Here is a 53,194-nt window from a genome sequence, read left to right on the forward strand (position 1 = left end):
TTCCTCCTTCTACCTTCTACCTGACTCTTTCTACTGGACTGTCCTACAAAGAGATGACAGGTCCCCATTTCTATGATTAGTCAGCCAAGACAGAAGGAATCTCAGATAAAATCTGGATCCTGCTAAAGCAAGATAACTTGCTTTGAGTCAGTTTGACTTGTGGTGCTGAAGCTTCTCCTCCTGAAAGGTTTTCACTTTCCTTAAGAGACAGGTAATTTTAGAAACCTTTTACCCTGAGAATAATGTTAAGAGCACTGTATGGAGTTCTTAAAAGTGAGGATGTGCCAGCTATCATGTGACGGGACCTGAAAGTTGAAGCCTGGACTTTTCCATATGCTGCATGGAAGCCAACAGCATTAGGAGACTTGGGAGAAGGATACTCTATATTTGTCTCAGACCTAAGTCACACTGCAGTGCAGATACTCTAGTCAGCAGCTATCAAAATCCATATCAACACAGACTATTAGATCAAAAGGTTTAGATTTATTATTATTATTGTTGTTGTTGTTGTTATGATTATTACTGTTGTTATTTAGTAATGCAGACATGCTGTGTTTTGCTGACAAGTCTTTCGATCTCTGGGGAGAGCTGAGGTATACCAACTGACACCAAGTACTGCGATGCTATCTCAGAGCTGTTTTCTTCATTGCCAGCCACCAGCCAGCCTTGGGTACTTGTGAGTGGGATATGCATGCATCTCCAGAGCAGCATGTGGAGGGCTTCACCAGCATTCAGATGCTACTTGTGCTCAAGAAGGTAAGCTTCTACACAGGCATAGGGACAAACAGACAGGTTTGTGTGCCTAAGAACAGGAAGACCAGGATCCAGGTGTCAGGTGGGAATGTGGAAACAAATGTGGCCAACATTTTGAATTTCCATTATGGAAATGGTAATACTTTAAAAAAAAAAAAAAAAAAAAAAAAAAAAAAAAAGTATTAATAATTTCATCAGAAAAGAAATCCTAAAGTAAACTGTATCAACAAAAACAAATCTTAGAAGTGAGGCCATTGTGTGTTTACCCCCATGCTGCACACACAACAATCGTATAATGGTTTGAGTTGCAATGGACCTTTAAAGACTATCTAGTCCAACACCCCTTCCATCACTAGATCAGGTTGCCCAATGCCCTGTCCAGCCTGACTTTTGAACACTTGAGAGGTACCTCTAATATTGCCTTCAGCTTTGCTGAGTATGGGACTCTCAGAGAGGGCATTTTTGGTGAGCTGGCTGCATGTTGTCATCAGTAGTCAGACAGCATGGAGTATCACAGCAGAGTGCAGTGCCCTCTGTGATGGCAAAGTCACCAGCCTAGGACTCTTCCACCATATCCAGACCCATGAAAACAGAAACTAGTGTTTGCCCAGCCAGATGGATCTCATACAGCTCCTGCCAAGGGTGGGCAGGATACAGACAGGCTGCATGCACCTGCATGGCCCGGGGCAGCCTACCATGGGCTCCTGGGCTGTGGCACATGCTCTGCATGTTCTCAAGCATCAAGCACCAACCCATTTCCTTCCCATCTCCCGGACGTCACTTGGGTAATCACCATTTCCCTCCATGTCTCCTCACCAAGTACATAATTTCATAATTTAAGAAATTCCCAAATCCTACACCCCCAAAGTATAATTATGTTAAGATCCTGGGTATGACTGGCATTTCTGCAGCAGAGAGGTGTTTTAGGCAGGAACACATTGCTCATGTGTACAAAAAATGTGTAAGGTTTGCCTTTCAGCTACATGTACTAAGATGTAACAATCAAAAACTGGCTCAGGAAATACGAATCAGACTGATGAATTATAATGCCAGTAATATTAATAATATTGATCAGAAATGCCTACTGAAGCCAGTGACTTCTCATTGGCTTCAAAATTCCTCTCCCAGTGGGGGGCTGGCAGCAGTCCTGCCTGCACAGATATCATCTTGACCTGCAGCGAAGTAGCAACAGATATTTCTCAATCCCATTTTACTGCTGCTCAAGCATGGTTGCAAATGTGGTATCTTCAAGACGGAACAGGACTGCCAGGCAACAAGCATTAGGGAAGAAAGTGCTACAAGAAAAAAAAAAAAAAAAAAAAAAAAAAAGAAAGAAACACAACAACAACAACAACTCTTTTATTATTTCTCTTAATGGAAGCCGCTTGCAAATCCCTCAGATTTGGCCAACTGCCCAGGTCAAAAGCTGTCGTCAGAAGTGAGACCTCAGAATTATTATGTCTGGAGCAAGTAAAAGTTAAAAGTTTTGGAGTGCTTGAGTTATAAATATGCACAGATTGTTGTGACTTTTTTTCCCCGGCTTTTCTGACACTTATCACAGTATCTCAATGCAGACCTCTTCAGAAATTAATATGATAATAATAAAAAATATATATATCATTCGCTACTTCTCCTCCCATCTGCCTGATCCAAGACCTGGGCAGGGAGGCAGAAGCTGGCTGGGCTGCAGGGTGAGGAGATGAAGAAAAAGAGAGGGAGGTCACTCAAGATGATTGCTGAGTGGAAACTAGAGGCCAGATGAATTGCTGACATGCTATTTACTTGCAGAACTTTTCAAATACAAAAAGAAATGATTAAAGAAAAATAAGTGGATTCCGTGTTTCTTAATAGTCTTTCATTTGAACTTACTTAGAAGCATGTTTTCAATGCCAAACACTCTTTTACAGGCATATCCATTTCTGGTTCCTTTAAAAAATACATTTCTCATTTGCTGATCTGATTATGTTGCCAGAGGCTGCTGCAGCTTTGCTCTGCTCTTAACTGCAGAGACACACATGCCGGAGATAAAACCATGTGCATATTAGTAGTGATGGAAGACAATTTGAGCCCAGTATTGCTTGTATTAAAACCGAAACAAGCTGTAAGCTTGAACTATTCCCAAGACTACTGCACCATGTTTAGAAAGGGCAAATAAGCACCTTTATTTATTAACAGGTTTATTGTGTTTATCTGATTATAAAAGAGAAATAAACAGTGGAAAGTAACAAATACGATTTTCTTGGTCCTGAATTGCATCCTTAGATGAGCATTACACTGACTTCATGGCAGGAGCAGGCTCTTTGTCAGTTACGCTGCTGGCTTTCATGAGTATTACAGAAAAAGTATGCCTAAAAGTGAATTCCTTTACGTTAGGTTGCACATTCATTTGTGATGCTGTAAAATGAGAAATACAAAGCTATTTAGAGAAATTGAATGTTATCAGTTTATTAACTGATAACTTATTAAAGTTTATTAAAGCTGATTAACAGAGTCAGACAAGAAGTCCTAGAGCAAGGTGAAGGCACACGAGTTTGCAAGTTAATAAAAAGCCCAATAGCTTCTGGAATAGGTGAACAAGACATCCTTTAGGGAAATGGGGTCGTGTTGGTTTGCTTGGCAGCTCTGGGAGAGCGTGAAACACAGGTATCCCAACAGATGTGCACAGTGCCAGCTGGCGAAAGACTAGGCACGGCTGGTTTCATGAAAAGGCAAAACTCTTGGTGTGTGCTGCCTGCATTTGGGTCTCGGCAGCACGGTTCCCAAATGGTGGCCCCTCTCTCAGGTGCCCCCTGAGCGCTGCCGAGCCTCAGCGCACCTGCTTTGCACCCCGGTGCGCACAACAGATTTTAGGATGGCGACTTGCAGACGTGGACTTTCACGGGGATTAGGTTTATCCCCGCACCTCTACGAGCGGTGGCACACAGCCACGCTTTGATCCGGCCATCTCGGGTCCCCCACGGCCAGGCCAGAGCCCTGCACCCCCTGCCCGCTCCCAGACTGGGCAGGGAGGGAGGCAGCAGCCGTCGGGGCTGCGGGGAGAGGGGCGGGAAGAAGACGAGAGGGAGGGCACTCCAGCGTGCAGGCACGACACGGGGATTAGTTGTTTTTGGCCCATCCCCGGCTCCGAGGGCCAAAAAAAATGCCCTCCCTCCCACGGCGGTGGCAGTCCTCTTGGGTTTCCCTGATGAGTCACTCCGGAGAGGCATTCCCCGAGAAAAAAAAAAAAAAAAAAAAAAAAAAAAAGGCTTTACCCGAAACTGAGATAATGCTGCCTCTAAACCCTCCGCCGCGGTGCCCTCGGCTGGCACCGCTCCCGCCGCGGTGCTGCCGGTGGGCATCCCGGGGCACTTTCCCTGACGGAAAGGATGACCAGGAGCAATCCCACCCCCCAAAAGCAGAAAACACCTGCACGGGCTGCCCGCCCCTCTCCCCGACCGGGGTCCCGAGCCCGCCGGGTGCCCCCGGGGGCGCGCATCCCGCAGCGTGCGAGGGAGAAAGGTCTCCCCGGGGGAGGCGGCTGGGAAGGGAGAAAGGGGGAAAAGGGCTAGGACAGAGGAGGAACAGGGCCAGGCAAGACGGGAAAAAGCTCTAGGCGAGACGGGGAAACGAGCGCTCGCCAGCATCGCGAAGCGATGCGCTGAAACGTGCCGCCGGGAGCACATCGCGGCGGGCGTGAGCGCCTGCCCCGGGCGGTCCCCCCGCGTCGTGTGTCGCTTGAGCGACAATATCGCGACAGCCAGCCCTGGAGGTGGGCTCCTCGCTGCTGCTGGCGGCGTTGTCCCCACTCGTTTCGGGCGGGACCGGCTGCTGTGGAGTGTTTTTTTGTTTTGTTTTGTTTTGTGTTTTTTTTTTTTTTTTTTCCGCTTTTGTTTGTTTGGGTTAGGATTTAGATGCTGCGGTCGGTTGTTATTTATTATCCCGTGTTTCTTTTCGGATCGGTGACACAGCTTCGAGTCTGAATATTTATTATTTAGGGTTCTGGAAAGAGGTGCATGAGACGTCCCAATGAGCCCCGGTTATGGAATTGGAAACCATCATTTCCGTAGGCGTACAGGTACATATATGAAGCCAGCAACGATCTGAAGCCCAGCAGGAGAAAAACAACGTGTAAAGACACCATGGATAATCACAAGGGTAACCAACCAGTTTTTCTAGTGCTCCCGAGGCACCGGCATCCCTCTCTTCAGATCTGTCCTCCGTGCCCTGTCGGGTCACGTAGCGGTGCAGGAGAATTAACCTCTGGCTTTTTCTTACGCAGTCTTTTGTGGCTTCATCATCTTTCTTCAGATCGCCGACTTATCGTGGGAGTCCGCCTACAATTTCAGCCTCTGTAACCACGACGAGATACGAGAGGATCTCCTAAACGTTTTGGATGTGTACATGACCTTAAACGAGGTTGGTGGTTTCTCTGGTGGCATCGGAGGGAAACTCGGGACGGCACTGCCTCCACGATTTTATCCTTGACCGCCGGCAGCTACTTTCTGAAAATCTCGATTAGCAAGCCGGGAGTTGGCTAGTTTAGTAAGCCGGTGCATGTGAACAGGACGGGGAAATTATCTCCTACTCTCCTCCTCCTCCGGCGACCTCCCTAAAAGTGTGCGCTGAAGCTGGGACTGGCAGGGACGGAGAGCAGGAGCCCGGGCGGCTGCTGCCAAAGCGCTACCTGACCCTTCCCGGCGCCTTGCAGACCCCTAGGACTGAAAAGCCGCTTGTGCATTGCCGCGCCGACGGCGAAGACGGTTTCACGGTCGCAAAGGTGATCAGCGGTTTAGAAAAGCCTCGCGGATGGTTTGCGCGCACAGACAGCGCTTAGCAAGGAGACCAGGCTGCGGCTCTGAGGGAGGAGAGCGGGATCCCGGCACCGAGCCCGGCGGCACCGCCTGCCCCCACCGCCCCGCTCCGCTCCCACGGCGGCCCCGGGGTGCGAGCTCCCGCCGTCGAGGGGCGGCGGTGTTAAGGGGCACCCCCCGTTTTGTTGTCTCCCTCCAGGGGCTACAGCTCGATTTTCACACCTGCGAGGACGCGCCCGAGAGGCCGGAGCAGTCCGAGGTTCGCCAGGGTGAACGCAGCCCCCCCGACGGCTAGGTGGCATTCCCTTTCCGTGAAAAAAAAAAAAAAAAAAAAAAAAAAAAAAGGCGAAAGCACACCAAAAAAAAGGGGGGGGGGAAGGGGGGGGGGAGAGGGAATGGGGGAGAGAGAGGATGGGGGAAAGAGCATGAAGGGGGGTGAGAAAGGGAGGGAAAGAAAGGGAAGGGAAAAAAGGGAAGGGAAGAATGGGAAGGGATGAAAAGGAAGGTGAGAAAGGGATGGCAAAATGGGGAAGGGGAAAGAGGGGGAGGAAAAAGGGAGAAGGAAGGGGGGAGAAGAAAGGAGGGAGAATGAAGGGGGGAAGAAAAGGGTGGGAGGGAAAGAGGAGGAAGGAAAGGGGAGGGAGAAAATGGGGGTGAAGAAAGCGAGGGGAAGAAAGAGGGGAGAACGAAGAGGGGAGAAGGAATGGGGGAGAAGGAAGGGGAGAGAATAAGAGGGCGAGAAAAGGGGAAGAAGCAAGGGCGGAGAAGGGGAAAACGGGGGGCCGAAAGAGGGAGGAGAGGGCGGGGACGGGGAGCAGGGGGGGGACACGAGTGCGCTGGGGGCCGGGGCTGCGCAGGGAGGCGCCGGCGGGGCAGGGCGAGCGGCTGGACGGCTCGACGGCTGCTCGCTGCCGCCCCGCCGGGGCTCGGTGCCCGGTGCCCGGTGCCTGGTGCCCGGTGCGGGGTGCCCGGTGCGGGGTGCGGCCGCTGAGCGCCCTGTGCCCGCAGGAGCGGCTCCGAGCGCAGCGGGAGGGCCGCCTGCTGCAGTGCGTCCTCGACGGGGCGCGGGGCTGCGGCGGCCGGGGGCTGTGGCCCAGCACGCTGCGGGTGGTGCAGCGCAACTGCCGCGGGTACCGCCCGCCTCAGGTGGGTGCTGGGGGCCCGGGATGGGCTGAGCCGAGCCGGGCTGAGCCGAGCCGGGCTGTGCTGAGCCGAGCCGGGCTGTGCTGTGCTGTGCTGTGCTGCAGGGGTGGCGGCGAGGAACGGCGGCGCCCCGCGAGGCCGTGGCCGGAGGAGGGCTGTGCGACGAGGGCAAGGTGCGGGAGCTGCTGGCCGTGTGGAGGAGCTACATGAACCTGGAGTAGGCAGCGCCGGCTTAAAAAAAAAAAAAAAAAAAAAAAAAAAAGTTTATTTTTTTTTAACTTTTTTTTTTTTTTTCCAAAGTATGTGTATTTTTATTTTTATTTTAATGTACATGTGTCCTTTGTACGTTTTCTTATTTTAATTTTTTCGTTTTCCTCCCCCTCCCGACCTACTATTTATTGCTATGCACCCCCCTCCCCTCCCCTCCCCTCCCCTCCCCTCCCCTCCCCTCCCCTCCCCTCCCCTCCCTTCCCCTCTTTCGTCTTTTTTAATTTATTAACGGAAGACACACGCACACACACACAGACGCACACCGCCCCGCCCTCCTCACGACGCCTTTCTTTTTTGTTTTATCAGAATTAAACGCCTTTTTTCCCACCACCCGCCCCGCGGCCCCGGTCTGTGTCTCTGAGCCGGGAGGGGGGAGAAGCTGGGGGGGGGGGGGGGGGAGAGGGGGTGGGCTTAGGGGCGGAACTCATCTCCCGCAGCCGCGGTGTGCCGGGGAGCGCTTTGCGCGTGGCACGGCCCGGCGCCCCGCGTGCCCGGCCGGAAGCCTGGGGACGCTTCCTGGCGGCCAGCGGCGGGCGCGTGCGGCAGATGGCGGCGGGCGGCGGGGGCGGCGGGGGCGGCGGCGGGGGGCTCTTCGCCGGGTTCCGCGCCCTCGGCCGCTACTCGGGCCACGTCCCGCACGTCCTGCGCTACCACGGCCGGCACCGCGAGTTCTACGTGGCCACGGCCGTGGGGCGCAGCGTGCACACCTACAACGTGAGTGCGGCGCCGGGGGGGGCGGCGGCGGGACCGGGGGGGAGACCGGGCCGGGCAGGGCCGGGCCGCCCGCTGAGGCGTCGCCCCGCCGGGCTCCGCACCTGCAGGAGCCTTCCCGTGGCCCTGCTGCCCCCCTCTGCCCTCTGTGTCCCTATAAAACCTGTTTTTTTGTCACTATAAAGCCTTTTCTTGCCACTTTAAAAGCATTTTCATTATATCGGGGCTATAACAAAACTGGATCATGAGTTTACGTTGATCAGCAGGTCACAGACTGCATGCAGCGGGTGGATTGGCTTATTGCTGGCTTCTTAGTGGTAGCTTTTGTCCGTCATGAACTGAGGCAAATTAATAACATCAGGTGCTTGTGGTGGAAATGATGTAAAACCAGAGGTGAGGTGAACACAAGCCTCCCCAGGCCTTGCAGGTTATCTAAACATGTGCTTAGCTTCACGTGCATTAAGGTAAAAGCTTCCCGGCGTGGTGTCTCTCAGCATGTATTGTCCCCTCCCTTCTGATCTGCTGCCTGTGGGTCCCCGTGTAGATGCTGTTTTAAGATAAAGTAAATATGGTTTTCTTTCATGTAAGACGTGCAAATTCCTAGTTGCAGCTAGGCTGGCTCCTTGACTGTTGAATTTCTGTTTACTGCAGATTCAGTTTGACATCGCTAAAAATGCCATTTTAATGTCCTTTTTTGCAGGTGAAGAAGCTCGGGATCGTTGCTGTCAGTAAGTATGCATGGATCGTTCATTCTTCTTTCCTGAACTGTAGCTGCGCCCGGGTCTCAGATCAAAAGGGGAAACTGGGTGCTGAAGGTGTCCCTGGAAGAGTGGATCTCAATTTAGAAACAGGGTTGCTGTTACGACTGTGATTTAGTTCTCTAACCTGGTGAGCCTCCTGTTTTTGTCACCGTGTTCATCCAGAAGCAGCCATAGGCATTAAAGGAACAAGCAGGGGTCAAAGTTCACTTTTTGATCACTTTTTGTTGTCTTTATGGCTACTAGAAGGTAGCCATAAAGGCTAGCTAAAGGCCTTGGCCACCATAAAGGAGGTAGCCAAGTCCTTCCTTACAGAAGATAGATGTATAATTGCAGGATCAGAGCTGCTGTAGATGATACTAAAAGTCCCCATGGCATTAAAAGATTGTCTGGACTGCTGGGGACAAAAGGTGTTAATCAATGGCTTGACATCCAGTTTGGTGCTAGTAATGTGACAAAGCACCCGCGGTGTCAGTGGCATGTCCCCATGTTGTTCAGTGCCTTCATCAGCATCCTGAGGTTCAGTCCGTGGAGCTGTTGCAAAATACCTGGACTGGGCCCACAGAAACCCTGCAGTGTTCATGAAGGGCAAGCAGAGGATTCTGCACCTGGGACAGCACAACAAGCTGGGAACTGACTGCCTGCATGGCACCCTGCTGGAAAGTAGCTCAGGTGGTGCTGCTGCCAGGCTGAACGTGGGCCAGCGATGGAGTCACCATGAGTAAAAACAAGCCCTGTTCTGAGCTATGCTAGGAAGACAGCCAGCAGCACAGGGAAGGCTGCTCTTGCCCTGTACTTCGCTCTGGTGAGACCACACCTGGACTACAACACCCAGCTTGTGTGTTTTCGTCCTACAGCTCTCCCTTTTCCTTCAGGAGGGATGCTGAGGAACATGACCCAAGAAGGGGCATTGAAGTAAATAAATCTGCTCTGTCTGGTGAGGGATAAAATACAAGGTGACCAAGAACTACCCTATTACCTGAAAGGTAGTTACAAAAGCATCAGTTGGATTTGTGGTGGGTAGTAGTAGATGGCATAACAAGGGGCAATAGGCACAGATTGCTTCAAAAGGTCAGACTGGAGGTTGGGAAAGATGTCTGTGACTAAAAGAAAACTGTGGTACAGCATCAATATCGAGAGATTCCCCTCCACAGAAGTTCTCAACACTCAGCTGGTCGTAGTTGCAGTTAACCTGAGTGGTGATAGTCCAGCTTTGGGAAGAGCTGAGCAGGAGGGTGAACTAGATGACTTCCAAAGATCCCATCCAGCCAACAGTTAGATGATTCAGTGACTCAAATGCTGTAGACCACAAAGTTCTCACACAGATTTCATAAAACCAAATATTTTTCAGTAATAGTTGACGCCATAATTTGGAGAACCGCCCATCACAAAGCTGTGACTAGATTTAGAAGCAGTGAACACTTGCAGCTATAAGCAAATAAGTGTAACTTCTGTTTTTCAATTGCATAGCCTGTGAAATCTTTTTCGGTGGGCTGTGCCTTCTAATAGACATAGTCATTTAAGCTTTTCCTGAGACTGTGATATTAAAATACAAATCCAGATATATTAAAATGCAGAATCGTGATTGAGAAAATAAATGATGTGCATCTCTGTGTGCTGGTGTTGGCCTATTGACGTTTTGTGGTTGGTGCTCTGAACTTTTTCAAGAGGGTTTGTCTAAAACAGTCTTGGTCTAAGCAGCCTGGCTCACAGCCTACGTGGAGTACCAGATTTCTGTAACCCGATGACGTGCCTAAGTCACTTCGCAGGTATTGTGGGAAGTTGTCTAGTGTTCAAACAAATGAAACCTCTTATAGAATGCAACCTTGTTTATTTTCTTAATACTTCCAGTTAAAGTTCCATAGCAGTGCAGCTAAGTTCAAGATTCTTTGTCTGATAATAATTCAAAGTACAAAGCAACATTGGCAGAAGGGATGCTACATGATCACATAATTCACCTGCATCACAGGCAAACTCCTCTGGTGACTGATTTTTCATCTGGAGTTTCTCTTTAGATTTGGGAAGTGCTGCAATTTGTGATCCGTGTTTCTCTGTTCAACAAACTTAAGAATATTTTTCTGTAGAGTATTTTTTTCAGGTTTCTAGCAAGTAGAACCACAACAGCTTCCTCTCAGAAGCCTTTGGAGCTTAAGCTTTTTTTTTTTCATTTGAGTTTGTAAAGTAGTTGATCACAATCCTCAATACTCTTTCAGAACCAGTCAGTAGGTGGGAAGTGAGATACGTTCTTAAAGCAGTAAATTGTCTGTCTCTTCAACTGTGATTAGAATAACCAGATGCAGGAGTGGGTCACTGGCTTCTGTAAACCAGCAAGTTTGCAGAAGACTTAAACTAACAGGCATTGCTATCTCTGAGCTTTTGGTTTATTATCTGTTTACAGTCCAGTAGGCTGTGGGCTCTGACAATCTGTAGAAGTGTTATTTTGTAAACTTTGAAGAAGCTAACATGTGCCTTTACTTGCAGTGATAATTCAGTAATTAATGAATTGCTGTCTTTTCAAAGAACCACGTTGTGATTTATCAATGTAGCACTTATCTTGTTACCAACCGTGATATGCACCGTGGTACTTGCATTCATCTGAAATTATTGTGTTCTTACAGAAATGCATACAAGAGAACGGTTTTATTGGTATGTCACCATGCTAAACAGACATGTTGTCAGACTTTATCTTTTGTTATGGCTATGAAACCTGTTTAACTTTTCTGTTTGATTAACAGGCAATGCTTTGCTTCAAGACATCACTTGTTTGGCAGCGGACCGAATGTTGATATTTGCTTCATACGGTGACGTTTTCCATGCTGTTGCCAGGAACAAAGAGGTTTTTATCAGTTTACTTATTAATTAGTACTACAAAACAGTTGTGTAGCGTTTGTCTTCTAGATAGTTGGTTCTCTACAGACTTGTACTTCCGTAACTGTTAATTACCTTCAATTCTAGAAACGCTGTTTTACTATAGAAGGGGGAGCATAAAACAGGAGGGTATAAGAACAGCTTTGGTGATGTCTGACTCATTTTTTATGCATTAATTGTAATAGTTAAATAAGTACTTAAAAATCAATTTGTTGTTAATTCGTGTATAGACGATTAAACTAAATACTTTAAAGTATTACGTTAACGTGCTATGCTACCCAAACGGTTTGTATTGAAAACTTTTCTACTTTGAAATTACAGGTAGTTCATACCTATAAAGGTCACAAGGCAAGAATACACCTTCTGCAGCCTTTTGGTGATCATGTCATCTCTGTGGATGTTGCTAATGTTCTTATTGTTTGGGACATACAGTCAGAAGGTGAGAGACAGTTTTTGTTATTGCTACTGTTCTGTGGAATAGGACTGTTAAACACTCAGTCATTTGTAAGAAGTATTTTAAGCACATGTTAGGAAGTTTTTTATTCTTTGAAAAAAAAAAAAAATCCTTATATAATGGTTTTACCGAAACAGTAACTTGAGGTCATCGTCTAGCAATAATTTGTCATGAACTGATTCTGCACCACGTGTAGATACTCTGTAATGTTTTGTGTAGGTGTAAAGAAATCTTGCAGATAAATCACATATTAATGTTCCATTCTTTGGGGTAAAGACTGTGATACAGCAGCTCTGTCAGCATCTCCTAAATCCTATAAGTCCTTGATGTTTATCAGTCTGTGTAAGAGTAAGTTTTAATTAATAATCTTGTGATTGTGTCAGCAGCATCTTGTGCCAGTGAACAGTGCCTTATGGAATCCTGTTTCAGTGGCCTTGGGTGTTTTTTTTTTCTTTAGAAAGTATTCTCAGACTGATGTTGGCCAATGTCATTCCCTGCTTACTAGCTCTCCAAGTGTCTGTAGACAGGCTTTAGCGATTTGAAGTTGCTATAACAAACTAAAGGTATGCTAATCAAATGAGGTGTTTTGCTCAGGCAGGAGCCTGAGTCCTTCAGAAAGATACAAATCACTACAGCTCTGCCAGCATTGTTGTGCTAGGTAGGTTCATAGGGGAGAAAAAACATACCTTCAAGCAAACAGATGTTATAAAATAAACAAGGTTAGCCTGTCCTGTTACAGATTAGCTAATCCTTTAATGGAAGAAACACCAATTGTAGGATTAGTGCAGAATAAATGTTCTTGTGCCTTTTACATTTGCCAAAGGATAACAAGCCTGCCAATTTTCAGGGGTAGCCATGCTAACATTGTTTTTTTGTTTTGTTTTGTTTTGTTTTTTTCTGCAGAGGAGTATCTTCAAGTGGTTTTTGATAAAGCTACTTTTGCGGTTTCTGCAATTTTGCATCCCAGCACCTATTTGAATAAAATTCTCCTTGGGAGTGAGCAAGGGGGCTTGCAGCTGTGGAATATAAGATCCAAGTAAGATTCTTATTATCTTAGGTATACTTCATGCTCCAAGTAGTTTCGTATACGTCAACTAATATTTTTAACTATGGCAGCATTTGAACATGGAATATTTTACTGAGTACTTTGGCATAAGTTATTGCTTGGTCTGCCTCCAGCAATAAAGAATGTTGCTGTTCCCTGCATGCTGATGTTGTTCAAATTACATGTTGTTTACTGTCTCTGCAGAATGTCAGGGATTGTTCGAGAATTCTTTTTATCAAGTTACTTTTTTTTAGTTTCTTGGAATCACATAGCTTTCCCATGAAAATAATTAAAATGATAGTAAAAGCATGTTCAGGCCTCCTGCATCAGCTCTTCCAAGTGTAATTTTTCTGGTTGGTGCTGGTCCAAGGAACTGCTGGCAGGTGGTGTGGAGGTAATTAGTGTTTGATACTTAGACTTAAGAAAGAGGTGTGTAGACATGTAGTTGTCTCTGAGTGTATCCCAGTAGAGCACTGTCCATAATGACAGTATTTCATGCTTACCATGATTAACTGCTTTCTAACTCATTAAAGGTAGAGGGAGGTTCACTGTTGCCATGTATTAATGTGCATACTGCAAATAAGTGTTAGGTTGCATAGTTCAGTGTTTTATTCTCGTAAGTACCATATACTTACAGTGAAAGTACAGCTAACTTTTTGCTTCACGTTCAAATGTTTTGGAAACGCAGTATATGCTATATAAATCAGGAAGTAGAAATAACCTAAAAAATACAGAAAAGCAAATGTCTGCACTCATACTACTTTTGCGTCTTTAATGCACATCACAGCTTCTAGGATGCAATATATCCTAGATGTTAAACCTCTTTTAGATCTCTTAGTTTCTTCCTTAACTGTATGAGAATTTATAGACATGTTACTGCTCTTTTGACAACATGGCTAAGATAAGTAATTTCTATTTTCTGTTGTTTGTTCCCTAAAACAAAAAAAAATATTTTGTGGATAGGCGTTGGCACGATTAGATAAAAACTAAATTGTTGAACTGAGGAGGAATACTGATAATCTCTGTCAAGAGAAGAAAGTTAGGGATGGAAGTAGAAGGCTGCTAGCCATCTTTTAAGAATGATAATCATTATCTGTGGTGATAGAATAATTTTTCAATTATGTGTTTATAATTTCACCCTTATTAAGCATGACTAATTTGGCTTGATGTTTTGGCCGTTTATGTTCTTGAAAGAAACAAGATGTGTGTACTTGTAGTACGAGGAAGTGCCTTCATGTAAGGGAGTTACTCTGGAGGAAGACTGGCTTCCTATGTTGATCTTATGAAGAGGCGTATTTAAAGCAGAAACACATGCAACTGACATGGAATAGGTTGTATTCTCTATTGCATTATGTGATTGTGTCACCTTTGAAGTATTAAAGTGTGACGCTAACTTTTTCAAATGAAAATGTACTGTAAGTTTTATTCTGAACCTTATTTATCAGTATTTTTTTTCCTCTTAAAAGGTGTGTAAGGACATTTTTTTTGTTGTTGTTGTTGTTTTGTTTTTTTTGTTTGTTTTTTTGTGTAAATGCATGTAAAACACACATTTTGATGTGGAAAATCCTGAAAAGTTATAATTGATTTATCTTTTGTTTTCCAGCAAACTCTTGTATTCATTTCCAGGATGGGGCTTAGGGGTCACAACTCTTGAACAAGTTAGTATGTTTTTTTTAATCTTATTTTCTTATACAACTGGTGAAGTATAGCAAACAAAACACTGTCATTTAAAATTGCAGCAATAAAAATGACTTGTCTTCGCTCAAGTCAAACTAAAAATCCTCTTGAACATACTAGATGAAGAGACGTAGACTTGAAGGCTAATTACATAGCCTTCCTCTAGTCCCAGTTCTTCCATGTTTAGCATCTTAGCCATTTTGTGCTCATTATTCTGTAGTCTGTATTCAATTAATTACATAACTAATTAATAGAAAGTAATTGTTTGCAAATTGTAGGTATATCGTGCGACTTTTGTGATGCTGGCAGTTTCTTGCTGTTTATTTTTATTTTTATTTTTTTTTACTTCAGAGGTTAATAAAATGTGGGTTTTGCTGAGTCAACAGAAGATTTTTGTTTGTTTGTTTGTTTTGTTTTTTGTTTTCTAGATATAAAAAATAATTAAAACTTGGTGGTAGTGGTTAAAGTATTGGTAACAGCTTTGAAAATGATCTTTAGTCATCTGGGTAAAACTTTTAAATACATGCATGTGACAGGGTGCATAATGGTCTACCAGAAATGTTTTTCCAAGGAGTTCTAACTAATGGAAATTGAATTGTTGTGTTCTGTGAAGAGGAGGTGCAAAATCTTGCAGCTCTTTTTTATTGGTTTAGATTTACCATATGTTCAATTTCAGTTATGGAAGTGTAGATAGAGGATATCATGAGATACCTTTGTTTCTACACTATTTGTTCTTAGATGCAGTGTTTTGTATGTACTGCTATTAATAGGGTAGTGGCCAGCTTTTTTCACTTCCAGTTGTCTTTCAATATTTCCTGCAGGCCCCAGCTGTGGATGTCGTTGCAGTTGGTCTTGTATCTGGTCATATCATTGTACATAATATTAAGTTTGATGAAACTCTTATGAAATTTCAACAAGACTGGGGCCCCATCACAGCAATATCTTTTCGTACAGGTACGTCTTTTGAAAATACATATAAAATAACTAAAACTAAATGGAAGTTGGGAAAATGTTTTAAAAAAGCATTTGTGAACCGAAGTTTGGGATGAGAATTTCAGTTTTCAAAGGCTGTGGGTAATCTAGAAAAACTATCAAAGAGTAAGGGAGATTAGGCTTATTTCATAGCACTTTCCCATGTACGAACTCAGTGCACAGGAGATATGCGCAGGCATACAATACTTTTCTTTAAAGAAAAATAAGCCTGTTATTTATGTGCCAAGAGCTAATGCCTCTCATAATTATTATTATTTTTAATTATTTTAATTATTATTAATTATTTTCATAATTATCGGAGTTACTGCAGAGTAATCAGTACCCTAAGTTCGTATCCAAATGTATTGTCAAATTTGTTGTCTAGTGTCCTCCCAAGGAAGACAAGTTAGAATGTTAATACTTGGGCCACAACTGAATGGCTCTTTCAGAGGAACACTATATTAACTTTTTGTGTGTGTGTGTCCAGTGAACACATACTAAATACTCAAGCTAGTTACTGTAGCACTGATCTTGCCTACAGGCTGTGATGCTGAATCTAGTCAGTCATATCAATAGAGAAGCATGCAAACCTTAACAGCATGTGCATTGATGCAAAGCCTGCTGATGAGAGATGCTCCTGGAGAGACTTGATTGAAGTGCAGAGAGCGTTTTTGTTTCAGCCATTTAACTCAAAATATTAGTAGAGTTAAGTAACTTAACTTGCCTGCTTGAACATGCAGCTTCACACTCTCTCCAATCTCTCTCTAATCTGTCTCTCTCCTGTCTTTATGGTTAGGAAATGTAAATGTAACCTGGTTCTTATGAATTCATATACTTATTGCAGTCTTTGCGTTCTTCATTTAAATGAAATGTTCTTCATTTAAATGAGAATGAACTTGGCAAATTTCCATACTGGTGAAGAAATTCCCATACCACAGAAGAAAACTCTAGTCCTGTTTTGGATGTCCTTGAAGTGTGCAGTTGTCATTTGAAGCTGTGCTTTTATTTTATTAGGCCTGAAAGATTAGTTTCCAGTTATGCAGGAAACAGCAGAGTTTTATCTTGACACGATGAGAGTTAAACATACTTACTAGAGTATTTGTCGTATGTTTTTAGAAGTTAGTGTGACGTGTTTGTTTCCTTAATAATAGACAGGACACAAGAAGTAGAACAAAAACTAGAAATCCCTTGAAATTAGAATTTTAATTATTACTTAGAGTGATTGAATAAAGATGTCATCAACTTTCATGTGCTGAAGTGTGAAGGCTTACAAGTTTGGGGAGGAACCTGAGATAGAAAGTAATGTCTTAAAAAATGTTGCAGGTCAAGGTCTTGTGGGCTTTCCAGCCTTGGTTGCTGAACTTAGATATATTTGGTTGTGTAATCATCAATTTATAAGTCACCTTTGTGTAGCTTCAAGTTTGAAATATTAGGATATTTCAGATAGAACACCATATCTTGATAATGTTTTTTTCTCCTTTGGTTTTGATCTTTTTTTTTTTTTTTTTTTTTTGGCATCAGTTTTAAGATGTACAAAGTTTGTAAGGAACTGATGAACTGAAAGTCAAGACGCAAATCTCTTAAATTTTGTTTGAGCAGATGGACACCCAGTAATGGCAGCTGGTAGCCCTGTTGGACACATTGCTTTGTGGGATTTAGAAGAGAAAAAACTTATTAGTCAAATGCGAAATGCCCATTCCACAGCGATAGCTGGTATGTCGTTTGTCCCTGGAGAGCCACTTCTTATTACTAATGGTGCTGATAATGCTATAAGGGTAAGTTATAATAGCTGCTGCTCTTTGCTGTAGTGTTTTTGTTTTTTTCTCCTACAATCCTTTGAAGTGTAAATGTGTACTCTAATTTAAAGTAGCAGTTTACAAATGAAACAAATACAATGAAACTAAAATTACTGAAATTGCTGGCTCTCAGCCAATTTGTTAGTGGAGAAACTTATGGTTTTGCTGCCATGATGTAGTTTCCATTATTGCTTCATGGTAACCTTGAGGAGTAAAGCTTTGGATCCATGCATCCCAAACCAGTTACTAACTTAAGTCATGATCTATTTCAGTTTTTGTGTAATATTCTGTGTTGTGAACTGTTGCAGTTGATAAATGTCCCTGGTGTTTTGCATTCTTTGATCTGGTGGAGGGGCATAATGAACAGTGGAGAGCAATTTGCTGCTGCATTGTAAACCTCCAGAGTTTTAGTGTCAAATGTGAAAGCCATTATGTGAGGTTTGCTCTACCAGTTTCCACTTTACCCTGTTCCCCTGCCAAGAATTTTAGTTGTTGGCACAGCAATGTTCAACACCTTCATTTTTCTGCTTTTCTTGGGGAGGCAGGTATGGATTTTTGATGGACCTGGTGGCACAGGTCGTGTGTTGAGAAGTCGAATGGGACATAGTGCACCACCAACAAAAATCAGATACCATGGACAAAATGGAGAGCAAATTCTCAGTGCAGGTATGAATTCTCATTTTTATTCTCCAGTATGACTTCCTGTTGTTATAAAGAAAACATCCCAAGCTTACATCAGTAAAACAAAAAACTGTAACAGATACTATGGATAAAAACATAGTTATGAAACATGAAACTATAACAGAGGACAAAAATAGGAAACAATGCATTTTGTAACTTAGAGGAGCCAATCCACTTCTCTCAAGTTTGAGCAAGCACTGTGGATTATGACTTCTTTGTAATTTGTTACAGTTTAGTTGTATCTAGATTATATCTTCCCAAGGTCACTTGGTACCAAGATACTAATGTAAAAAGTTTGTGACTACCCTTCCTTAGAAACTAACATATTTAGAATCAATTAATAGTCCTTAATTTCCTTAATGGCCTAGTTCAGAATGTTTTGTGGCCCAGAGCACTTCAAAAATGGAATAAGAGACACATCAGTTAATCTTTAATCACTCTGAAATAATTAAATTGTCTACATGAGCAACACTTGAAAACATTACGTTTTGATGAATGTTACGTTAATATGGCCCAGCAATACACTGGTATACCAGCTTTGGCCCCCGCTGTATACATGACATTAACATCCTGGAAAAATCCAACATAGAGCCACGAAGATGATTCAGGGACAGGAGCACCTCTTCTGTGAGGAGAGGCTGGCACAACTGCGACTGTTTAGCCAAGAAAGGAGAAGGGGGCTCAAACTGGAGCACAGGAGCTTCTATCCAGACATGAGGAAGCACTTCTTTACTGTATGAGCACTGGAGCAGGTTGCCCAGAAATGCTGTGGGTTCTCCCTTGGAGATCTTTAAAAGACATCTGTATGTGGTCTTAGGCAGCCTGCTCTAGGTGGCCCTGCTTGAGCAGGGTGGGTGGACAAGGTGGCTTCTGGAGGTTCCTTCCAACCTCAACCATTCTGTGCTAAAATTTGTTGCTGATTGTCCAACTACGTAACTTGTACTTGAGTAGCTAGTTACCTGACTGTAGCTCAGCTCAGTCTGGATTAGCCACTGTAACAATTGCGTTGCTTAACAAATCCTCATGTTTGTTATTTTATTTCACTGTTTTGTTAACTATACTGAAAAATATGGAATGAACACAGCGGCAAGGTCTGAGGTCTCAAGCTTTGAGATCTGATTTTTCTGCAGTGTAAAGGGACTGACTCTCTTCATTCCTTTCTGAAACAGTGCTAAAACTTCATGCAACAAAAATGAGATTGCAGTGCCTTTCAAGTGCTACTGTTTTCTCTAGACAGGCTTCCCTACAAATACACAATAAAAATTCACTAACGTCCATGGCTTCATCCTGCTTGATGTTCCCAGTTCACAGTACATTTGTCCTGGCTCCCATGCAAAAGAATCTTTTTTTCTTTGCAGTGTATTGCTTCTGAATTTTTCTGCCTTGTAGAGGCTTTTTGTTACTCCTTCTACAATACACAAGTCAAGGTGCTTGAGTTTTGTGTTCAGTGTCTTTCAGATTGTTTAAGTTCACTTTGAATAATTTTCTGTTTCCATACTTGTTTTCCTAATAACCATGTTCTGTGATTCTTCTGACCTTTAAATATAGTGCCTTTGATTTTATGTGTGTTGTACAGTTATGTTTTCTGTTAATTCTTAATTCTGCCTTGTCCGTGTCATCCCCACAAAGTTTTTGGATCTGAATGTTTCAAAATTGAGTCTTCCGTCCCTCTTCTAAATTAAATCCCTCTAAACACTGTGAACAATGGATACCAGATGGAGTAGGGAAGCCCCATTAGTGTCCTGGTCTGCAGGAGGGATGGAGAACTCAGCCTGTACCATTTGTGTTTGGTTAACTTATGTGTAGTTCTTAGCCAGCCATGGCATGTATTGGGTAGAGAGAGAATAAGAAAAGAATATTGTAATTGGTGAGAGTAGTATGTAGTTATGGGAAAGTTAAGGAGGTACTGTGAAGTTACTTGAAGAACATAGTGTATATATGGTAGTAACGACAGAAAGCTGGAAACAGCTAGATATTGTGGTGGAGAAAGTAGGGGACACAGTAATTGAACGTGGAGAAGATAATTTAAAAAAAAAAAAACTGTCATTTTCTGTGTGTATAAAGTAGTAGGAATTGGAATATAGGCCATAGAAAAACTGTGTTCCATTAGTTCCAGTAGTTATAATTTACCTGTATTTTTTCTTAGATCAGAATTTTTATTAAATTATTATGGTGTTCTGAGATTTCTGAGAGTTTATCTTCTGCTTTTCTTGTTCAGATAGCTTATGAGTAAATAGAAAGTTGGTTTGTTTTCACCCTTGAGTGATTTCTGCTAATGTTTTGTCAGGTCAAGATGGAACGTTGCAATCTTTTTCAACAGTGCACGAAAGATTCAATAAAAGTTTAGGACGTGGTAAGTATTTCAGTGAAAGTACCAATATTGATGAAAAAACTGCAAATGTATTTATGTAAACACATGTGACAGCATTAGGTAGGTCTTGTTTTCACTTTAACTGTTATATAAAAATTATTCACCTCATCTGCTCTTCAAACTCAGTCCTCCTGATGTATAAATTAAACTCTCAGAAGTATTTGGCTGGTTGAATACTTGGAAAACTAATTTATGTAGCCTACAAGGAGTATTATTTCACTGTGGGAAATGTTGGGCATGATTTTTATATTAAAAATATATAACTTAAGTGACATTTATCGTGTTTCATTTTAACTCCTTTTCTCCCCATTCATTTTCCTTTTCTGTTTAATACGCTAAATTAATACAGTTCATTCAGATTTCTTGGCTTCAGTTTCTCTGATACGTTGTAAAGTGTCATTTAAAAAAAAAAAATCTACACACTGCCACACTTAAGGGATATTTTCATTGTTCCTGTAGAGTGAGGCTCAGAGAGACTGAGATAATTCTTATTTTTAAATTTCTGTATATAGTTTTATACATATTTAAATAGACAGACGTAGATTAATTGGATGGTTATGTCCTTCAGGCATAAATTTAAAATTCCTGAGTCTTTGGATACTGAAATTGCTGAGTGTTGTATATTGCTTTATATAGTCATGTCTGTATGACCACACCTTTTTTTGTGATGATGGATCTCTGCCTGAGGAAGTCAACACAACATCCCGGAACAAATGAGTTGAGTAGTATATTTGTGAATATATTAGGGTAACAATTAGCTCAACCTCACATGGATTTTGACAGGAACTCTGCTAATCTTCTTAGCTTTTCAGACTCTACTGCTATGTAAATATAAGTCAAAATTTTCAAAGTTTTATAGGAACTTTACATGTAGTAAATAATCTATTTTAAACCAATAAGATCAGATCATGAGGTTGAGACACTTACTTGCTTTTTTATTTTAAGGTTCAATTAACAAAAAGAAATCAAAAAAGAAGGGTCTTCAGCATGATACAATGGCACTTCCACCGATTACAGCCTTTGCTTCAGGTAAGTAGTACTTGTGTGATATCACAGAATCACAGAATCACAGAACTTTCTAGGTTGGAAGAGACCTCAAGGTCATCGATAGAACTTGTCACATCTTCATCATACCTTTTAACCCTTTTAAAGACACAAGTGTATTGAAAGATGGTGCTGTTTTGCGAAGAAATTGCTGAGATTATGGCCCTTCATGAGCAATAAAATGACATTTTACCTGCTCAATTCCATTCTTAATTCAAAAAAGAGCATTTCATTTCAAACATCTTCAGGTTCAACCAGCTGTTGGCTTGAAAATCTCCAATAGGGGAGCTAGTATCTTCTGGCATTTGTGGTACTTGAGGCTGGAGAACCAGCAGGAAGATCTCTGTCAGCTAAGGAATGCTTAGTTGTAGCAGCTGATTTTTTGATCTGCCCGTTTCTCTGTTAGTTCTCAAAGAAAAAATTCAGTTATTTAGTTCATTTGTGATTCAGTGAACCTAACTTTTTGAAGCAGAATTGCAGTTATCTTTGCCTTATCAAAATTGACTTCTTCAAATGAAGCTCCTCCTCTTCAGATTTCAGGTTTTTATCGTAAATGCAGCTATTCTTTTGTCTTCCAACCATGGTTCAATGTTTTGTGTTTTGAGCAGTTTGAATTTACAATTTTGTGTAGCCCTCTTACTAAATATAGTTGTTATATTTTGCACAGTTCAATGGTACGTACTTGTTGCAGAAAGATGTATATGTGTATGTGCATTTTTTTAATGTATGTTAGATGTTCTGCTTGATAAATTTAAGGTATTAGAGTACCTTAGGTATGTTTGGGGGTACAAGAAAACTGATAAAAGTACATTTTGCTTAGTGTTTCTTCTTTGTTGCTATATTGTCTTCCATAGCTAGGGTGAATTGGCTTGTTCCTGGTTACTTTATTCTTTAAAGTTATAGAATTACTCAATTGCAAGATCTAAAAAGTTTTTTTCACATATTAATTCCAGAAAAAAATGCAAATTTACTTGTTATTTAGAAGTCCATATGATTGGTCATATTATCAGAACTTTGTTACCATAACAAGTAAGTTTTTGAAGAAAGGTTTTTCCACAAACATAGAAAAAACTTCCACTATGTGATGCAGATGTAGCTTTTAAACCCTGCTCTAAGTGGATAAACTAGTGGCTTTTAACTGCTTCAGCAGATTAAGAAAAGATTAGGATACTCATCTGGAAATAGGTACAGCTTGAACAATTTAACCAAACCATTTATGTTTAAATATGCTTTTCAAACCACATAGGCTCAAATATTTAAAGATGTGAAATGTGACAAACCAGAAAAACGTGTGTGGTTTTGTTAGCATTTTAGTTTTAATAGCACATGCATAACAGTTTGCCAGGCATTTTTTTCCTAAATGATAACCCTTTATCTGTCCAGTAAGAACACTAAATGTAAACCGTTTTGCCTAAAGGTATTTTAAAATACTATTTCTTACGATATCAGAAAAAGCTTATTTGATTGAATGCTTTTTTTCTGAAACAAACGTGTGTGTTGCATTGCAGAAGTGGCACATCAAAGTGACTGGGATGGTATTGTTGCCTGTCATCAAGGGTATATAACCTGTACAACCTGGAACTATCAGAAAACTTCTATGGGAATTCATAAACTGAGGCCAGAAGAATTTAGCAAAAACAAGCCTGTTGATATATATGCAACAGTAAGTTTATCTATAATAATATCAGGATTATGGTATATGCTGTCTTGATTTTGTACAGAAACAATATTTATAATGAAAAAACATTATCTAGCGGTGTTTTAGTTGCTTTGCAGAGTTCTTTCCAATCGCTCAGTGTGTCCTGCTGTTTAGTAATGTTATTAAGAGAAATGCTGCATATGTATTTTTTTCTTTAAGCATACCATTTAGCTGAAGATTCAATTTTTCAAGCTCAGATGGTTAAATGGTTTATATTTACCAAGGTTTTCTCATAATGACTTAAATTCGACTGTATGCCTTTTTATATACTTGTGCTGTGAATACAAATTGCTGAAGATGCTTTTTTTTTTTCCTGGCAATATTGAAAAGTGTATTTTCAAATTGCAGACAGGATAGTCTCTTCAAAATGCTTTGCAACTTGAGCTGGCCACCATGAGAGCCAAGCAGTCAATAAAAGAAATAAATGCTTACTGAGGGTTTACCAGTTTTCAGTACAAGTAGTTTCTGTGGCACATGTAGCTCGTGTGCTATGTGTTCATAGTACTAATTTATCTGAGGGTAAATTTTGTATTTATAACATTATGCTTAGCAGTTAAGTGGTAGGTCAGTTCAGCTGTAAATACCTGCTTTCTCCTAATGGATTCTTTGTCTTTCTAAAGACGTTAGACCATTTTCTCTCACTACTTAAGCTCTGTGTGAATTTAGCCTGTTCTGGGGTGCCATCAGCAGTACTGGTATTCAAGCAGAGTGGCAGTAGGTATGCTTGGTCCATATGTTAGGTACTGAAATCATGGATGCCTTGATTATTTAAGTTACTCATTTAGATTACGACTTTTGATGTTGCTAGGTATATTTCTGAATGAAAACGTCACCAAGGCAGTATTTCATTATCCTTAATAAGCATCCACTGCCTTATTTACTTGCAGATTTGCTTATTTTAATATTTCCTCTATACTTTTTAGAGGTGTAATCTGTTGTTCATTCCATGGAGCTTTCCTTGAAGTTTAATAAAAACATACAGTATTTTGCATTCCTGTTGTACATTATTTATCTTCTAACAATTTTTCTAATGAGATATACATTTTAAGAATTGTTTTCATAATTGTTTTTTTCCCCTCAAAGGCTGTTGACATTACCAGCTGTGGGAACTTCGCTGTAATTGGGATGTCAACAGGACGGGTAGATGTATATAACATGCAATCTGGTCTTCACAGAGGGTGCTATGGCAAAGAAAGAGGTAGGAATTTCTAAAGTATTTACTTGAACAGCAGAACAGCAACAATTTAGTATTCTGTCATCTGAGGAATCTAACATACTTTCCGATTTGAATTTGGGAATGAGTCCTTTCCTTTTTCGTAACTACTGTGTACTGTCCTAGCTTGTACTGTGATCAGCAGTAATTTGAGACCTACTCTGAAGGACATCCCACCTACTTTTAATAGCTGTGACATTAGCATCTGTTTCATTTTAATCAGCGTAACTTTGGCAGTTACCAATATGTTTAGCACTAAAATGAGACCCTGAGGTCTCATTTGGTACTTGGCTTCTTGTTATACTGTTCTTTCTCAGAGGTAGTTTCACATGTTTCTTGTGCCCTGCTTAAAAATGAAAGAATACTTTGTATACACAGGAAATGGAAATTTGTAAGAAATTCCCGATCTTTGCAAATACTTTTATCTAATTACCCAGCTGCAAACTTCAGACTTTATGTGAATAATGGTGTTCATCTCCTTCCAGTGGTTGTGCACATATATATTGCATGTCATGTGTATTTGCTGCTGCTTTGTAAATCTGCAATTTATAGTAGGGCCCTTATAGTCTGATGGTTTTAGTTGTAGAAGCAAAGAGTCCTGATGAATTTTCAAACCTTGACAGGATGCTAAAAGCCATCTAACTTGGGAAATCTGAAGCAGTTTCTTACAATATCATTATTCCTTGGTAGTGAGATCAGTTCTATAAGCTTGGTTACTGGCCAGTAACCATAGGCATAGAATAAGAAATAAAATTTATCCAAAAACAGATAAGCTCCTCTTTATAATGCAGTATGAAGTTGTCTGGGGGGCGTGGTGGAACAGACTTTTGGCAAGATCTGAAGCTGTAAATTCTGTGTGAAGTGGTCAAGTTCCTTGGAAAAAATCCTTAAATGATACAAAAAAAAAAAAAGTCCCTTAAGTTTAATGTTCAAAAAAGTCTCCCAAACTGAAAACCTAATCTTCAGCCTCAACGATGCACAACTTTTGTGTTATTTGAATTTGTTATGTATTCCTAGATGCTTACTTGAATACAAGTTAGTTTGGTGTATTTGGTTTCTGTACTGATAAAATAAACAAAGACTTTACAATTCAACTGGTCTTGTCAGGTCACTTTGGAATTGTTTGTCACATGCTTATGGCTTATTTTATGTAGTTAAGCAGAGACAAACAGAACAGCATTCAGCAGTATGCTGATTTCTAAACTGTGTTTCAAGTCTGAAATAAAACTTTCTTTTTCCCTTTGATTTGCAGCACATGAGGGGTCCATAAGGGGGTTAGCAGTGGATGGATTAAACCAGCTGACAATCACAGCTGGTAGTGAAGGGTTAATTAAATTTTGGAAGTTCAAAACTAAAGATCTAGTTCACTCCACTGATCTTTCATCTTCTCCAAGTGGAATTCTGCTTCACAGAGACAGGTAAGAAACCAAAGGTATTTCATACGCATATTGTTTTGCTGCGCCTATAAAAGTGTAGGATCACAAATTTTCTAATGAAACTTAAGTTTTTGATGCTTGAAGTACAACAGACTGCTAGTTGTACGAGAAGTAGTGCTAGTCTGAAGGAGTGTGTAAACTGATTTCCCTGAGATTATTTCAGGGTAATGATATTTTTGGAGCAAGGTTATTGATGTTTTCCTTTTTTTAATCTCTGAGTATTCATGGTCATATATGCTATTTATTTTTGGCAGTGGTATTCTGGGAATTGCCTTTGATGACTTCAGTATTAGTGTTTTCGATATAGAAACCAGGAAGATTGTCAGGAAGTTCTCAGGACACCATGGACGGATTAATGACATGGTAATTGTTAACTCACTTACTGTAATAGGTGATGTATGCATGTGCTAAATTCATTTTAAAGAGGATGGAATTCTTTACATATATGCAGTCACTGATTATTTTATTCAGTGATGAACAGTGAAATAGTTTGGCCACATTCGTTTTCAAGTTAAAATATATCATGTTCAAACGGCAGTGTATTTTTAATGTAGTTTGGGGTTTTACTATAGTCATCCAAGAAGCTACTTTTGGGTTTAACAAAATAAAGCATTAGAAATAACGGAAGTCAAGTTGAGCATAACATTGCACTACAGTCCTAAACTGCACATGTACAAAAAATAAACCAGGTAAATACATAGCATGAACAGATCTGAGATTATACCACACACTGATATTTACTTATTAACATCTTGTGTAATTGTGCTTTGCATTGTTCATGAAAATAATTCATTTTTAGCTTCTGATTTAGTTTTTAGTGCTAGGAAGTATTTGATTTCTTCAGTTTTATGTTAAGTGTTTTCTGTTGTTAATGTAAAAATGAGGACCAAAATGCTTTCACTTGAAGTTATATGTAACCTCTGTCAGTATATTTAGACTTGTTCTGAAATAGCTTCTGTTTTTGTCCTTTTCCCTCTTTAATAAGGTGTTGTCAGTTTTGTTACTATGGCCAGACTATTTCATCATGATCTTAGGGAGCAATCTAATTTTCAACTGTGTAAAAGAGAACTTCCTGACTTGTCAGTTGTCATACTTAAATTTAGTATTTTATTTTAGACTTTCAGTCCTGATGGTCGCTGGCTAATAACTTCATCAATGGACTGTACCATTAAGACTTGGGACCTTCCATCTGGATGGTGAGTCAATTGAAAAAGCTATAGCAAAACTTTTTGTAGTTTGATTTCTGTCTCTTAAATGGTAAAAAATCATTCTTGCTTGATTATGTCACCAAACTGTACTATATGATACTCAAAGTTATACGTGGGGAAAGAGCACAGTATCCAGTATATTAATTGTGTGCGATGCTAGCAGTCACAGAATTGTAGAACAGCTTTGAAATGGCCTTTTAAGATCCTACCTTTCATGGAAAAGGTAGCCTAGACAGGATAATTTAGCACCCTGACCAGTTTCATCTTGAAAATCTACAGCAATGACCTCCTGGGGAGGTCGTTACAGTAACTGTTCTCACTGTTAAAAATGTCATCCATCAAGATAAAACATCTCCCGGTGCTACTTGTACCTTTTGTCCCTGGTCTTCTTCATGTGGCTTTGTACAAAGGGAGAGACTTCTTCTTCTTCCTATCCTCTCTAAGTACTGGAGTGAGGTGCCCAAGAGCCTTCCTTTCTCCAGGGTAGAAAGGCCTTGTTCTTTCCCTTTACTCAAAGGTCAAGTGCTCCAGTCCTTTGGTCATCTCCATAGCCCTCCTTTGGACCTTCTGCATCTGTCCGTGTCTTTCTTGAACTGTTGGAATCAGAACTTGGCACAGTACTCCAGGGGCGGCCTAAGAAGGACTGAGTAGAGTATGATCCCCTCTATCTCTACTAATGATGCCACTGCAGGTGCAGCCTGATCTGATCCAATTGGCCTTTGTTTCCGTAGCAGCACACTGCTGACTCGTGCTCAGCTTGATGTCTGCCAGGACTCCCAGGTCCCTTTCAGCAATCCTGTTCTTCAGCCACATAGATCCTAACCTGTTTCGGGATCTTTGGTTATGTCATTCCACATGCAAGACCTTGCACTTCTATTCATTAAAACTCAGACAGTTCTTGCTTGCCTACTGTGGCAGTCTGTCCAGGTCCCTTTGTAAGGTGGCTCTTCATTTTGATAGGTCCACATCACCCACCTGGTTTACTATCATTAGCATGGTTGGTGTAGGTGCTTTCAATCCTGTTGTCCAGATCATTTATCTTCTAAACAGCACGGAGGCTAGAATCAATCACCAGGGGACCTGGCTTGTGACAGGCTGCCTGCCCAAGCTACAACAATTGATCACCACATTGTGATTGTAGCTTGTTGGCCAATTTCCTACCTGTCTCACAGACCACCCAGCTAGTTTGTATCTTCCCTTTTTGGCTAGAAGGCTGTCGTAAGCATTGTGGAGTGCTTTGTTGAAGTCCAGGTAATTAATATCCACTGCTCTTGTTGTAGAAAGTGTCCAGGTTAGTCAGGCATGATTTGCCTTTGGTAAATCTAGATCTGTGTTGTCTATTCCCAGTCATCTGCTTCAATTGGCTTGCAACAGTTCCTAGGAGGACTCCTTCCTTCACTTTCCCAAGGACTGCAGTAAGACAAGTAAGAGGGCCCATACTTTCCTGGGCCCTCTTTCAGGACCTTCGTGTGGATGTGTATTTGCCTTCTTCCAATCATCAAGGACATCCTCTGATTTCCACTTTTCAAAGATCATGGATGGGTGTTGCAACTATGTCAGGCACTTTTCTTAAAACCCTGCCAGTTTCATTTCTTGTGGAACCTTAATCTTTCTGACTGCATCTCTGCATGTCCTAGCAAGGCTCTTGTCCTTGATGAGTATTTGGCTGCCTTTCCATAGCTGGTATGCTTCTTTTTTTTTTTTTTTTTTTTCCTTTTAAGCATACCCAAAAGCTGGTCAGTAAACCAGGACAGTCTCTTGTTCTGTCTTCTTCTTTTCCCATTGCCAGAGATGGATGGTTCTTCTGCCTCCAGGATGCTGTTCTTGAATAACAAGTCATCTTGGTTTGTGAGCAGTAAATAGAGTGGTGTACTGTTCCTAGTCACGTCCAGCATTAGTGGCAGGAAGTAGTCCTTAGTACATTCCAGGAACCAGACAACTTGTTCACTGCTATGTTATTTTCCAAATGAATGTCCAAGTAATGGAAATCACCCAAGTGGACTGGGTTTTGTGCCCTTTTTTTGGGAATACACATTAGTAGTGTCTTGAAGATATGATGAAATCTGGAGTTGTCATATAAGTATGAATAAGTGTGAATTTTTCTGGAAGTAGCTCCTTAATCTAAATGGAAAGAGGTTGCCTAAAGTGAATGCTTTCTGATATGCTGAAGGATTAATCCATTTTGTTTTCTGAATAGAGCCCATTCTCACTCACGTTCACTTTAACATATGATACGCTTTGCTTCAGAACTGCAAGAAGTTCTGATCAAGCTGAAATCTAGACAGCTACATGACACGCACTGGTTTTGAAAATGATTATATGAGTTTTTTATTTGAGAAAATTTGTAAATTTTCTTAATTTTTTATTTTAATAAAAGGTTTTCCTATAACTGTAGGCTGAGGAGAATATATTGAAAAGGAACAGCTCTTCATAGAAAGTCAGGTGCTTGATTTACTTCTACTATAGCACATTTGCTGCTTAGTAGAAGAATAGAATTATAAACTGTGCATTCTAAAGACTGAGCTTTGATATTGAAAAGACAGAAAATAATTAACATGACTAATACAGAAACATGATTAACATGACTGAGTCTTAAGTTACAAAAATACCTACTGACTTTAATATATGTCATACCATTTATTCTGTGATTCTGTGATTTACTTATTGAGCATCTGTTTTTACTTGATAATGCAGCTTAACTGTTTGTGCTTGCTTATGTAGGGCTTTATAAGAACTGGGGAGAAATTACCAATTTATGTAGAGGTTCTTACAAGCAGGAACCTTGGTGTTACTCAAAGTTTTTTTCCTGCAGTACACCTTGCATGGACACATTTTCTGTGAAAATCATGGGCATGTCTCACATTGCCCTTCCAAGATGGACAGATTTTTTTTCCTAACTCTGTAATTTTAATCACGGCTTAAATTTCATACGTAGGGAAGACTTGATTAAATTTATTGTTACTTCTGTTTTTCATTATGGCTACTTTATTGAACAATAATTCTCAGATACTGATAAAGATTGTGATAAAAGTATGGATTTACAACTAAAAGCAGCATTTACGGTAAATCTTCCAGCCACTGTACACTCACTGATACATGTTCTAGCACTTACTGGTTTAGTGTTTGTATATTTTGTTGTAAGTAGTGAATAATGTGGCTCCTACCTGATTAACTTTTTACTTGTAATGTTTGTCTAGTAGCATGCAAATGAAATTAAAAGTTCCATTGAAAGTACAAAAGTGGATTTCTAAACTTGATTCATCAAACCTTTGTAAAAGTGCTGAGTACCTAAGAAAATGTATGCTCCCAAGATTTTACATTTTAAACCACTCTGTTACATTAATATATTTCTGTGAACAGAACAGATTTGTGGAACTAGCTGCGGTCATTGCTTCTCACTTTACTTGTGTTTTATGTCTGTAAAGAGCAATCCCTTCATTTGTGCTTTCCATTCAGTTTTTATTGTTTCTGTCAATGAGCTACTTGTCACATTCAGTTACTTACAATTTCAAGTAACTGAAATTTGTACCTCAAAGTGATCGGCCATGCTATGAAAGTGAGCTTAAAAGGAAGTCTACTAGGGTATGCATCATCAGCCACTTAAAAGTGGCTTGTTAAAACTGTCACACATCCTTTAATATTGTAACTTTCTTTTTGTCGTCTTTTTTAAGTTTTCTGTATTAGTAAAAGGAATGATCAAGGAACAATAAATATATCTTGTTAAAGTTCTTATAGTGTCAAGAGAAAATATTGGAAATGATCAAATTTTGCAGGGTACAGTTCATTCTTTACTTTAGGGACATTAGACCCTAGTTTTAACCAGGTATTCTTACGAAGTATCTGAAGAGAGAGAATTGACAACTAATGGCAGAGAACTAAAAGATGAGTTCAGACCAGCATAGGGCTGACTGGAAGTATGAAACTTATTGCTGCTGAAAACGCTAGCATTAAACCTAAGGGATTAAATGTGTACAGATGGTTCAGCATATTATCCACAAAGTATGGGTGCCTAAGGAGGTAGAATAAATATTCTAGATGTAGCTGCTGTCAGAAAATTTTATAGAGGTACGTGGTTTGTTGCCCAGTGCCATTCATTTGCTAAGTTTATGTATGTTGTATTTCAGTGCTCTAATATGCTCGTATATGTGTTTCCAGTGTCCTGCTTCCATTCAATCCTGTTTGTGCTGTAATTCAGATATGTATTAAAAAAAAAAGTTTAGTTCAGGTTTTTCTTTATCTTCTCTCTTTAGCCTCATAGATTGCTTTCTGCTGGACTCCGCAGCAGTGAGCCTGACTATGTCTCCAACAGGAGATTTTCTAGCTACAGCACATGTGGATGATCTTGGAATTTATTTGTGGTGAGTATGTAACATAACTATTTCTACATAGAACTTCAAGTGGGGTGGACTTCTTATAATCATCTTCATGGCAAATATATGAATGTTCTGCAAAGTATCATCTCAAGAGTTTTATCATATTTGTTTCTAAAAGAGTGAGGTATTTTCTGCTGTTGTGATCTGTAGATCTTTAAATTTCTCATTGTTAAGATATGCTGATAATTAAGTAGTCTTTGTGTGTTTTTTTTTTCTGTTTCTTACTCTAAAGAATTCCTGGTATGCCATTCCTAAAGTTTCTCCTTCCTTCTTCTCTTTTTTTTTCTGTCCTTTTTAAATGTCAGTGTCATACTGTGTCACCATCTGAAGGACTAGTTTTCTTCTCCTAGTATACAACATTGTCTGAGACTTCTTGGTAGAATTTGGAAATTATGAATATTTTTTTATTATTGATAGATCAGCACAGGTGTAAAAATGCATTTTTATTCAATTTTATAGAGATTTAAAGCAAATTGTTGGTTAGATCTAGGACTAATGTAACAGTCTGTTTAATATATTTGTTGTGGTTGTTTTTTTTTTTCTTCGTCTTTCTTTGGCAGATGGGTTTTTCTTCTTTGGCTGTAGTTTTACCTGATAGGTATTCACTTGTTAGACCTTTCTTTGTTTAAGTAAAAGTACTTTATTGTGAATAATGGCAAATGTATTCTTGTTTACTCCTAATTTGTATTGATAGAAAGTCATTGCCAGCATTGCTTGTGTGCAGGTTCCAAATTCCAAAAACATTTGCTAAATGTACTACTCTGAAATTATGTGAAAGCAGGATGTTTGTTTATATTTGCATAATACATTGCACATACTAATTACAAGCAAGTTTTTTAGGTAATTTTGCCATTTCAAATAATACAGAAGTTGTGAGTGACTGAAGTAATTTCATTTCATATTGCCATAATTTCAGACATTTTGATGATGTGTATCATCATATATCATTTTGTGTTTATCTAATAAATAAGTTTTCCTCATCTTGAATAGAATCTAGTGAATAGTCAAAGTGCAGTAGTATTAGACTGCGGTAGAATTCTGTCTAAAATGTTTGTTCCCATTCACATGAAACTTGCTTTAAAAGTGGCTGTCTTATTTTCCAGGTCAAACCGTTCTCTGTATTCACTTGTTTCTTTACGGCCCCTTCCAGCAGACTATGAACCGTCTATGGTAATACTCCCTGGCACTTGCCCTCTGGAAGGTAATCTTGAATATATTCGGTTTGATGAATTTCAAATAGAAGACACTTGTGTTTCCTCAGTGAAAACTTAGTGTGTCTTAACATTCTATTTCTGAACTTTTCCTATTGTTTCTATCATTTTTTTTTGCATTCTTTAGCATCCTCTTTTAGTGTTAATATTACTTAATAACAATCTACTAATGTTTCTACGTTCAGACATACATAATTACATTGTGATTATCTCCACTTAATTGAGTAGATTTTGTGGGTAATAAGAAAGCTTGTGCTATTTGCTTGCTTTCTTTAAGCCCAGACTGCTGTTAAGTACCTTCAGCTGTGGCATCTGTGAGAGCATTTTGAAATAAATACTACTACTTCGCAGCAGGAAGGAGGCTGTTGTTTGTTCTTATTTCCTCCAATGTTTTTGTCTGCATTTATGCTGTGGTACTTAATTCTGTATGTTATCATGTTGGCAACAGGACTGGGTTCAGCTCACATGCCACGTGTCTGTGTTAGTTTTCTACTGTAAAAAAAAAGGCTTAAACTGGATTTTTGACATATTTAGTAGAAATAGTTGTGTTTTTGAAGGCCTCTAGATGGAGATCTTGTCTGCTAAATTTTGCAGTTCTTCTGAGGTTGAATACATTTCGATCTCCAACAGGAGACCTCCATCAGGAGGAGAGACACACTTAGCTGTTGACTGCACAAAAGAGCAAGGAACCCCGCTCTGTGTAAAGTGCTTCATTAAGCACGTGCTTATTTCAGATGCTTGAATTAGAAAAATGGGATTTTGCCCCAGAATTTCTAATGTTTTAATCTGTAAACTGATTCTGGCTGAATGCTTGAATTCACTGTCTGTCTTCAGCCAGTGTAAGGTTTTTGTCTGGATGCTCGAAGCTTTTAATGTTTCATTTTTCTTTATGCCTTTAGGCTTTTCTATCACATTGATGTTTTCAGCCATGTAGTACTGTGCAAAAAGAAAGCAGAAAGTGAAGGTGTTTTCTTGTCAGTCTTTAAAATTTTGTATTTCCAGTTCTACATTTTAGCCATAATTGTTCTCAATTTAGTATTTCACTGTGTTGACAAAGTTTTGTTTCTGTGGTTTGTCAACTATTTGTTACTCTAGCACCCATGTATCTAGCTCCCAATGCATGTTTAAAACAAAAAGCAAAAGAAACAATTGTGGTTTTATTTTCTTTTTTTTTTTTAAGTTAAGTATACATATTCATAAAAGATATCTGTTTTTGAAAGATGTGGATGTGGCAGAAGGTGAAGAAACATGTGATGAAATGATAGAATACGACTCACCTGAGCAATTGGGAGAACAGCTGGTGACCCTTTCCTCATTACCTGAATCAAGGTGGAAAAACCTCCTCAATCTTGATATTATCAAGGTAATAATAATAGGCACACTATTGTTTATTGTAGTATTTAGATGGTGTTGTTTAAGAAGCAGGTTTAAAAAAAAAAAAAAAAAAAAAAAAAACTGTTTCTTCTGTAGTGCAAAACAGTTGTCCTAACTATTCTCTTGGGTATTCTAGAAATTCCTAAGAAGGAAGAACTGTTTATTAACTCTTGCCATTATTTTTTCCACAATATACAAAATAGCTGTCTGTACCAGATATGTCAATGCAGTTTATGCATGCTCCTAAATCTAAATTTTGTCTTCAAACAACCAACAGCCATTGCTATTAAACAAAAAAAGAGAGAATTTGCAAAAAATACTAGCGTACAGGCAGATGCCTGCTACCTGACTTTAACCTATAAGCTGCATTTATCTGTTCATGACACTTGATCCTGCTTTTCTGATACTGTTCAGGATTTTGAAGTAGAAGACTGCAAAAGACTACTTTTCACGGTTTCTGGGATTTGATATCCTAAATAATAGTTTTGTATTCAGTAGCAAAACATGTTTTTCTGTATGTTTACTTTTCAGTTAATCCTAGTAGTATCTGTGAAATTCTAAAAATTCATCTCTTTAAAAGAAAATTTTCACTTGTTCTTGCTATGATTGTGACTTTATTCAAATATCTAATTAACAGAAAAAAAACAAACCAAGAGAGCCACCGAAAGTTCCCACGTCAGCCCCTTTCTTCATCCCAACAGTTCCTGGTCTTATACCCCGATATGCTGCTCCAGAGCAAGAAAATGATGCACAGGTAAAAACATGACTCAATATAATAGTGTTTATCTAGTATATTTTTGCAACAGAATCTTAAATAAGATTTTTAGTCCTAATAAATCTTGCTAAAGGATTAACAGTACAGTTTTTAATGCATCTACTTTCTACTTACTGCTTTCTTTTCTGGAACCTTTCATCCTGTCAAGAAAATAATCTGATTAAGATGTAAAAATATGTTTGCATATTCAAGTATGCTCACATACTTTTTCATGATCTAGTCAAAGGTGGTAAACATTGGAGTGCTGGCACAGAAATCTGATTTCTACATTCATCTTGAAGAAGCCCTGAGCACTAACAAATGTAAGTTGAGAAATTTCACTGAAAATTCCACTATTACTAGAAGCTAGTAATATTTTGAAAAGTTTGATTTCTAATGTGGGGCGTAAGATACACATACTACAGTAGCAAAGGCAAAAAGAAGGTCTGCTATTTATGAAGCTGAGTAGTACATAGATAGGTGATCTTTATCAGAGAAACATTGTTACTCTAGCTTGCCTGCAGCATGGATCCAAGTTCTGGCTAAAAGCTGTATATAGAAAGCAGGTAAGGTTATTAAGATATTTCTGCAGATTGTAATGCTCTCATGCAGAAAAAAATATGCTCTGTATTATTTGTAATGTAAGAAAGGAAGGGAATGATGTGGTAAGTAATAATCTGGTGGTTCACTGAAACATGAAAAATATCATTTGCCTAATGAGTTCTATTTTCAAAGGCTACTTCACCAGACATTCACCAAACTTACTTTTAGTAATAGTAGTTGCTTTATAATTAAAAGCTTAGGAAGAAGTAGCTAACTTAAATAATGTTTGTTTGTTTTTTTGACATTCACTTCTTCTTGAAATTCAGTCACTTAAGGTGCCGGTGGGGTTGACTGTACCTGCTGTGTTTTTCTCTTAAACTGTGCTGCTACAAAATTATTGGAATACGGATTTTTGGAAACAGTTGGCAATATAGCTGACCTGGAAACTTAAAGGGACAGCTACTGAAAGCTTTTTTATGAAGCAGTTCTGCTGGGAATTTTTCCTACCCCTTCTTAAACTCTTTTGAGATGAACGGCGTACTCAGATGCACTTGAAATGTGTTGTGTGCATACTTTATTATGGCCATCTGTCACAAGCAAGGTGTGGTTTTTATGCTGTGTTTTTAGTATGTCAATTAACAGTGTTCTATTAAGCTGTTTCAGAGCTGCCCGGGGAAGAGTGAAACACAAGGTGAAAATACAAAAATCTAATCAAGCCCCTGCTAGCTGGCTGCAACAGGTAGCAAGCACATAGTGGTCCCCTCGGCTGCCCTCAGGCAATAGGTCTGCTGTAAGGCTTGTGCACTGCAATGTCTGTGCTGATGTGTAGCATGGCTCTGTATTTGCTAGTTTACAGGTGCCTCTTCCAAAGGCAAGTAGGCCATGCAAGTAAGTAGTAGCGTACTAGAAGCCATCCTGGCCTACCACTGGGATGGAGACAGGGTTTTGCACCTCAGAGGAAGGCTGTAAAACATAAATTAAGATGGGCACCTTTTCCATGTCGAATGTGTACCAATTTCATACCATGATCCTTGCTTGTTTTTTTTAATCTGTCACAGCACAAAAATTAGTTAATGCATCTTTTTAGTACTGTTAATGTCACAACTGCACTTTAGTGAATGATTTTCAGAGAAATCAAATATTCATGAGTGGAATCAAATTTAAACCACCAAAGAAATACTAGCCAATGCCTGATACCATTAGTTACAATGATATGGGAGTATAAGAAGCTGCTTCTTAGCAACTTCAGAAGCTGAAATATTAATCATAAGACAATATTTAAAATTTTCTTACCAGCAGCTATGTTTGCAAACGTGTATTTTTTTTGCTGCATTTCTAAAACAGTCAATTCTCAAAGATCCAGCAGTATTGTAAAATCATGAGGAAAAGCATTTATGAAGAGGAGGAAAGACATATTTGTAAATTTCATGGATTTCCACCAGGAATTTCCCCCTCTTTTCTAGAACAACAGGAGGAATTTACTTGATGAGCAATAATTCCCTTCGATGCACCAGATTGTTTGACCTCTCTTTATGTCAGTACCAGTAAACACTAAAGATCCCTAGTAAACTTTGTATTTGGTTTGTCTCTTCTAGGGTATGTTTTTAGTAACAGCTTAAAATGCAAGTTTATACTTTCTTTTGGACAAAGAAAAATACAAAATGACTGTTATCAGATACTGTGTTCATCGTAAGACACAAAAATGAAAGAAAAGTGATAAGAATGCAAAGGTGATACTTGTATTTCTCAAGGTGATTTACAAAAAAAAGAAAAAATTTTCCTCATTAGAGGTGTATTTCTCTAAGGCCTGTTATGAAAGAAAGTTAAACACAGGGTGGCGTTTTGTGGAAAGCAAAAAGTAAGGAAACAGTACAAATTTGAGCTGTTACTTATATATATTTCAAGAATTTTGAAGTGCTCCTGACAGATTTTTAAGATTCTTTTATACACATATTACTGATAATGTATTGCTCGATGCTTTAACACAGATGCAGCTCCACTTAACGTGCTGAAAGACTTGGGACCATCTAATATTGAGATAGAACTAAGGAGTTTGGCCCCTGAAGGTGGTGGCTCTGTGGAGGTGATGCTAAGCTTTTTGAGAATGATTGGGATGATGCTGAACAAGAAGTACAACTTCGAACTTGCTCAAGCATACCTTGCACTATATTTAAAGGTAATTTTTTTTTTTATTTGATTTTAGTCCTGTATAAAGTGGTCACTGTCCCTTAAAACAATGAAAAAGCTGTGCAAAATGTCTGCTTGAAAGAATTACCTTAAATGGTTTCTGTTTGGGATGGTTTACAAACGACCTGGAGACTGCATTGGATAATTTGACAGTTCATCAGGTCACAGTCAAGTAAACAGGTATAATGAAGAGGACTGTGCCAGACAGGTTTTATTCTAGTGTTTGCTACTTAGGATTGTTTTATTATTTGTAACGTAGCTAACTTGTTAATGGTTGTTTACTGGTAAGTTAAGATTTGTTATATTTTAAATAATTCAATGCACGATGGCTTTGCATATCAAAGGGCTGCCTTTCTTCTGTTAACTGTTAAGCTCCATAGAACTAATAAAATTAATTGTAGATGTGTGGAAATTAGAAAGTTATTGTGATAAATGCAACAGCAGTTACTCTTAAAGTTGTTCTGTAGAAGATCTAAACCTTTGTGATACTCTGCTCTATGGAATTGTGGGGAAGCAATTACTCTCAGTTTAGTAGGAGAGTTGTTATGAATGTTCAGACATATGTGTTATTGAACTGAGAATATCTCAGCAGAATTAGTGCAGGGATTGATTTTATGCCAGACAAATAGGAGTTTATTCTTTGCCAGACAAAAAGGAGTTTATTCTTGGCCTTTTTTTTTCCCTTGGGTTTAAATGGAATGAATGCATGGGGCTTTCTCCACAAGAACAAGTAGTGTATATCAATAGGTCTGTAGAGTAAAACACTTCAGGATGAGGTAATGATGAATTTTTTGCCTATTTGTTACTAGTCTGTTTACTATTAGTCTTGTTCCATGGACAGGATATAATTAATAGTTGAATAGGTGGTAGAATTCATCTTTCTGTTCAGTTTTGTATTAAAGAAATTCAGTTAATGTACTGGGGACAGCTGTAGGCCTTACAAATGTACTCCCAATGTGAACTATAGCAGAATACTATAAATTCACCCTGAGATTTGTGCACACCAATATCTTTTGCTGTGGATTGGACAAAAAACAGCTCTGAGCTTAGTGAGACTTTTAGATTTATGCTGTAGTTGGGAAAATAACTATTCCATCCATTAATATATACATAAAATATACTGGCTTTCTGCAGGATTGAAATACTGCTTCTCTTTTTGCTTTACCAAGATTGTTATTTATTGTATGAAGAAAGCTACTTTTTTCCCGTATCAGTAGAATACTCCAACAGCATTCTTCTTGAATTATGCAACACTGCTAATTAAAATAGTAATTCTGGTTGATCTCATGGGCATCTGTTTCATCTTTCTAGCCTGAAAATTAATTTGTGATGCAGGTTTTGGAAAGAGTAGAAAGTTACTCTCTATGGAAGTGTATGATTAAGATAGATTCAGCAGCAGCAGTGCAACTAGTAAAGCAGTAAAATATTTAAGATATTTTGCTGCCTTAGCCACCTAATACATATATGGGTGGAAAATAGCTTCTGAAAGACTAGCAAAACAGAGTCAGGATTAAATGGAGGGAATTAAAAGGAGAAGTATCCTTCATTTACTCAGGACTTTCCTAAAAGCACAGTATTGGAGTTGAATGAAGAAGCTGATACTCTGAATGTGTGGATAGTCTGTATATGTTTCACTAACTGCTTTTTTTTTTATTATTATTATTTTCAGTTACATCTTAAGATTGTCTCATCAGAGCCAAGCCTACTGGAAGAAGTATCCAGATTGTCAACTCAACTTGAGGAAACCTGGATTCATTTGCGAACTCTGTTCAATCAGAGTTTATGTGTCTTAACATACATGAAAAGTGCTTTACTGTAAATTATTTAAGAGTTTTGACAATATAAAAATCCCCTCAGAAAAATAGTACAACTTATTGCCAAAAATACTGGATTACAAGAATTACACTGGGAATTTCAATGCTGTATTTTAGTCATCTGTTTATTGCAAAGTATTTTAGAACGTGCATAACTGAATATTTTGTTCAGGAAAAATGTAGTACGTGCAGCTTAAATGTACATGTTGCATTAGTTTCTGTTATCAATGAACAAACGGTTGGAAGACCGTAGATAATGGAAAGTAACTAGTTATGTTTTCATGACCAAAAATGTAAATCAGAAAGAAGAAATACAAACAAAAGTGGGAGTGTATTTTCTGTACAGGAGACCAAAACTTCTGTTGTGCTTAATAAATCCATATTGTCGATGCAAAAATAAAAAGCAACTGAATTGCTAACAAATTCCTAACGTTGGTTTAAATTTGCAAAGGAGTATAAAAAATTGTATCCCTCTAAAATCAGAGTGCTTTTTGTATAAAGTTTGTAAAAGTTCTGATGTTGGCAAACTATGTTCACTATTTTGCTTCAGACACTTATTTCTGACACCAGGGATTTCTAGCAGCACAGCCAATAATGGAAGCTCAAAAAAAAATAAACTTTTTTATAACAAGTTTCTCAGTATAATTTTGTAGGCTCAATTTCTGATGAAATTAGGAGTATTTTATTAAGAGGATTGAAAATTACAGAAATAAAAGCTTAGACTTTTGAGAAATATTTTGAGTCAAATTTTATGAATTGGTATTTAGGTTTGAAATGATAGCATTTGGGAAGAGTTTGGGAACTTATGAGAGATATCTTGAACTTTGCTGTTCAAGAGTACTGTCTATTGATAAAGACCCTTGCTGTTATTTAATATGCTTCACCTTAAAGGCATAGTATAACATGCAATTTTTATGAGTACTTGAAAGGTGGGTTCATTGCATTTGGCATGAACCCATCTGACTGAAATGATCATGTAGTTTCGTTCTTCTGTGTATGTGATTTTTTTTTTATGCCATCTCATTTTGGGTCTTTTTAGTTGTGCATCCTGGAACAAATTATCTGCAAACATGTAAATGTAGTGTGGAGTTGTTCTGCATTGTTCTGACACTTAACTACGGTTACCACACATTTCTCTTTTCAACATTTAATATGGAATTTTATAGACGGGCGTTTTAGCCAGTTAGGATTGAAAATAAAGAGTCAGTGGGAGTGATGGACACCTGAGCTTTTTTATGAAGCACACTGCTAAAATTTCAAATCTTTCTTTAAAATATAGAATGATTAGTTTCTGATGGTACACTTCTCAAGAACCTGTTACTCCCAATTTTCTTGAATGGATCTGAGGCATGCCCAAATCCCTCTAATTTCAAGGTAGTAAATAATGATAAATAATGATAAAACTTATAGGTGTGCCACTGTAACTATTTGATTTAGGAGATATTAAAGAATATTTTTTTGAAGTTACTGATGTGAATCAAGCTATTAGAATATACAAAGGAGGCAGGATGTGCAGTAGTTAAATAACTTCCTCAGTGGCTGAAGGAACAGTGGAAAAAGAATTTTCCTCCTGTATGAGAGCAAAGCTCTGTCAAGTGTCAAGTCTCCAGCTGGAACAAGGAATAGATGCAAGCAGGTCCTGTATAAAAGTGGTCCCTTTTCAAGCACATTACACTGGCTTTCAGCGGTCAGCTGTTTGGATACTTCCTGACCCAGCTGTATTTTAACAATTGTGTTTAATCGTCTGTGACAGACCTGTTTGTTCTCTGCGAGTTCATCTAATCTCTTTTAGAACCTAGTTATACTCCACAATATCCTCTTGTAATGGGACCTACAGTTTAATTAGATGCTATAGGAAAATAACGTAGTTCTGTTTGCATATTCCTGACCTGCTACCTTCTAATGTGTGTCCATCCTTGTTCTTGGCAGAACTAATGTGAGAAATACTAATGGTGCTCCAGTCTCTACATGCTTCACTGTCCTTCAGCCATAAAGCAGTTGTGAAACTATATTTCATTTTACCGCGTCTGCACATGTTCTTTTTCACTGACATACATTTGTTTCAGCACATGTTTAAAACTGTATGTACGAGATCTGTCTTCAAAACTTTTAAGATTTATAGGGAGAGGTAATGTGTGGGTTGGTTTGTTTTGTTTTCGTTGGACTACCTGAAGGAGTTAGGAAAAGAAAACACTTTTTTTTTTTTTTTTTTTTTTGCTAAACAGGCCATTCTTCTGAAAGCAGAACCAACAAACTAAGCACTGTTGACATAACATTTGCAGTGTGGATGATCTCATCAGATGTGTTAATATAATTTATGTCATACACAGATGAGTTTTAAGTCTACCTTAAACACTTCAGTCATTTCTTACAGAAAATACTCTTTTGCTGTTTGTGATACCCCACGTACTTTTTTCATTTTTCCTTTTTTTCAACATTCCTTCTCATCACTGCTATTTCATCAGTGTTTGACTATTCATTCTTGTATAAGCTGATTCTAGTGTCTGATTTCACCATGGTTTGCTTTTTAAGTTTCTTATGATGGCCGTTCCACACAGCAACTCCTGTGTGCAGCAACCTTGTCAAGGTAGATCTCAGAAGTTACTCCAATTGTGATTTCAAGACTCTTTGGTACTCATGGATGTGTTGACACCAGACATCAGTTAGTTAGACCTTGTTCCCTGAACTTGTTGCTGGATTCGAACTCCAAACAGTGAAGATTACTTCTCTCTGAATCATAATCTTCACTTTTCTTTTTTCAAAATCTCGACTTTCTTTTTTCTTTCAAGTAAAAATAGAGGTATTATGAGGAAAAATGTGGAAATGTGAAAATTAATTGATGTATACGTTAACACGTTCTGTGACCAGCACAGACACTGACTTGAAGCATTTGAGCACAGTGTATTTCAAATTTGTTAACTCTTCCTTCTTCAAAAGAAATATTAGGAAAGGCCACAAGTCTGCAGATTATTGTAACACAAGTGGTGGTGTCCCAAAGTGTGGAAAATGCTAACTTGCTTTCTGTGAATGAGAAAAGCCCAAGTATTTGTTGGCATCTTGAAATCTGGTGGTGAGCTGTGCTGAAAGAGTTTAGCATTGATTAAAGATCATCAAAATGTAAGTAGCTTTTTCTTCTGAACATTGACATCAGCAGATGTTTTCTGATCACCATGTGTTAGCCCATCAGCCTTTTAAGCACAATGCCTCTTGTAAAAATAGTGCTTGTTAAGAATTATCTGATGAAATATGATTGTTTTTAAAAATCATTTCCCTTTTTAGAGATGAGGAATCCAATCAGAGCCTTACCTTATGTCAGTACAAGGAGTCTGCTTGACTTTTGTAATGGATTTACAGTGTGTGTTAGAGGAGAATAAAATGCAATCTTTATGTGTCCTTTACTACCTGTGCTTTTCTGTTTGTGAAGCAGTGATAAATTACGGAAAAAGAAATGAAAGTCAGAATGCTAAGCTCCTTTTTACTGGGGTTCTACATGCTTCCCAGGAGGTTGAGTGAGCTCCCTGATGCAGTGGTGTGCATCATGCAGCTTTGCTTGTTAGTGCCAGTCACTGTAAGATTTTTCCCCACTGATGTGTGCACTGTTAGTTCACAGAAGTTTGGCTCAGTGGAGGTGCATACTATTGCTCTTACTATCCGGTGGGTTAGAGGGCTGATGAGCTGACTCCATAAGACATATAGGATGCTAGTGTTAAGAAACGTGGAGGATCTGGGGAACTATAGGTTGACCAAACTTACCTTACTCTCCAAAATAATCATGAAGCAAGTGCAGAGTGTTTTTGGAGTCCAGATACACCGAGGACAAGATGATGAAGAACAGACAGAGGAGATTCACAAGGCAGAATCATGCCTGACCAAGCTGCTTGCTTTCTAGTATCAAATTACTGGTTAGATGTACAAAGGAAGAGCTGTGAATTTAATAATAAAATTCAATGCATGTAGAACAGCATTTAATTGTTTAGTATTCTATTATTAAAAATTGCAAAATGGTAGCATTCTAGTCAATAGGCATGCTGTCACTGCAGGTTTTGCAAATTTTGGTACTTGCTCATTGCATTCTGTGCCATGTACCTTTTATACTGTTATCTGGCTTATGGGTGATAGAGGTTCTGCAGCAGAGTTGAATTGCTTGTGCAGTAACTCAGTATAATCAGCATTAAAGAAATTAATTTAGTCATGTTCTAATTATGCCTCAAGCATTATTTTGTTAAATATCCCATAGCAAAGAAGCTCAATAAATTAAGATGCAGCAATGTTGGATAATGCCACTGGCATTTGTGAGATTTGCAATGAGGCATAGAAGAATTAGACTACCAAACGAGTTGAAAGTATTTCAAGTGAACGTCTGATAAGAAAAATGCTTCTAAAATTCGTGGGTGCCACAATACATTTGACAGTTTTACAGGCCCTTTCCTTTTATCCCTGCAGGTTTCATTCTCGTGAATTACCACCAGATTATATCCCCTGCTGCAACTGCAGACCTTTCTTTGTTTTCTAATAGCCTCTACAGCCTGAGTGTTTTATGGCCATTTGGTACCACAGCTTCTGCTTGGGCAAAGACCTGTTTCCCAGTGTACGAGGTCTGGGAATGACATACCTTGAGAGATCCAGCAACCCTATTACAAGGGGCTGTAAAAGCATGTAGCCAGCTGAGAAAGAGTCAAAGTCTTAGTGAAAAAAGTAGTGTGTGGGAATGTATTTCCTGAGCAAGACTCTACTGCTTAGGCTTGGAGACAGCAGGAATCTCAAATTAGTAAAAGGAACAGACTGAGATCTCTTTTCAGGAACTGGGGGCTTACTGCAATTAAATCTCACTCCTTAGCAAGGAAAAAGTCCAAGGCACTGTAAAGAACCTGAGTAGTCAGAAGTGAGAACCATCGTCAGCCCTCAGGAGGGGGGATGGACCCCTGGTACAGTGGTACTTGGTCCAGGAGAGGCTGTCCTTTCCAGTGATTCCCTTTGCAGCATCTCCCAGTCATCTGACAGCAGCAGAGCAGATAACCTAAATACCATTCCAGAAGGAGTTATGACAAAAAAACTGCTTGGAAGAGAGGAACACAGAGGCTGTTCTTTCTACACTGAAGAAACAGGAGAGAGTGAAGGAAATGGTAAATCCTGCAGGAAAGCAAGGATCTGTTTGTTGAAAGCACGTGGTGGGTAGAGATGGGCATCCATATTTTCCTCCTATGGCTAATAGTGGGAGTATTGTGGTCAAGCTGTAGGAGCCCTCCTTTCCTCACTGCCAGGTGGCTGCCAGATTTTGTCTTGAGGCCTTGCATAGCTTGCATGGGCAAGTCTGCTAGGACAGGGCCCCAAAACCCAGAAGTGGCTCCAGGTGGCTAATGTTAAACACTGGGGATGTTGCCTGCATGACAATACTTCTTTGTTACACGCATGTTGCAAGATGCCTTGTGGCTGTCCTTAGTGGACCAGGCAGGTATGATTTTCTGGTAAAGAGGGGAGCCAAAACTGGAATTCAGTCTCTCACAGAACTGTAGCTGTTTTTATACAAATTGGGATTTGTGCCTGTGTACTGTGGTTGCCAATGTCAAGATCTTAAAAGGTGACATGAAAAAAATGATGTAGTGGGCAATTATAAAGATATTTTTGAAGCATTTATTTCATAAAAATTATGTGGAAATTTTTCAAAATGTACTGGTTTTTTTTCCAACAGAAACCTATTGGTGAGATACACTAAATGTTTCCAAGGGTTGTCAAGACCTGAACAGATTGTCTCTACAAAACAGAAGTGTAATGTAAGATGTCAATTTTATTTTTTTTTCAATAGAATATCCATCTTTATGAGACTGGAAAATTTGTTAACCTACTTTATAAATATTTGATTTATGCTAATCTACCTTATAAAGAAAGACAATATTGAATAGTTGATTTAAAAAAAAAAATGAAAGAAATGTTAGAAATAAAACAATGAAGTAACTTTTGACTCTAAAGAATGAAGATACTGAAAATATTGCATGCCAATGAAAACTTAACCATGTTAGATTCTCTGTTCTTTGGTTTAGGCATATGAGAATATTTTTTAACACAGTGCCTGATAGCTTGAGAATAAATCTTGGTTACATCATACATGTATAAGACTACTTCAATGAGACTGTGGAGGTGCTGTTCTGTCACATGCCCTTTGCTTTCATATTCAAAGGAGTTTTCAAACAGAACCGTAGCACAGCTCTAACACACATTTTCTCAGCTTATGTATTGACTTGATGGCCTTGTTTGTTGATATACAACTTAACCATGGGTAAACTCCTAGGTAAGCCTGGTCAGCCTTATGTGAAACAAAGGATTTGGAAAATTATCTGATTTCACATGTTGCAATGACTTTGGCCATCAGATGAAAATGATTCAGAGAAGATGAATCTAACTTCATTTGAAATAATTAGTGAGAGCTGTGGGCTGCTATTTTGGAATTGGAGTGTCTATGTTCATCTGAGCACTGGCAGTAGAGAAGGAAACAAACCCAAACCTTGCTGGTAGAGTCTTCTGGGTTCAACCAACAAGGAAGTGGTCACACCAGCCCATTTGTAGTACAGCTTTATTTGTTACTCCAGATTTACTTTTTTCCTGATTTAATTACTGTTTGAAATACCTGGTACAGACCTAAAAGAATTGCTGTGATCTAGGTAAATATTAAGCTGTATTAGCCCTATGCTTTTAATAACTGACAGTCCTAAGTGAACTGTCAATTAAGATAAGAGATTCCTGTTCATCAGAGATATGTACAGTGAATCTGTAACCACTGACAAGAGAAAGGCTTCTATGCTACAATAGAGCCTTCTGTAAAAAAAAAAAAAAAAACAGGAAGGAAAATTACTTTTTCATAATAAGCTTTTTGTCTTTCATAAGTATGAAACTAACTAGGTATCAGAAATAAGTGCAACTAGCAAAAGATAAATGAAAACAGATTTAAAATCTAATAAACTGTAACATTTTGTGCCTAAGAGAATTGGAGAATTGTATAATTAATTTCTCTTCCAATCAGCTTTTTTTTTTTTTTTTTCCCCAAAAGACACTGTCAAAATCATCTTCTTTCTTAGCCATACTGTGATCCTCCCCAAACCAGAAAAACAAATGTTTCCTAGCATTGACAGATGAAATTTCAAATTATTTCTTCCAATCTTGTCTCTGTTTTGGTGAAGTTGTTCTCACAGTATTTACGCTACTGATGTAAATATAGATTTTTTAAGGCCAGAATGTAATATTGTAGGCACATCTGGTCAGTTCAACCTTTTTTAATCTGCTTTCCTTATTTTTAAACAAGATTCCCTCTCTAGATTGCTAGTTATGTTTTGCACTTTTGACTGAAAGGGAGGGTGTCTTTCTAAAATGATGGGATTGTTCCTCAGATTGTACTAAAATAAAGGAAAAATCTTATTTGTTCCATTAATCTCTTTAATTCTCACTCTAGCATTCAAATTGTAACAATTATCCTTTGTCACAGTCTGCTTCTATTCGTGTTAGAGACTAACTTGAAAGGCATTTGCTTCTTTTCCATTGTTGCTTCGTTAGCAACCACCTTATGAAGAGCTAATTCTCAGTCTAGGCAGCACCCACTCATTTCTTAATGTCAGTAATAATTTCCACTTACTGAATGGGAGGTCCTTTCGTCCTACGATTTAGTTTACTTGGATATGTTTAGCTTGACAGCGACCCACAAATGTAGGTAAGTTTTATCAGAACTGAGTTACATGTAGGAAAATGAGCAGTATAATATGGTACCATGTAGAAATAACTGTCTTGTGAGAGTGCTGCCTAGAGATCAGGGAGTTGTACAATTAAATTGGGTTGATGCTTATGGCTTCCAGGCATGAGTAGTTCGGTGCTAGCTTGTTCTCTAACTTTCTTCATCATGTAACTTTGATGAATCCATTGTTCCTTGCTGAATGCCCGCTAATAAGTCAGAAGTGACTGGAAATAATACAGAGGAATTCCAGCTCTTGGCCTTTTGCCCTGCCACTCAGTTCACTTTTCCTCTGTGCCCAATCTTTTTAAGATAGAAGGTGCAAAGATGATCAAGCTTTATGTACTGATGGTAAGCTGGATATGAGCAAATGCCAGCTTTAAGTTTCCATGTTGCAGTCTTCTGTTTTGAGATCTGACCAATCGTGCTTTTGCGGCGATCACTGCTCAAGCATTACGTAGGAGTTCTAGTAATTTAGCTTATCGTCTCAATCTCTGGCAGAAGCCTTCTGTGCACACCTGTATTAGCTCCAAATAGCACTTCTAGGTTTATAAGGAAAATAAAGTAATATATCATCATTATGCAAAGTAAGTTACGGCACAGTCAAATGCTTACAGCTTCATTGTACTTTAATTCGAGCCAATTTGTTTCTAGCAAGAGTAAACAAATATTAAATGATTAAATCTGGCTTCTAGTAAGATCAGTTGGTGTAACAGAGTTCATATTCATAGGTGAATAGATAATAACTTCTGGGTTTGATTCTACCCAGAAATGAAATAGTTGAGGAATTGTTCTGTGAATTTAGATCACTTTGGTCATTTGAGCCATCATGTAGGCATGTGAATTCTGACAAAACTAGTCTCATGTTTTTAAATGTTGTCCCCTCTCTTTTTACATTTCCTCTGTGAAGACTACCAGGATAGCCAAAGTGATAGTAAAGAATATGTCTTTATCCCTCAACCATTTCACTCATTTTTGATTTAGTCAAAACAATAAAACAAGGAGGTCAAAGAACTAATGATGAAGCACAAGCTTTGCATTTACTTCTCTTCCTGTTCTACAGGGCAGAAATATGGTATATGCGCATACAGCTACATGGTAGTAAAACTTTAAATTGCTCTGATATTTGCTTCAGAGCACGCAAGTCCTATCCCTGACGTTTATACAATGAAGGGTCATAAATATACACAGAGGTGCAACAGAAAGACTAGATAACAGGTTTTTGTCATATGTCTGACTTGTGTTTTCAGGCTTTTCGTTATCTGTGGAGCTACTGTTGTAATACCAGTGCAATACCTTATTAAAGTGGCCTACTATTTCCTCACAGTTTCTGGCTTAGTCTCATATAGCTTCAATCATACATGTACCACATGGCATTAAAAACACCACATTAGACTTCTTTGCAACTCCTAAGGTGTAGTGAGGCACCGCATAGAGCTCCAAACTTGGTGGGATCCAAGATAGATATAAAAACAATCAGTAACTAATTAGTTGTACAAGTGCCTCAGGAATGCACACATGGTAGGAGGTTTTCTTGGCGAAAGTTCTTCTGTGCTATGATGAACAAAAAGTTTATTTATGAAAATAACTTACGGGAAAATTCAAGTCATTAAGATCATATTTTTATCTAACTTACTGTATAAATTTTTCCTTAAGCTGATCTAAGAAATGTGAAATTTATATGTAACAGTACAAGTTATGGCTATGATAAATCTGACCAAAGCAGATATTGGGTAGGGGTTGTGATAATCCAAGTACTTTTTGCTCTCTTTCACGTTGAAGAGTTAGCTGGCAGATGGTGAAGCATGCTTAGCTGCATGCATGGACTGTTATCTCAGAATGCATGTGTGACCTGGTGTGTAACACTTAAACAGGTGGAAATATCACTGAGATATGAGTGGTTTATTGTGTTCTCTCTTCTACATACATAGTTAAATGTTTTTCTTATTTTAATGACATCACTCACAGTATCTGAGAGCACAGTAACTTCTCTGGGACTCTGTAAAAATTATAAAAAACATATTGAATGTTAATGTTCAGGTTCTGTGAAGTAAATGCTGCTAACTGATAAATTAAATACGACATTTATTATGCAAGTTTCTGTGCTGATCCAGAGCTAATGGAAATTATGGAGTATGTCATGTATTTGTTCCTATTAAGGGTGCTTGTTCTCAGTAGGACTTCAGACTGCTCGTCTGATCTTTTTGTTTGTTTAGGGGTTTAAGCTGCCTAAAGTCTTTCTAATTGCCATGATGAGTTCCACTTTAGTAAAGACAAATATACTAAGCAGGGATCACAATAAGGAGCAACGTTGCAAGAAAGTCAAAACTTACAGTTAAGACTGAGATTGTGGAAAAGCAGCATTTTCTTGTGTTGCATGCAAAACTAGAACAGAAAATTGTAAGCTCTGTACTCAGATCTGTCACCATCTCTCAGTGACTATAAATAAATCAGTAATGTATTCTTTAGTTCTTTCATCAGTGAAGCAACGCTCAGTGTGTTACTGTTACCAGGAATTCAAGGGAAATTTTAAAGAAATAAGCAAAACAAAGTGACACTCTAGAAGGGAACATCATGCTCAATATGCAAGTAATACTCTGGCACCTAAAGGCTGTGGTCTGTTCTGTGCCAGGGCATCACATTGTGCTTCTACATGTTTTCTTAGAGCAGTTGCATTTAGCTTTCACAAAATCTTTCCAGTAGTTGGCGTCTCATAATAGTCAGAATGATTAAGTAATTTGGATGCTTTCCAAGGCTCTTTCCCAATAACCTAGATCATTTCAGATTGAGTGTGTTGTGGAGAAAAACATTTGCCAGGAATTTCTGTTACAGGAACTGGTAGAAACATCACTGGACCTGACTCAAACCAGAGAAACATATGGTTTGCTATAAATTTACATTGGCGGCTTTTGATTGTAAATGTCAAATTTTGGTGTATTAAGATTCTTGAACAATTTTATGTTCAACCCTTTGCGTTACGGACAGTGAAATTATCTCTTGGTAAGGTAAACTAAAGACATGTGATAGCAGGTGGCTGCAAGGCTGCCATCCCAAGCATGTGGGCAGAACATGAAAGAATATCGAAATTCTGCACAGATGTAACAAGGGAACGACGGTCTACTGAATGGGGGAGTTGTCATGCTAATGGTGAGAGTGTGAGGGTTGTGAGCATGGGCTGTGAAGGGACTCAGAGGCACAAACAAGTCATTTTTTGTTTGATGACTTGAACTAGAGGAGTCACAAACAAAACAACAGTTTGGGAGGCAAATTATTTTATCAGCACCATATCGTGTAAGGCTAAATCGCATATGCTGAAGTCCAGGATCAGAATTTGAAGTCATTGAGATGTGAATAGTTTTAGTTACATGGATAGGTAGGAAAAAATATATTCAAAATTACTATCTGAGAGGAATCTGCAAGACTTAGACACAGCCTGCTTTGTGGCCAGGGATATTGGGGTCACACATGTAATCCAGATGGCAGGCAGATGTGTTGGCAATGTTGAAAGAATGTATCTGCAATTAAGGCTGGACTGAAAGTGGTCAGTAGAAATCAGACATTAAAAGTTGCACCCAGTACCTAAGTCAGCTGCCAAAATGACTGCTATAAGCTCCATTTCTTCCTCTTGACAGACGAGGTGGCGGGTAGCTCTTCAGCTACTATCTGCCTTGAAGTTCCTTGGCCCTACAATAATAGCTTGTTGTCACCATACCCATTTCCCCTTCACACCTGGAATTTCTGATGATTCAGACAAGTTCTTGATGCATGTTTGCCACAGCACTGAATCATTGTGCAGCTTTCCCACCTTTGGTTCATCCAGTCCAGGACAGCCTCAGGGGCCAAAGTGACTCACTTTGTGGAGGTGTGGCCAGTCTGTTCAGGACCAACTTCTTAGGCTTAAAAAAAGTCCAGACATTCTTCCACTGTTGTAAGCAACATTATTCTTTGAGTGATTATTTTCGTGGCCTTTTCTAGATATGCAAAAGGATTGGATTACCTTACAAAAGCTAATGACTTCACTGTTGCTGAGCTACTGGTTGCATCAGAAAAGGAAAGTCTGAAGTAGCCTATAGTGGAATGGGAAGTCAGGCACCATGTGTGCTACTGAATGCACAAAAACTACTCACTCATGAGGGTGGTGGGGTTTAAGCTGCCTTCCTATTGATAGCAATAGGAAGGAAGGAAGTCTATAGCTCTTGAACAAGAAAACGTGGTCTTAACAGCTCACTTCTTCTGTTGATACCTAAACCAAGTCAATAGGAAGAATGTTGTTCATTTCCACAGGTGACTCGGGTGCATCTCCCGAGTGAAGGCTCTTGTGATTTATAAAGCACTTAAGATCTATAAAAACAAATACTTAATTCCTTCTTTCTTTTTTCCCCCATTCTTACTTTCAAAATAACACTTTTTCATTTTTTATTTCCCTAAATATCATTTGCAACCACAAAGATATTTTTTATTTACTTTTGTAAGTTAATTGAATTCTGATTCAGAGTAGTGGAAACTTCTGGATATATAAGGAAAAGACAAAATAGTACAAGACCCAGTCATGCTGGTATTGACATGTGTACGTAGTCAGTGATGGTACGGATTTTTTAATAATGCTTTGTGTGCTGTCCATAATGTGCTAGCTGATTCTTGTTATATATTCATAAATAAAATTTATCTAGGATTTGTTCCTTAACTGGAGGAAAGCTGCACCCATTTAAAATCTTTGCAGTCTGAACAAAAGGAACCTTACCAGCTAAAAAGATTTGCAAACATGTTAACTCATTCTGGTTTACGTGTTTTCCTTTTTTTAAGCCAGAAAATATTTTCAGCATACCTCAAGCTCTTAAATATCGTTTGTGTATTTCACATGGTCAGTTATTTGACCCCTGTTGGGAACAAAACTCCCTCCCAGCTAACACTGTTACAAAAGGTGTATCTGTTCTATCTATGTTAGCAATGATGCATGCGCTAAATGCAAGTGTTGAAGTTTTCCAGGAGTCAAGCAGGTTTGAGATACAAAAATCTAAATACTTTGAAGATTGCAAGATTTTAATAATAAACCTTGTGGGATAAATTGAACAGGAAGTTCCAGAAAGGGGAGAAAAGAAAAAAAAAAAAAGGCAAAAAAAAAAAAAAAAAAAAAAAAAAAAAGGAAATAAAAGGAACATGTTGATAGGATCTAACTGGTGGTACACTCGTTACATTGCCAGCATGCAACAGCTATTTTTGACCTAACATTTAATGAGAAAATGAGATAACACTTGAAGACAATTTTGTAACTCACACACATTCTTTAGTATCCTTCTGCTTTCATGTACAAGCCTGCATTCAGATTGTAAAGGTCTTGGACAGAATTTTACAGGCACTTTAAGAAAGAGAAAATGGGGGCAAGGGAGGTATAGAACGTGGGTCCAGCTTCTGGAAATTGCCCAAAGTCAGAGAGGCCCAGGAAGAGAGCAGCAGGGGTGTGGATTTGGTCTGTGGTAGTTGCCTTATTTTTTTTTTCCCCAAAGGGGAAAAATGATCTGACCTCCATGTCTCTGCCCTAAAGAGCTTGGCAGCAACCCTAGGACTAATGCCCAGCTCCAGCCTCTGTGCTTCCCATGGAAGAAGTCCTCCTTCCCATCATCTGATCTTCCTGCCACTTGGCTGCCCTTCCTTCCCAGCTGGCATTTGGCCCCTTTTCTTTCCTGTGCTGAGGCAGGCATGGTGGTTAGCCCCTCCAGTGGGATGCTGTGCAGGTCTCGTCACCCTGTGCTTGTCTTTCTGAGCTTCATTTCCTCCTCCTGATGCAGAAGGAGCAAGGGCAGCGACTAGAACTGGTTTTCCTTCAAGTGCAATGATCTGTAACTCCTTCCTCTTCAACCAATTTTCATCTTTTAACAACTTAGTCCATTGCCTTCTAAATTAAAATGCAGCTGGAGTGGCCCACACAGTATGCCACATCACTGCTACATCTGCCTGCAAAGGAAAATAATTGCTTTGTATCGAAGTGCTAAAGGCATTGCACTACATTTGGCACCATTGCCCAGGACTCCTCTTTTTCAATAATAAACATAAACAACCCAGCTTCACAGGCAGTTTTCTGTTTGTCAGTGGGTAATTCTTTTCATGGAAAAATTGAACCTGCCTGTACTTGAGGTATGTGAACTATGCATGATTGCTCACAGATGTATTTCTATTTACTAGACTACTGCAAAGTAATTAAATCTTGCCGTGGAGAATACCTATCTAGCAAGAGTCTAATAAGTTGAAGAGCCAGCCTCTGGAGTCTTTGCTGAAATTTATATGAGCTCCTTCTGCTACTGTCCTCTTTAGGGGCTGCATTGCTTCCATTTAAAATC

At 39.1% G+C, this 53,194-nt stretch overlaps 2 protein-coding genes across 2 annotated transcripts; both read left to right on the forward strand.

Moving 5' to 3' along the window:
- Nucleotides 1-4,314: 4,314 nt before the first annotated feature.
- LOC311427549 (uncharacterized protein) lies at nucleotides 4,315-7,089 on the forward strand. The gene is made up of 5 exons (XM_084504982.1): nucleotides 4,315-4,887; nucleotides 5,012-5,148; nucleotides 5,743-5,802; nucleotides 6,552-6,689; nucleotides 6,791-7,089. Exons 1-5 carry the CDS (start codon nucleotides 4,872-4,874, stop codon nucleotides 6,905-6,907), a joined length of 468 nt encoding a protein of 155 aa, XP_084361108.1. The 5' UTR covers nucleotides 4,315-4,871; the 3' UTR covers nucleotides 6,908-7,089.
- Nucleotides 7,090-7,502: 413 nt separating this feature from the next.
- On the forward strand, nucleotides 7,503-39,832 carry WDR36 (WD repeat domain 36; the record flags this gene model as incomplete). Its single annotated transcript, XM_084504652.1, has 23 exons — nucleotides 7,503-7,670; nucleotides 8,368-8,395; nucleotides 11,161-11,261; nucleotides 11,615-11,732; nucleotides 12,651-12,783; nucleotides 14,396-14,450; nucleotides 15,291-15,423; nucleotides 17,041-17,216; nucleotides 17,783-17,903; nucleotides 20,206-20,271; nucleotides 21,235-21,318; nucleotides 22,842-22,996; nucleotides 24,116-24,230; nucleotides 25,498-25,663; nucleotides 25,936-26,044; nucleotides 26,798-26,877; nucleotides 31,140-31,247; nucleotides 32,366-32,463; nucleotides 33,694-33,836; nucleotides 34,485-34,601; nucleotides 34,843-34,924; nucleotides 37,133-37,320; nucleotides 39,001-39,832. The coding sequence occupies 23 exons, from the start codon at nucleotides 7,503-7,505 to the stop codon at nucleotides 39,148-39,150; spliced, it is 2,694 nt and encodes an 897-aa protein (XP_084360778.1). The 3' UTR covers nucleotides 39,151-39,832.
- Between the last annotated feature and the right edge of the window lie 13,362 nt (nucleotides 39,833-53,194).

This window comes from Aythya ferina (genome assembly GCF_964211825.1).
Source record: "Aythya ferina genome assembly, chromosome: Z".
Taxonomy (NCBI): domain Eukaryota; kingdom Metazoa; phylum Chordata; class Aves; order Anseriformes; family Anatidae; genus Aythya; species Aythya ferina.

Excerpts from the sequence above, each read along its gene's own strand:
- LOC311427549 (XM_084504982.1), top strand. Across the intron at positions 5,149-5,742 it reads TGTACATGACCTTAAACGAG|GGGCTACAGCTCGATTTTCA; the intron begins GTTGGTGGTTTC and ends GTCTCCCTCCAG. Across the intron at positions 5,803-6,551 it reads AGAGGCCGGAGCAGTCCGAG|GAGCGGCTCCGAGCGCAGCG; the intron begins GTTCGCCAGGGT and ends CTGTGCCCGCAG.